Raw genomic sequence first — 72,089 nt, forward strand, 5'->3', positions numbered from 1 at the left:
CTCTTTCATATTGCTTATTATGATGGTGATGATGATAATTCTAGTTTCAAGCTGTAAGTTGTTTTAAAAATTATTCATATTCGGGATTCAGTTTTCATTGTCCTCAAGTCAGTTTGGATGCATATCAATGTAACTTTTATTCCCCCCCCCCAAAAAAGGCTTTCCTCTGTTGTAGAAACATAATTGTTTTTCAAATGTATCCTCATGATTAACCATTTTTTTTTCTCAAGGAAAGAAGAGGTGCTTGCTTTTATCTCATTACACTTTTGACACTCTGAAACTATCTTGCTCTGTTTGACTTTAGCTGTTATTGGTGGACTGTTGTATTTCATAGCACAATCTAGTTGATGTTGATTTAAGAGGAGGAAGGTCAGAATTTGGAGTTGCGAGTAATTTTATTACAATGCTTTCAAAAGACTCACAATTTTTATTTATGTTAGAGAATTTGTAGATTATGCTCTTTTTGCAACATTTCCCCCATTCTTTCTTGTTTCCAAGCATTTGTATACTGGTACAGATGAGATCAGAAAGAAAAGTTGATGCTGATAGTGGTCATTAAGGATTGTTTGTCAGTTTAATTGAACACAATCCACTATATAAACAAACGGAAAGATAGAAATCACATGATCATTTCATTAGATGCTGAGCAAGCATTTGACAAAATTCAGCACTCCTTCATGATAAAAGTCCTGGAAAGAACAGGAATTCAAGGCCCTTATATAAACAGAGTAAAAGCCATATACAGCAAACCAGTAGTTGAAATTAAACTAAATGGAGAGAAACTTGGAGCAATCCCACTAAAATCAGAGACTAGACAAGGCTGCCCATTCTCTCCCTACTTACTCAATATAGTTCTTGAAGTTCTAGCCAGAGCAATCAGACAACAAAAGGAGATCAAAGGGATACAGATTAGAAACGAAGAAGTCAATATCACTATTTGCAGATGATATGATAGTATATTTAAGTGATCCCAAAAGTTCCACCAGAGAGCTACTAAACCTGATAAACACCTTCAGCAAGGTGGCGGGGTATAAAATTAACTCAAATAAATCAGTAGCCTTCCTCTACACAAAAGAGAAACAAGCCAAGAACGAAATTAGGGAAACGACACCCTTCATAACAGTCTCAAATAATATAAAATACCACGGTGTGATTTTAACCAAATGAGTGAAAGATCTGTATGATAAGAACTTCAAGTCTCTGAAGAAAGAAATTGAAGAAGATCTCAGAACATGGAAAAATATCCCATGCTCATGGATTGGCAGGATTAAAATAGTAAAAATGGCCATTTTATAAAAAGCGATCTACAGATTCAATGCAATCCCCATCAAAATACCAATCCAATTCTTCAAAGAGTTAGACAGAACAATTTGCAAATTCATCTGGAATAACAAAAAACCCAGGATAGCTAAAGCTATCCTCAACAATAAAAGGACTTCAGGGGGAATCACTATCCCTGAACTCAAGCAGTATTACAGAGCAATAGTGATAAAAACTGCATGGTATTGGGACAGAGACAGACAGATAGACCAGTGGAATAGAATTGAAGACCAAGAAATGAACCCACACACCTATGGGCACTTGATTTTTGACAAAGGAGTCGAAACCATCCAATGGAAATAAGATAGCATCTTCAGCAAATGTTGCTGGTTCAACTGGAGGTCAGCATGTAGAAGAATGCAGATCGATCCATGCTTATCACCCTGTACAAAGCTTAAGTCCAAGTGGATCAAGGACCTCCACATCAAACCAGATACACTCAAACTAATAGAAGAAAAAGTGGAGAAGAGTCTCGAATACATAGGCACTGGAGAAAATTTCCTGAACAAAACACCAATGGCTTATGCTCTAAGATCAAGAATCGACAAATAGGATCTCATAAAACTGCAAAGCTTCTGTAAGGCAAAGGACACTGTTTGGAGAAAATGGCAACCAACATATTGGAAAAAGATCTTTACCAATCCTACAACTGATAGAGGCCTTATATCCAAAATATACAAAGAACTCAAGAAGTTAGACCGCAGGGAGACAAATAACCCGATTAAAGAATGGGGTTCAGAGGTAAACAAAGAATTCACAGCTGAAGAATGCTGAATGGCTGAGAAACACCTAAAGAAAAGTTCAAAATCTTTAGTCATAAGGGAAATGCAAATCAAAAGAACCCTGAGATTTCACCTCACACCAGTGAGAATGGCTAAGATCAAAAACTCAGGTGACAGCAAATGCTGGTGAGGGTGTGGAGAAAAAGGAACATTCCTCCATTGTTGGTGGGATTGCAGACTGGTACAACCATTCTGGAAATCAGTCTGGAGGTTCCTCAGAAAATTGGACATTGAACTGACTGAAGATCCAGCTATACCTCTCTTGGGCATATACTCAAAAGATGCCCAACATATAACAAAGAGACAAGCTCCACTATGTTCATAGCAGCCTTATTTATAATAGCCAGAAGCTGGAAAGAACCCAGATGCCCTTCAGTAGAGGAATGGATACAGAAAATGTGGTATATCTACACAATATCTACTCAGCTATCAAAAACAATGACTTTATGAAATTCATAGGCAAATGGATGGAACTGGAAAATATCAACCTGAGTGAGGTAACCCAATCACCGAAAAGCACACATGGTAGGCACTCATTGATAAGTGGCTATTAGCCCAAATGCTTGAATTACCCTAGATGCACAGAACACATGAAAGTCAAGAAGGGTGACCGAAATGCGAATGCTTCACTCCTTCTTTAAAAGGGGAACAAGAATACTCTTGGGAGGTAATACAAAGGCAAAGTTTAGAACAGAGGCAGAAGGAACATCCCTTCAGAGCCTGCCCCACCTTTGGCCCATACATATACAGCCACCAAACTAGATAAGGTGGATGAAGCAAAGAAGTGCAGGTAGACAGGATCCAGATGTAGATCTCTCCTGAGAGACACAGCCAGAATACAGCAAATACATAGGCGAATGCCATCATTAAACCCCTGAACTGAGAATGGGACCCCCGTTGAAGGAATCTGAGAAAGGACTGAAAGAGATTGAAGGGGCTTGAGACCCCATATGAACAACATGCCAACCAACCAGAGCTTCCACGGACTAAGCCACTACCCAAAGACTATACATGGACTGACCCTGGGCTCCAACCTCATAGGTAGCAATGAATAGCCTAGTAAGGGCACCAGTGGAAGGGGAATCTCTTGGTCCTGTCAAGACCGAACCCCCAGTGAATGTGATTGTTGCGGGGAGGGCAGTAATGGGGGGAGGATGGGGAAGGGAACACCCATGCAGAAGGGGAGGGGGAGTGGTTAGGGGGATGTTGGCCAGGAAACTGGGAAAGGGAATAATAATCGAAATGTAAAAAAAGAAACACCCGAGTTAATAAAGATGAAAAAGAAAAGCCAAGTGAAAAACAGAAAATAGTTTTTAACAAAACCATGGAAGAAAAATTCCCCTATCTAAATGAATCAACAAGAGCTGAAAAATGAACTAGAGAACCAATGAACTAATGAATTGAGAAAATGAATTGAGAGACAAACCCTTAGCAAAACGAATGAAAGAGCACAGAGACAATATCGAAATTAACAAAATCAAATTGGAAAAGGAGACAGCTTGTGTTGTTGAGGAAATGGAGAAAGAGGAATACTTCTCCACTGCTGGTGGGATTGCAAACTGGTATCAATCTGGAGAATATTCAGAAAATTGGAAATAGATCTACCTGAATATCCAGCTGTACTTCTTTTGGGAAAATGCACAAAAGATGCCCCACCATAACACAGGGGCACATGCTCCACTATGTTCATAGTGGCCTTATCTGTGATAGCCAGAAGCTAGAAACAATCCAGATGTCTCATAATAGAAGAATGGATACAGAAAATGTAGTTCATTTACGTAAAGAAATACTCCTCAGCTATTAAGAATGATAACATTATAAGTTTTGCAGGCAAATGGATGGAAAATATCATCCTGAGTGAGGTAACTCAGACCCAAAAGGACATGAATCGTATGTACTCACTGATAAGTGGATATTAGCCAATAAAAAGTACAGAATAGTTGGGATACACTCCACAGAATTTAAGGTTAACAAGCAGAAAGGTTCAAGTGAAGATGCTTCAATTCCACTTGAGAGAGAGAAGACAACAATCACAGGAAGCAGAGGCAGGAACCTGGGTGGTAGAGGGGACAGAGAGGGGAAAAGGGAAATATGATCTGGTATGGGGGAGAGACAGGACAAAAAGCCCGAGGACCAGCAGAATGAATAGAAATATGCAACCTTGAGTGTGGAAGGGGGGGCCCTCTAAAAAGCACCAGAAACTTGGGAGGTGACAGACTCTCAGGACTCAAAGGGAGGGACTTCTTCACTTAGATGAAATGGGGAGAGAGAGCCCCTAGAGTCCACCTTCAGTAGAAAGGCAGGGCATCAAGTGGAGGGATAGGGTTACCATCTCACGGTCAAAAACTCTGACCCAGTATTATTCCTGTCTAAAAGAAATGCAGGAACAAAAATGGAGAAGAGACTGAGGGAAACATGATCCAGTGACTGGACAACTTGGGATCCATCTCAAGGGGAGGTTCCATATCCTGACACTATTACTGATACTGTGTTGTGTTTACAGACAAGAGCCTAGCATGGCTGTCCTCTGAGAGTCCCAAGCAGCAGCTGACTGAAAGAGATTCAGATACTTACACTCAACCCTTGGACTATAGTCAGAGAACCCTGTGGTTGAATTAGTGGAAGCCTGGAAGAATCCGGGGAGGAGAGCAAGCCCGTAGTCCAACAGACTCAAGTAACCCAGACTTCTGAGATCTCTCAGACACTGAATTACCTACCAAGCACCATAAAGGTGCAGGTCTGAGGCCCAGGATACATATACAGCCAATTACTGCCTGATCTCAGTGGAAGAAGATGCACCTAACCCTCATGAGACTTGAGACCTCAGGGAGCCGGAAGGCCTTGCATGGGGTGGGACATCCTCTTGGAGACAGGGAAAGGAAGAAGGAATAGGATGAGGAACTGTGAGAGGGTAGAGCGAGTAGGATTAGGGCAACAGTTGGATTGTTTCAGATATATTGCCTGTATTAACTCTGAGAATTCCATATATACATATAGTGTACTTTTACATCTTAACCAAGTTCTTCTCCACATTATACATGGAGGCTTCCCTTTCCCTCGAAGATTAGGGAATAGCATTTTTAATGCGATGTGCTTTTCTTTCTAATGATCTTTCCTATTAAAGTCTAATCACAGTATCAAGGCCCTTTTCCCTAAAATTCCTCATTCCTAAAAGGTCAGCTTCCTTTAAGAATAAACACAACTCCTGTTCCAAGGTAAAAGAAACCAATAAAACAGTGAAAGTGAGATGACTGACATTAACAGTTAGGAACACTTGCAGAGGACCTGAGTTTGGTTCCCTTTATCCAAATTGGGGCTCGTTGTAACAGCATACCATGATTGGAGTCATTTGTGAGCTTAATTCTTACTTTACTGATATCTAAAAGTGAACTTTAATTTTAAAAATTTTTTAGGAAGACAAAACAATAAGCACATCAACATACATGAAGATTTTATGTTGTATGGATAGCTTTAGTTTAAAGTATTATCACCTTGTCTCTACTTGCAAAATAAAATCTGGCTGTTCCTGGACTGTGTTCTCTGCCAGTCTGTGAGTCATCTGTTTACTCCATGTATTCACAGAAAGCCATCAAGTGCAGACAGTGCGTGCAGACAAGAGTACAAAGGTTATTTGGATAAACCTCCAGTGTATTCATCTATGCCTGCAATTCAGTTATTTGTGTTCATGTCTTTTGATATGTTCATGTGTTTAAGATATTACTTTGTAGAACAAACATCACAAAAATCACGCCTCCTTATATAACCCTTGCTAGACTAAGACCTCTTGCTCTGAAACTGTACATGGCCCTGGCTAGGCTTTGGTCTCAAGAAATGACTAGACTCCTTTTACCCAGATGGTCTAGAGGCCTCCCAGTAAGTACAACAGGACAAACTGATATTACACCTCATTATGGGAGGTGTAATCAACAAAATTAAGTGTTTCAGAGTAAAATCTGTTTCTTCCAGAAATATTCTATATATTGATATATGTATGTTTGTATGTCTATTCCATGTGTAACTGTGTGTGTGTGTATGTGTGTGTGTATGTGTGTGTGTGTGTGTGAGAGAGAGAGAGAGAATGTGTGTGTGTGTGTGTGTGTGTGAATGTACATGAATGTGACTCTATGTAAAGACCCAGAGTTATAGTCAAGTATCTTTCTTTGTTTATTCTCCATCTTTATCCCTGCATTTCTTGTAGAAAGGACAAACTTTGAGTCAAAAGTTATATGGTGTCCTTATCACATTCACTCGGGGTTGCCTGGGTACAGAAGGAGAAGGGCAACTTTCTCAAAGCATTTTGCCAATGACTAGAAACATAAAACATAGTAGCGAAAGCCAGATATACCCTGCATAAGCTTATGACCTGGTAACAAAAACACATTAATAAACCAATAATGTTCTTGAAAAGAGAAAAATAAAATTGTTTTCTAGACATAATAAAGGCTTTTCAGGGGACTAATTACCTCTATCTTTTCATGAAGTTAGTGAGGAAGGATTTTATCAGATATAATCTTAAAACCCAGAAGGATGGATTGGAAGGATGAATAAGAATCCTCTCTGAGAGAAAGGACTGGAAGAGCTTGAAGGGGCTCGAGACCCCATATGAACAACAATGCCAAGCAACCAGAGCTTCCAGGGACTAAGCCACTACCCAAAGACTATACATGGACTGACCCTGGGCTCCGACCTCATAGGTAGCAATGAATATCCTAGTAAGAGCACCAGTGGAAGGGGAAGCTCTTGGTCCTGTCAAGACCGAACCCCCAGTGAATGTGATTGTTGCGGGGAGGGCAGTAATGGGGGAGGATGGGGAGGGGAACACCCATAAAGAAGGGGAGTGGGAGGGGTTAGGGGGATGTTGGCCTGGAAACCGGGAAAGGGAATAACATTCGAAATGTAAATAAGAAATATTCAAGTTAATAAAGAAAAAAAGGAAAAAAAAAGAATCCTCTCTGAGGCAGAGGATATTGTAGGCAGAGGGAAGTGAATGAAAGGTGGAGCTCACTTGGATAAACTTCCAGTATTGCAAAATGAAAACAGCCCTGGGCAAAAGGACAGACTAGAGGAAGTCAACGGCAATAACTTCACTGGAGTTTCTGATAAGAAGCAACAACCTTTGGATCCAATGATAACACAGATCATATTTTCTTCCTTGATATTTATACCAAATGAATCCAAATATCACAGTGGGCACATCCATGATTCTCTGCAAGCTGCTGAGGTGGAGAAGGCACTGAACTCTTGGAACTGTAGGTTTGCCCTGGTAGTGTTTCTACTAAACGTAAAACCAGCCCCACCCCCTTTTCCAGTATTTAAGCACTGAAGGCTCCCTGCCTTGAATCACAGCTGGGCAGGGAGGGAGCTCGGCAAGCTCAGCCATAAAGTTGCAGCACACACAGCTAAGAATAAAGGACAAAGGAGAGACTTGATTAAAGAAAGCAGCAATGGACCTGATCCCAAACATTTCCTTGGAAACCTGGATGCTCCTGGCTACCATCCTCGTGCTCCTGTATCTGTGAGTGAATTGCCAAGGTTCCTCATCTTAGTGATCAGGACTTAGGGGATGTGGATCAGACAATCTTTCCTTTACTTGTTTGAAAAATCCAAAGGGAAAATGAAGGGGACATTAACAATGAGTCAAAAGATGTAAGAAGTTGTTTTTGATATTATGCAAATCCCTCCTAGGGAATAAGTATACATTCCACTTCTACTAAAATTCACATTTTGTCAGTAGGAGGATTGAGTTGACCACGGTTACTTTTTCCTCAGATTAACTACCCAGTGCTCAGTGAAGCAGATTGCAAATAACTGGTCATTGTGTTTGATGGGAGGCTTCCTCTGCAAAGTCTCAGGATTGTTGGTACTGTGGGGATGGGAAGAACTTTTGTGCTGTTTTCACCTCTGTTTTCTCTGATGCAGGAGACATAGAGTGTTGCTCCATGGGCTAGTTTCTGCTCCATTTTCTCACCTCTAGGACCACTGATACAATGCCCCTAGTATATTACATTTAGTCATTTCATTTTTGTGTTTTGCCTGAATGTATGCATGTATGTATACTACATGTGTGCTTGGTGCCCATTGAGGTCAGCAGAGACCATTGTATCCCTCAAAATTGGAGTTACAAATGACTGTGGGCCACCATGTGGATGCTGGAGAATGAATCCTAGTCCTCTATAAGAGCAAGAAGTGCTCTTAAGCACTAAGCCACTCTCTAGTCTCCCTAAATGATGAATTTTTAGAGCAAACAGGACCTGATGTTGATTCTTTCTATTCACCATTTCCTGTCTAATCCCCTAGCCTCAGGATAGGGAGTTACACCTCCCCTGCTATGGATTCTGTTGGCCATCCTCAAATGACAGGCACTCTGAAGCAATTTGGATTTTAAATATTTTCCTTCTAAGTTCCACTGAAAGCATCAGTCAAAACATCTATTTCAGTACGTCCTTCCTTCCCATGTTAGGATGTCTTCATAATGATGTATGGGAAGCAAAAGGTTATCCTGTGTTCCAGGTTAACAAGTGTGGCCACCTAGGACAACTCATTCTCGTGCCTTTGTGAGTTTGCATGCGTACGTGTGTGTGTGTGTGTGTGTGTGTGTGTGTGTGTGTGTGTGTGTGTGTGTACACCTTTGAATAGTAGATGCTCTCCCTCACCAAACACTTCAAATTTGACTCCTGACATCATTTTACATTAGTAAAAGATAAACATGGTAATATGAAAATAGAAATCTCTCAAATGAAAATCAACAAGATAGACAAACCCTTAGCCAGACTAACCAGAGGACACAGAGAGTGTGTCCAAATTAACAAAATCAGAAATGAAAAGAGAGACATAACTACAGATTCAGAGGAAATTCAAAAAATCATCAGATCTTACTATAAAAGCCTATATTCAACAAAACTTGAAAATCTGGAGGAAATGGACAATTTCCTAGACAGATACCAGGTACCGAAGTTAAATCAGGGACAGATAAACCAGTTAAACAACCCCATAACTCCTAAGGAAATAGAAGCAGTCATTAAAGGTCTCCCAACCAAAAAGAGCCCAGGTCCAGACGGGTTTAGTGCAGAATTCTATCAGACCTTCATAGAAGACCTCATACCAATACTATCCAAACTATTCCACAAAATTGAAACAGATGGAGCACTACCGAATTCCTTCTATGAAGCCACAATTACTCTTATACCTAAACCACACAAAGACCCAACAAAGAAAGAGAACTTCAGACCAATTTCGCTTATGAATAATGACGCAAAAATACTCAATAAAATTCTGGCAAACCGAATCCGAGAGCACATCAAAACAATCATCCACCATGATCAAGTAGGCTTCATGCCAGGCATGCAGGGATGGTTTAATATACGGAAAACCATCAATGTGATCCATTATATAAACAAACTGAAAGAACAAAACCACATGATCATTTCATTAGATGCTGAGAAAGCATTTGACAAAAATTCAACACCCCTTCATGATAAAAGTCCTGGAAAGAATAGGAATTCAAGGCCCATACCTAAACATAGTAAAAGCCATATACAGCAAACCAGTTGCTAACATTAAACTAAATGGAGAGAAACTTGAAGCAATCCCACTAAAATCAGGGACTAGACAAGGCTGCCCACTCTCTCCCTACTTATTCAATATAGTTCCTGAAGTTCTAGTCAGAGCAATCAGACAACAAAAGGAGGTCAAGGGGATACAGATCGGAAAAGAGGAAGTCAAAATATCACTATTTGCAGATGATATGATAGTATATTTAAGTGATCCCAAAAGTTCCACCAGAGAACTACTAAAGCTGATAAACCACTTCAGGAAAGAGGCTGGGTATAAAATTAGCTCAAATAAATCAGTAGCCTTCCTATACCCAAAAGAGAAACAAGCCGAGAAAGAAATTAGGGAAACGACACCCTTCATAATAGACCCAAATAATATAAAGTACCTCGGTGTGACTTTAACCAAGCAAGTAAACGATCTGTACAATAAGAACTTCAAGCCTCTGAAGAAAGAAATTGAAGAAGACCTCAGAATATGGAAAGATCTCCCATGCTCATGGATTGGCAGGATTAATATAGTAAAAATGGCCATTTTACCAAAAGCGATCTACAGATTCAATGCAATCCCCATCAAAATACCAATCCAATTCTTCAAAGAGTTAGACAGAACAATTTGCAAATTCATCTGGAATAACAAAAAACCCAGGATAGCTAAAACTATCCTCAACAATAAAAGGACTTCCGGGGGAATCACTATCCCTGAACTCAAGCAGTATTACAGAGCAATAGTGATAAAAACTGCATGGTATTGGTACAGAGACAGACAGATAGACCAATGGAACAGAATTGAAGACCCAGAAATGAACCCACACACCTATGGGCACTTGATTTTTGACAAAGGAGCCCAAACCATCAAATGGAAAAAAGATAGCATTTTCAGCAAATGGTGCTGGTTCAACTGGAAGTCAGCATGTAGAAGAATGCAGATCGATCCATGCTTATCACCCTGTACAAAGCTTAAGTTCAAGTGGATCAAGGACCTCCACATCAAACCAGATACACTCAAACTAATAGAAGAAAAACTAGGGAAGCATCTGGAACACATGGGCACTGGAAAAAATTTCCTGAACAAAACACCAATGGCTTATGCTCTAAGATCAAGAATCGACAAATGGGATCTCATAAAACTGCAAAGCTTCTGTAAGGCAAAGGACACTGTGGTTAGGACAAAATGGCAACCAACAGATTGGGAAAAGATATTTACCAATCCTACAACAGATAGAGGCCTTATATCCAAAATATACAAAGAACTCAAGAAGTTAGACCGCAGGGAGACAAATAACCCGATTAAAGAATGGGGTTCAGAGGTAAACAAAGAATTCACAGCTGAGGAATGCCGAATGGCTGAGAAACACCTAAAGAAATGTTCAACATCTTTAGTCATAAGGGAAATGCAAATCAAAACAACCCTGAGATTTCACCTCATACCAGTGAGAATGGCTAAGATCAAAAACTCAGGTGACAGCAGATGCTGGCGAGGATGCAGAGAAAGAGGAACACTCCTGCATTGTTGGTGGGATTGCAGACTGGTACAACCATTCTGGAAATCAGTCTGGAGGTTCCTCAGAAAATTGGACATTGAACTACCTGAGGATCCAGCTATACCTCTCTTGGGCATATACCCAAAAGATGCCCCAACATATAAAAAAGACACGTGCTCCACTATGTTCATCGCAGCCTTATTTATAGTAGCCAGAAGCTGGAAAGAACCCAGATGCCCTTCAACAGAGGAATGGATACAGAGAATGTGATACATCTACACAATGGAATATTACTCAGCTATCAAAAACAATGACTTTATGAAATTCGTAGGCAAATGGTTGGAACTGGCAAATATCATCCTGAGTGAGGTAACCCAACCACAGAAAAACACACATGGTATGCACTCATTGATAAGTGGCTATTAGCCCAAATGCTTGAATTACCCTAGATGCCTAGAACACATGAAACTCAAGACGGATGATCAAAATGTGAATGCTTCACTCCTTCTTTAAAAGGGGAACAAGAATACCCTTGGCAGGGAATAGAGAGGCAAAGATTAAAACAGACACAGGAGGAACACCCATTCAGAGCCTGCCCCACATGTGGCCCATACATATACAGCCACCCAATTAGACAAGATGAATGAAGCAAAGAAGTGCAGGCCGACAGGAGCCAGATGTAGATCTCTCCTGAGAGACACAGCCAGAATACAGCAAATACAGAGGCGAATGCCAGCAGCAAACCACTGAACTGAGAATAGGACCCCCATTGAAGGAATCAGAGAAAGAACTGGAAGAGCTTGAAGGGGCTCGAGACCCCATATGAACAACAATGCCAAGCAACCAGAGCTTCCAGGGACTAAGCCACTACCTAAAGACTATACATGGACTGACCCTGGACTCTGACCTCATAGGTAGCAATGAATATCCTAGTAAGAGCACCAGTGGAAGGGGAAGCCCTGAGTCCTGCTAAGACTGAACCCCCAGTGAACTAGATTGTTGGGGGGAGGGCGGCAACGGGGGGAGGCTGGGGAGGGGAACACCCATAAAGAAGGAGAGGGGGAGGGATTGGGGGGATGTTTGCCCATAAACCGGGAAAGGGAATAACACTCGAAATGTAAATAAGAAATACTCAAGTTAATAAAAAAAAAAGAAATCTCTCAAATATGGTTTTATTCTTTGAAGGAAAGGCTAAGTATTCACGGTGTTGTGGCAACATCTTCTCCATTTGATCATGTTTTACAGTTAATTTATAAGGTTCCATTTCATTCTATTTGGTCTTAAAACTTTTATGAGATAATATTACAGTCTTCTTTCAGAGGGTTAAAGTTAAAGTCAGGATTTGTGACAGCAGCTGTGGATAAAATGACTTCACTGGTTTGTAAGTGTCAGGGATATAAGCCTAATGCATAAGAAAATACTTAGGCTGGGTTGTATTCATGTTTTGAAATAAACTTGCTCAGCAGGTTTTTTTTTAATTCGACAGGTTTTTCTGGACCTGTTCATAGGTCCTGTGAACCTCTCAGAATAGGTGGATAAGAAAGAGAATGGGGGCTGGAGAGATGGCTCAGTGGTTAAGAGCACCGACTGCTCTTCCCAAGGTCCTGAGTTCAAATCCCAGCAACCACATGGTGGCTCACAACCATCTGAAATGAGTCTGATGCCCTCTTCTGGTGTGTCTGAAGATAGCGACAGTGTAATCATAATATATAATAAATAAATAAAATATTAAAAAAAAGAATAAATAAATCTTTAAAAAAAAAAGAAAGAGAATGGGCCAGTGATGATGTAAATTCTAGACAACTACAAGTCAGGATAGCAGTTCTCAACCTGTGGATCTTGACCCTTTCACGGATGAAACATATCAAATGTCCTGCATATTCAATAGTTACATTGGGTTGATAACAATAACAAATTACAGTTATAAAGTAATGGTTAAGGGTCATCATAACACAATGAACTGTATTAAAGGGTTGCAGCTTTAGGAAGGTTGAGAACCACTAAGTTATGTGTAAATAAGAAAATATTCCTTTCCTCTCAGGGAAGAACTCTCAGCTACACTTGTGTGTTGCAGCTCCCATTAAAGATCACTACAAGGGCAGAATCACTGGTATCCAATCAGTTTCCTAAATGGCATTACATAAAAGTATTCTAGCCTGAATCTCACATTAACAGTGAAGTTGTAGGACATTTGTGAATAATTTACTGTGAAACTTACAGCCAAAAAAAAATCATCTACTTTTTTAGGGTTTAGGGATTCTCTCAGAGAATGTGAAGATAAAAATGGAGATCAAAAGTAATTATTATAGTTGTCACTCTTGATATTTTTGGCTTACATGATTATACTCTCTCCAGCTCGAATGTAAAGTTCCTGGGTCTGTGTCTGGTAAGCCCACATTACACACAGTGACAATCCCTAAGAGCTCAACCTCTTACCTTACAGGTATGGAACCTCCACACATGGAAATTTTAAGAAATTAGGGATTTCTGGACCTAAACCACTGCCTTTTGTGGGAAATATTCTTGCATACCGCCATGTAAGTATTACTTGAGCTCCTTACCAGTCTTGTTGTGATTGCCAAAAGTGGCTTAGGTTCTCCACTTAGAAAGACCAGACTTTGGTTTCTCAGATCTTGTGTTTTATTTTGTCTTACTGGTTGGGATTCTTCGTTGAGAGATATCAGGGCTAGAGTTGGAGGAAGAGACCGTAGAGGAATGCTGCTTTATGCCTCTCTTAGGATCTCATTGGCTACCTTTCTTATACAGTTCAGAAGTACCTGCCCATGAGTTAGTGAGCCTGGTCTCTTACATCAACTAACCACCAAGGCCAATCTGATCTCGAAAACTACTACTGCTCGATGGAGACTCCCTTCTTATCCTATTGGCTTTGTCAAGTTGGAACAGTAAAACAAACTGGGACAGGAAGTAAAAGGTTAAAGAAAATGCTTAATTTGTGTCTCAGGGTTTTATTGCTATGAACAGACAATGATCATAACAACTTCTATAAAGTAAAATATTTAATTAAGGCTGGCTTACAGTTCGGAGGCTTATTCTATTATTACCATGGCAAGAAGCATGTCATCATGCAAGCAGGCATGGTGCTGGAGAGGTAGCTAAGAGTTCTACATCTGGATCTGCAGGCAACAGGAATTGACTAGCATACTGCATGGCTTGAGCATCTGAGACCTCAAAGCCCACCCCAGGGACCACTTTCTACAAGGCCACACCTCCTAGTGGCACTCCCTATGGGCTTATGGGGACATGTTTTTCAAACCACCATAATTTGTAGTGTTTCATGTGGTTGTGGTATCTCTTTTCTGTCTGTGCTCAGAAGAATACATGATAAAAGAATTCCCTGTCATTCTTTGCTTACCCATTTTCTCACTCAGCAATATACCTGAGACTCACACATACTCTAGATTAAAAGAGGTCCTGAGTTTGTTCCATCTCCCAATTCCTCTTGTGTTCTAGGAAGCTTATGAGGTAAATAGAAAGGACTGTAAATATGGAGACACACAATGATGCCTGTCCCTGGGATTCTCCTTCATATTCACTTAGTCCCTGTTTCCTATTGTGCCTATGAAATGAATGACTCAGAGACTGTAGGTTAGTGGGGTCCTCTGTCTGCTCCAGGCAAAGGGTCAGGCCACTCGGGGAGGCAAGACTGGGGAAGTTGACCATGTTTACCCCACACCACCACTGGGTGGGTGTCAGGCTGTGGGAAGCCACGGACATAGCTCCTGAGGTGGGGAAGCACAGTCTGAGAGTGGATCACAGCTGGACTTGGCTCAGGGGTCTCCGGGCCTGCAAGGAGGCTAGGGATATCGGTTCTCACGTTCTTGGGAATCCAGGCATCATTGGGATGATGTGGAAGAGCTGAGAACAGAGTGAAGGCACACAGGGTTGGATGCACCCCAGTGCTGAGGGGAAAGAGGGGGAGAAGCTCTGGCTAGGTCTGTGGAGGGAGTCTTTGGCTGAACTGCAGTAGGCTTCAGCTTGGTGGCTGCCATGGCTAGGGACGCAGAGAGGGTTTCATCAGAAGATTAAACAGTGGTGGCTCTGTAGGCAAAGGCCTTCCACGTGGCTACCTACAGTGGATCCAGATGAAAGAGGCAGTCAATGGTTTCAAGGCTTTTATTGTCATGGCAGAAAGTGAATGAATAAAACCTTACTCCACTTCTCTGGGTGGGCCTGAGACCTTTTGCAGGGATGAGTGTCTGGAAAAGGAAATTCATTGGCTAATTCTCCAGGCCTTTAGGTACCTCATTATAATAGATCTGTTTTCAGCCTAGGTGACCTGTGGTCACATCCTCTATCTGTGAAAGAAATTGGGGCATTGCCCTTTACATGACTGATGGCCATAAATCTATGGAGGGATGTGGATTGGTGACCAGCCTGGTTTCCTGCATGGGAGTCAGGCAAAGCACCTACCATCCCTTGGTATCTTCATGGCTAAAGCCTCCTCAACCAGGAACCAGTGTCTTTTACTTTCCCACAAGAGTCCTTGAGCATTTAGGAATGACATGTAGGGGAAGCAAACACTTTAGACATGGTATTTACTTGTTCATAGACAAAAGTGGCCATGCTTATACGATGTTGAGAGAAAACTCTGAAAAAAATGTCAAGGTTCTCATTTCAGGCATCTTCTGTATTCTCTTCTACCGATTCATATATGCAAGAATAAGGACATTCTTCTTATTGCCAATAATAGATAAAATCATGAGTTAGTAAATTTAATTTAGGAAAATTCAAATCATGTGTGCCCCAATTAGATTGGAGCAATCTACTTAAAACAGTTGTCAAAAGAGGAAGATACATCATCTGTCATCTGGTAAATGTGTCTGCTACCACTTGACTTCGATCCTTAGAACCTACAAGGTAGAAGGACAGAATTGACTAACAAATGTCATCCTCTATTCTACACACACACACACACACACACACACACACACACACACACACACAACATACACACACACACACACACACACACACACACACACAAAGTAGATGTAAAAATAATAACAATGTGTTTTCTTTTCCCAGGGATTTTGGGAGTTTGATAGACACTGCCATAAAAAATATGGGGATATATGGGGGTAAGTATTCTGGAAACATCCAGGGGTTTACTTGAAATGATGATATATCTCAGTTTCTGAATGTCAACTGTAGGTGATAATCTCTTTTTTATTGAATATTTTTTTTCTTTTCTTTTTTTTTTTTTTAGTATGTAATGTTAAGATTTTATTTATTTTTTTTCTCTTAGGATCATTTATTAAAAAAAAAGTAAAATAATCACAAGCTGGATGCAGAAACACATCAATACATCATCCGTCTTAGTCCAGTAGATTCCATTCAAGACATGAAGGGATGATTCAATATGTGGAAATCCATTGATATAATTCAGTATATAAAAACTGAAAGAAGTCACATGATTATATCATTAGATGCTGAAAAATATCGGGAAAATTCCATCATTTCTTTTTTTTTTTTAGAAGACACCTTCACACTCTTTACTCCCTTTACCTAATGCGTCCTAAATGCACAAACGACCTAAAGAATCCAATTAAAAGAATCGAAGTTTACAACACGGCGGGACAGCGAGACCGCCATGGTTCTATATCATGACACAGTGAGTGAAGGGTTAATTTGGAATTTCTGCTCCATAAACTGTTCCCAAATGGTTTGCTGCACCCATAAGAGATAAATACACAATAGTGCCGCTGCTGATCCATAGCGTGGCTTCTTTTCTTTTCTTTTCTTTTCTTCTCTTTTCTTTTTTTTTAAAGCTGAGCACAACTATTATCATTTTGTAATTAAAAGCATAAAATATATCTAACACCCAGTCCCACACTACATCAGTTATACAGAATATTTAGTTATCCATTCCATTATTATCCATTATTTAAGAAAGGCCTAAAATCTATATTATATCTTGCTAGCTTGTACACTATCTGATAACTATCCAATAAAATATGTATTTTCAGAGTTAAACAGCCTGATAGGCTATGAAACTAGAATCAGTCTTCAACCCCATCAGAAATCTGAGAACGACCAAATATCTATACACACAGGAAGCCTAACATGGCTTCCAGAACTGAGAGGTTGTAGAGACAAATCTCCACTAGTGCAGTCGCCTGTTAGGAACATGTGAGTGCAAGTCTTCAGTCTTCGGGCCCAAAATCAACTGACAGACTCTTGAAATGGAGATTTTGAAGGGCTAATCACCCTGTCTTGGCAGAGTTTATCAGTCAAATATTCTGCATAATTTGTCCTTTTCTGGACAGTATAGTCTGCAGATGAAACAGGCAGTTTTGTCAAGTGGCTGCCTAGCCACAAATTATTTCCTCACCTGAAGGTAGAGATGTTCACATTCTTCGTTAAATCCACCAAAGGGGAACAGTTAGGAGCAGATATGTCTCAAAAAAAGATAAATAACTTTAAATCTCATACTTTGTGGATTTCTGACGTTTGTGAAAACCATCTATGTATATGAGATTATCTGGACTGTTGTCTTTATATCTTTTTTTTTTCAGTTACTACTGTACTTTATTGTGTTCAACCAAATCACCATGTTACAAAAATAGCAAGCTGCCATAATAAAAAATAAGGCTCCTCTATCCAGCACCAGATGGCATCATTTTACTTTCAAGCCTAGAAATTGCACACTTGTATATAAACCAACCGAAGATGAGGATTGAGAGTTCATCTTGGTGGATTTTTCCTTTGATGAATATGAAGTGTCCTTCCTTATCTTTTTTGATGACTTTTAGTTGGAAATTGATTTTATTTGATATTAGAATGGCTACTCCAGCTTGCTTCTTCTGACCATTTGCTTGGAAAGTTGTTTTCCAGCCTTTCACTCTGAGGTAGTGTCTGTCTTTGTCTCTGAGGTGTGTTTCCTGTAGGCAGCAGAATGCAGGGTCCTCATTGCGTATCCAGTTTGTTAATCTATGTCTTTTTATTGGGGAGTTGAGGCCATTGATGTTGAGAGATATTAAGGAATAGTGATTATTGCTTCCTGTTATATTCATATTTGGATGTGAGGTTATGTTTGTGTGCTTTTCTTCTCTTTGTTTTGTTGCCAAGACGATTAGTTTCTTGCTTCTTCTAGGGTATAGCTTGCCTCCTTATGTTGGGCTTTACCCTTTATTATCCTTTGTAGTGCTGGATTTGTAGAAAGATATTGTGTAAATTTGGTTTTGTCATGGAATATCTTGGTTTCTCCATCTATGTTAATTGAGAGTTTTGCAGGATACAGTAACCTGGGCTGGCATTTGTTTTCTCTTAGGGTCTGTATGACATTTGTCCAGGATCTTCTGGCCTTCATAGTTTCTGGTGAAAAGTCTGGTGTGATTCTGATAGGTCTGCCTTTATATGTTACTTGACCTTTTTCCCTTACTGCTTTTAATATTCTTTCTTTATTTTGTGCGTTTGGTGTTTTGACTACTATGTGACGGGAGGTGTTTCTTTTCTGGTCCAATCTATTTGGAGTTCTGTAGGCTTCTTGTATGCCTATGGGTATCTCTTTTTTTAGGTTAGGGAAGTTTTCTTCTATGATTTTGTTGAAGATATTTACTGGTCCTTTGAGCCGGGAGTCTTCACTCTCTTCTATACCTATTATCCTTAGGTTTGATCTTCTCATTGAGTCCTGGATTTCCTGTATGTTTTGGACCAGTAGCTTTTTCCGCTTTACATTATCTTTGACAGTTGAGTCAATGATTTCTATGGAATCTTCTGCTCCCGAGATTCTCTCTTCCATCTCTTGTATTCTGTTGGTGAAGCTTGTATCTACAGCTCCTTGTCTTTTCTTTTGATTTTCTATGTCCAGGGTTGTTTCCATGTGTTCTTTCTTGATTGCTTCTATTTCCATTTTTAATTCCTTCAACTGTTTGATTGTGTTTTCCTGGAATTCTTTCAGGGATTTTTGTGTCTCCTCTCTATGGGTTTCTACTTGTTTATTTATGTTTTCCTGGAATTCTTTCAGGCATTTTTGCGATTCCTCTCTGTAGGCTTCTACTTGTTCTCTAAGGGAGTTCTCCACGTCTTTCTTGAAGTCCTCCAGCATCATGATCAGATACGATTTTGAAACTAGATCTTGCTTTTCTGGTGTGTTTGGATATTCCATGTTTATTTTGGTGGGAGAATTGGGCTCTGATGATGCCATGTAGTCTTGGTTTCTGTTGCTTGGGTTCCTGCACTTGCCTCTCGCCATCAGATTATCTCTAGTGTTACTTTGTTCTGCTATTTCTGACAGTGGCTAGACTGTCCTATAAGCCTGTGTGTCAGGAGTGCTGTAGACCTGTTTTCCTGTTTTCTTTCAGCCAGTTATGGGGACAGAGTGTTCTGCTTTCGGGCGTGTAGTTTTTCCTCTCTACAGGTCTTCAGCTATTCCTGTGGGCCTGTGTCTTGAGTTCACCAGGCAGGTTTCTTGCAGGGGAAAAGTTGGTCCTACCTGTGGTTCCAAGGCTCAAGTTTGCTCGTGGGGTACTGCCTAAGTCCTCTCCGCGGCGGCAGCAATCGGGAAGATCTGCGCCGCTCTTTCCGGGAGCCTCCGTGCACCAGGGTTCCAGATGGCGTTTGGTGTTTTCCTCTGGCGTCTGGATGTGCGCAGAGTGCAGTCTCTTCTGGTTTCCCAGGCGTGTCTGCCTCTCTAAGGGTTTAGCTCTCCCTCCCACGGGATTTGGGTGCAGAGAACTGTTTATCCGGTCTGTTTCCTTCAGGTTCCGGCGGTGTCTCAGGCGCAGGGGTCCTGCCGCTCCTGGGCCCTCCCCTACGGGAACCCAGAGGCCTTATACAGTTGCCTCTTGGGCCAGGGATGTGGGCAGGGGTGGGCAGTGTTGGTGGTCTCTGCTCTGCAGCCTCAGGAGTGCCCACCTGACCAGGTGGTGAGGTCTCTCTCCCACGGGGTTTGGTAGCAGAGAGCTTTTTTATTGAATATTTTTTATTTACATTTCGAATGTTATCCCCTTCACCCAACCCAACAATACATCCTTGCCTACCTCCCTGCACTGACATTCCCCTACACTGGGGGATCCTGCCTTGGCAGAACCAAAGGTTTCTCCTCTTTCTGGTGCCAAACAAGTCCATCCTCTGCTACGGATACAACTGGAGACATGGGTTTGTCCATGTCTACTCCTTGGATGGTGGTTTAGTTCCTGGGAGCTCTGATTGATTGGTAGTGTTGTTCTTATGGGGATGCAAATTCCTTCAGCTTATTCGATCCTTTCTCTAACTCCTGCACTGGGGAACCTGTTCTCAGTTCAAAGGTTGGTTGCAAGCATTCACCTCTGTATTTGTCATGCTCAGGCAGAGAGCCTCTCAGGAGAAAGCCATATCAGGCTCCTGTTAGCATGCACTTCTTGGCATAAGCAATATTGTCTGGGGTTGAAGGCAGTATGTATATAGGCTGGATCCCCAGGTGGGGAAGGCTCTGAATTCCTTCAGTCTCTGCTCCAGACTTTGTCTCCATATATATTCCTATGAATATTTTTGTTTTCCCTTCTAAGAAGGACTGAAGCATCAGCACTTTGGTCATCCTTTTTGAGCTTCATGTGGTCTCTAGATTATATCTTGGGTAATCTGAGATTTGGGGCTAATATCCACTTAGGAGTGAGTACATACCATGTGTGACTTTTTTGTGATTGGGGTACCTCACTCAGGATGATATGTTCTAGTTCAATCCATTTGCCTATGATTTTCAAGAAGTCATTGTTTTTAATAGCTGAGTAGCACTTCACTGTGTAGATGTATCACATTTTCTCTATCCATTCCTCTGTTGAAGGGCATCTGGGTTCTTTCCACCTTCTGGCTATTATAAATAAGGCTGTTATGCACATTATGGAGCATGTGTCCTTGTTATATTTTGGAGCATCTTTTGGGTATATGCCCAGGAGTGGTATAACTGTATCCTTAGGTAGTTCTACGTCTAATTTTCTGATGAACCTCCAGAATGATTTCCAGAGTGGTTGTACCAGCTTGCAATCCCACCAAAAATGGAGGAACATTTCTCTTTCTCCACATCCTCACCAGCATCTGTTGTCACCTGAAATTTTTTACCTTAGCTATTCTGATTGATGTGAGGTGGAATCTCAGGGTTGTTTTGATTTTCATTTCCCTGATGACTAAGGATGTTAAACATTTCTTTGGATACTTCTCAGTTATTCAATATTCCTAAGCTGAGAATTCTTTGTTTAGCTCTGCACCCCATTTTTAATGGAGTTATTGATTCTCTGGAGTCTAACTTCTTGCCTTCTCTGTATATATTGGATATTAGTCCTCTATTGGATGTAGGGTTGGCAAAGATCTTTTCACAATCTGTTGGCTGCTACTTTGTTCAGTGCAGGGCCCTTTGAATTACAGAAGCTTTGCAATTTTATCAGGTCCCATGTGTTGATTCTTGATCTCAGAGCATAAGCCATTTGGTGTTATGTTCAGAAAAGGTACCCCAGTGCCCATGTGTCCAAGGCTCTTCCCCACTTTTTTCTATTAATTTGAGTATATTTGGTTTATGTGGAGGTCCTTGATCGACTTGAATGTGAGCTTTGTACCAGATTATAAATATGGATCAATTTGCATTCTTCTACATGGTGACCTCCAGTTGAACCAGCACCATTTGTTGAAAATGCTCTCTTTTTTTCACTGAATGGTTTTAACTCCTTTGTCAAAGATCAAGTGACCATAGGTGTGTGGGTTCATTTCTGGATCTTTAGTTCTATTCCGTTGATCTATCTGCCTGTCTCTGTACCAGTACCATACAGCTTTTATCACTCTTGTTCTGTAATACAGCTTGAGGTCAGGGATGGTGATTCCCCCAGAAGTTCTTTTGTTGTTGAGGATAGTTTTCCTTATCCTGAGTTTTTTGTTACTCCAAATGAATTTGCAAATATTTCTTTCTAACTGTATGAAGAATTGAGTTGGAATTTTGATGAGGATTGCATTGAATCTGTACTTTTGGCAAGATGGTCATTTTGACAATACGAATCCTACCAATCCATGAGCATGAGAGATCTTTCCATTTTCTGAGATCAATTTCTTTCATCAGAAACTTGAAGTTCTTGTCATACAGATCTTTCATTTGCTTGGTTAGAGTCACACCAAGGTATTTTATGTTATTTGTGACTATTGTGAAGGGTGTGGTTTACCTAATTTCTGTCTCAGGCTGTTTATCCTTTGAGTAGAGGAAGGCTACTGATTTGAGTTAATTTGATTCCCAGCCACTTTACTGAAGTTGTTTATTAGGCTTAGAAATGCTCTGTTGGAACTATTGGGGTCACTAAAGTATACTATCATATCATCTGCAAATAGTCATATTCTGACTTCTTCATTTCTAATTTGTATCCTTTTCACCTCCTTTTTTGTTTACTGGTTAGAACTTTGAGTACTATATTGAATAGGTAGGGAGCAAGTGGGCAGTCTTTTCTAGCCCTTGATTTTATTGGGATTGCTTCATGTTAATAGTGTTAGAAAAATCAGAAATTCAAGGTCCATACTTTCTTGCATTCTCTTGGGTATATTCCCCCCCCCTTGTGTTGGCATTTCTATCTATTATCCTTTGTAGGGCTGGAATCATGGAAAAATATTGTGTAAATTTGATTTTGTCATGGAATATCTTGGTTTCTCCATCTATGTTAACTGAGAGTTTTGCTAGGTATAGAAGCCTGGGTTGGCATTTCTGTTCTCTTAGTGTCTGTATGACATCCGTCCAGAATCTTCTGGCTTTATTAGTCTCTGGTGAGAAGTGTGGAGTGTTCCCTTACTGCTTTTAATAATATTTCTTCATTTTGTGTGTTTGGTGTTTTGATTATTACGTGACTGGAGGAATTTCTTTTCTGGTTCAATCTATTTGGAGTTCTGTAGGCTTCTTGTATGTTTATGGGCATCTCTTTCTTTAGGTTAGGGACATTTTCTTCTATAATTTTGTTGAATATATTTACTGGCCCTTTAAGTTAGTAGTCTTCACTCTCTTCTATACCTATTATCCTTAGGTTTGATCTTCTCATTCTGTCCTGGATTTACTGGATGTTTTGGGTTAGGAGCTTTTTGCATTTTACATTTTCTTTTATGGTTATGTCAATGTTTTCTGTGGTATATTCTGCCCCTGAGATTCTCTCTTTTATCTTTTTTGTTCTTTTGGTGATGCTTGCCTCTATGACTCCTGATCTCTTTCCTAGGGTTTCTATCTCCATGGTTCTCCCTTTGTGCTTTCTTTATTTTTTATTTCTTTTTTAAATCCTGGATTGTTTTGTATAATTCCTTCACCAATTTGGTTGTGTTTTCCTGTAATTCTTTAAGGGATTTCTGTGTTTCCTATTTAAGGGCTTCTACTTGTTTATCTGTGTTGTCCTGTATTTTTTAAGAGAGTTATTTATGTCCTTCTTTAAGTCCTCTATCATTATCATGAGATATGATTTTAAATCCAAATCTTTCTTTTCAGGTGTGTTGGAATATCCAATATTTGCTTTTGTGGGAGAACTGGGCTCTGATGATGCCAAGTAGTCTTGTTTTCTGTTGCTAAGATTCCTATGCTTGCCTCTAACCATCTGGTTGTCTCTAATGTTAGCTGGTCTTGCTGTCTCTGACAGCAGCTTGAACCTCCTGTAAGCTTGTGTGTTAGCACTCCTAGAGACTAGTGGGACCTGGATACAGAGTGCTATGTTTTAGGCTGGAAACCAGAAGGATCCTGTCCAAGACTGCTCCTTGGTTTCTGTGTCCAGAGGGCTCTAGGAGGGTTCCTCTTGGGCCAGGAATTGAGCATAAGTGGTGGTCTTCCCTGAGTTCTCAGGATTGTCTGCACCTCTGAGAGTCCAGCTAGCTCTCTCTCCTATGGGATTCGGGTATAGAGAGCTGTGGGTATAGATCAGCTCACAATAATCTCTTAAAATGAAGTTATGGTTATAAGTATTTTATAGGCTTTTACTACCACTAGTCTCATATGTCTCCAGATATTGTGGTTCACAGACTGAATTAGTTGAAGAAAGTTGCTTATTTGAGCTACACTAGATGATCCAATGATGGATCACCTGATTTTTCTGCCTGGTGTCTGTCTCTTCAATTCAATATTCATGTATGCACCACCAAGATTTAACAAACGTTCTCATTTATTTCTAATTATGATCTCATTGTAGAACTACTTTGTGTTTATCCCTCACTGCTTGAGCTACATTTACTTCTTTTATAAGACTTATTTGATATAGAGTCAGAATTTCTAATTTGAACTAGAAACTCATATAGTTGTGTATTGTAAAATTTAGATTGAGTCTTGTAACATCTGAACCAACATCTGAGTTCCTGGGCATGCTTCCAGCTACAAAATCTAGTTAGTTGGTTAAATTCTTTCTGCTTTCCAAATACAGGTTTTATGAGGGACGACAACCTATTTTGGCTATAACAGATCCAGATATAATAAAAACAGTGCTGGTAAAGGAATGTTATTCTACCTTCACAAACCGTCGGGTAGGCACCCTTTTTAAAAATTATTTCAACATTTATTCATATGTTTACACATTAGTAGGTGCTTGGGGAGTGTGTATGTATGTATGTGTGTGTGTAGGGGGAGGGTGTTCGATGTGTTGTGTATGCACACATGTGTTTGGATGTGCATAGCAGGAAACCAAAGAAAGATGTCAGGTACCCTGTTATTTACTTGCTCATTCCTTTAAGATGGAGTCTCTCACTGAACTTGGAGTTAAACTTGCAGCCAGAAGCCCCCAGCATATTGCTGTCTCTGCCCATCACACAGATGGAGGTTACAGGCATACCTGGTCATGCCCAGCCTTTGAAGCTTGTGCTTGGAATTTGATCATACACAGCAAACACTTTAATCACTGAGCCATCTCTCCAGTGTCATGTTTATGCACTAGCTAGTAAAGGAAGTTTTCATTTGTCCTCTCCTATTTTATCCAATGGTAATAAACTTAGTGTGTATCTGTGACAGATAATTAATAGAATCCATACATATTATTCAGTTGTCATCTATTTTATTTGCCTTGATTGTGTACGTATATGTGTGTAATGACATAGCGAATTAATACATGTATATTTATCCCTAATAACCAATAGCTAAGACACATAATTATTGCTTCAACATGGATAAGGCTTCCTCTTGCTATTCTGATAAAGTATCCCTGTATAGTTTCTGTCTTCATTTACTACCCTTATCAGCATATTTTATTGTGCAAAATCATGGGTTTTCTTACATTTCTTACTGTATAATATACTTTTTTCAATTATTTATTAAGTTGTTTTAATTATTTACATTCCAAATGTTTTCCCCCATCTTGTTCTCCCTCTCAGAGTTCTTCATCCCACCTCCTCCCCTTTGATCCCAACACACACACACACACACACACACACACACACACACACCTCTCCACATACTCTCCCACTGAGGCCAAACAAGGCAGTCCTCTGCTACATATGTGCAGGGTGCCACATATGAGCCCATGTATGCTCTTTGGTTGGTGGCTTAGTCTCTGACAACTCTGATGCATGAGTTAGTTGAAACTGTTGTTCTCTCTATGTGGTTGTAATCCCTTTCAGCTCCTTCAACTTTCCCTTAACTCTCCCATAGGAATAGCTGACCTCATCCCAATTATTGGCTGCAAGTACCTGCATCTGTCTCAGTCAGCTGCTCATAAAGCCTCTCAGAGGACAGATATGCCAGTCAATGTCTGAAAGCATAATATGGTATCAGTAATATTATCAGGGTATAGAGCCTATACAAAGGATAGATCCCAAGTTGGACTGGTCGCTAGATCGCCAGTCTTTACAAGGCTACTTGTTTAAACAAGTTACTATATACTTGACACAGAGTGAAAGGATGTTCCAAGTACTGTTGCTCTATAGTCCTCGTGAAACAGTGGTTCTCCATTTGTTGGAACGTCTGTAGAAAAAGAAGGCTAGATGATAAAGTCCTAAAGCCACATGCACTGGCTGTGTGCCACCTCCAAACTGGCATAGAGCTAGACATTTGAGACAAATATTCATTGAACATATAGCATTCATTAACTATACAGTCATAAATATTTTTAAATAAATGATACCCGTTTTTTTTCACCTATGGAGTTTCAAACTTGCATATGGTAACATCTCTTTTACTTGGGATTCTAGAGCTTTGGTCCAGCGGGAATTTTGAAAAAAGCTATCACCTTATCTGAGGATGAAGAATGGAAGAGATTAAGAACATTGCTATCTCCCACCTTCACCAGTGGGAAGCTCAAGGAGGTAATGAATAAGATTTTCATTGGAGACATGAAGAACACATCTGGGGGAGAATGAGGATCACAGCCCTTTTTAAGTCCTTGTCCTCTGAGGTGAAACCTCCTAACAATGGCCTTTTGGGTTAATGTGACTTCTTGCTCCTCCCTTGTGAAGGCTGTGCCCCCTCTTCTCACTACAGATGATAATTTGTTTTGCATGTAGATGTTCCCCATCATTAACCAGTATGCAGATTTGCTGGTGAAAAACGTGAAACATGAAGCAGAAAAAGGCAATCCCATCACCATGAAAGAGTAAGTACCAGTACGGTTGGTGGGTGCTAGGCTGTTGCATTAGTTAATTCCCTGTTGCTGTGACAAAACACTCCAACAAAAGCAACTGGGGGAAAGGACGTTATTTTGGTTTCCGTTTCCAGTGGGATAAAGTCCCTCATGGCTGGAAGACATGTTGGCAGGAATAGGAGGCTACCTCTTCACACTACATCTAACACTCGAGAAACAGGTATCACAGCCTGTAAAGACTCAAGATCTAGCTGTAGCAGCCTACTTCCTCTAGAGAGGTTCCACTTCCTAAAGTTCAAAACCTTCCGAAAGAGTAGCATGGGCTCCAAACCAAGGGTTCAAACATCTGAGCCTATGGATGATATTTTATATTCAATTATCACCATAACTGCCTGCTGGGATTCTGAACTTCACATTGTTCAGTCACCTTAAGAACTAAATAGAAGTAAGTTGTTGGTGTTACAATTGGTGACAGCAACTCTGGCTTCTACTGGGACTGAGACCAGAGGAAAGTTGAGACTTTCCTACAACGTATTATGACTGTAGTAGGCCATCCAAGAAAAAGGGCATCTCCCAGGAAAAAGTAGGGTGATATCTTAGTTGGGTGTTATGGCTTTGAAGAAACACCACAACCATAGTAACTCTTATAAAGGAAAATGTTTAATTGGAGGTAGTTTCCAGTTTCGGCTGTTTAGACCGTTATCATCATGGTGGGTAGCATGGCAACGTACAGGCACACATGGTGATGGAGAAGGAGCTTGGAGTTCTATATCGTGATCATAAGGCAGCAGAAAATGACTGTCCCACTTCACATGGCTTGAGCATATGTAAGGCTTCTTGACTGCATACATAAGACTGCTTGTGCCTATATAAGTCCACCTCTACAGTGACACACTTCCTCTAACAAGACCACTCCCACTAATAGTGCTACGCTATATGGACCAAACATTCACACAAATGAGTCTATAGGGACCATACCTATGCAAACCATCACAGGTGGCTATATATAAAATTATGCCACTTCTTAATATTAGAGCTGCGATTAATCTACTAATTGTTACTTTGGAGATTCTAGAAAACAAACTAGTTTAAAAAGAAGGATCATGTTTTCAAACACTTGTTAGAGTAGATTCCATGAAAATAAACAGCAAAGAAAGCATTCATCTCATACTAGGACATTGTGTGTGCACCAGGGAAGTGAAAATGTAGAGAGCTTAGAGCAATTTATATCTCATTGGTTTATGAAGAATATCAGTGAACCAGTGAATTTTCTCTAGGATCAGCAAGATGGCTATGTTTGTAATGGTGCTTATCACCAAGACTGAGAACCTGTCTTTGATCCCCAGAATCCACAAGGGGAAGGAGAGAATTGATCCCCACAAGTTCTCCTCTACATGCATATCAAGGGACAGGTGTAGCCACTCAATACAAACACTCCACAGAAGAGGTACACATACATGCAATATGCATCAGAGTCAATAAATGAAAGTGTAAGGATCCTGCTATTTCTCTTTTATCCCACTTTTAAAGAGGGAAGTCCTTGTAAGGCTGTGGGCTTTGTAATCAGATCATTTTCATTGAGTTATTCAGAAATACTGATTTAATATTCAACCCTCCTAGCAAATGAGGAATGTGTGGGTAGATAAGTAGAGGTTTTCTCTGGTGCGCATGGAGATATCTTTTTGTGTCTTACCAGGAATGATATTAGGTTTTACAACTTACAGTAATATTTCTGCCATCTGCATAATGTAAGCCCCAAGGGTGGGGGAAGAGCAGATCTATCAGTACCTTGAGAATGGCATGTGATCTAGGGAATTAGTAACAATCCTTGGGTGTTATACTGAAGATGAGTAGGCTTTGAGCACACATAGCCATGATACAAAAGTACCCGATACAATATTCTTTTTCTTAGTCTCCTAGGAAGAAACAAGCACTCTACACCACACTGGTGAGGCACGGCACCTCAACATTATTGTCCTCCCTCCACACTTCACTCTCATTGAAGCAGTTTGACTCATTATAGGTTTCACTTTTTCTGTGAATCCATGTCTCTTGATGTCTATTCTAATCCCGTATCTATTTCTGTGATAGAATACACTGAATATAAAACAAAAGTTTTAAGGAAAAGAGTTCGCAATATCTCACAGTTCCAGGTTCCAGTCAACCATTACAGGGACGTTAAGGTGGGAACTTGAGGCTCCTAATCACATCCACAGTCAAGATCAGAGCTAAATGAATACATACACACTTGAGCTCAATTTGCCTTTTCTATTCTTATGCACTCAGGCACCCAAACCAAGGCGAAGGTGCTGCTCAAAGTTAACTGGCTCTTTTCACATTAATTGCAACATACCTCACAGACAAGCCCACAAGCCACCTTGTTGCAACCACTCACTGAGAATCTCTTCTCAAATGAATGAAGATTGTGTGAAGTTAACAACTAAACTAACCCGTATAGTATCTGTGACACAACCTAGCATGAGAATAGTGTTAAAACTGTCAAATGGGGGGGCTGGAGAGATGGCTCAGTGGTTAAGAGCACTGACTGCTCCTCCAGAGGTCCTGAGTTCAAATCCCAACAACCACATGGTGGCTCACAACCATCTGTAATGAGATCTGACACCGTCTTCTGGTGTGTCTGAAGACAGCTATAGTGTACTTATATATAAGTAAATAAATCTTTTTTTAAAAAAAGAGCAAGGGAAGAGTAGAGATTAAATAAATATACTTTAAAAAACAAAGAAAACCTGTCAAATGATAAAATACACACAAAAACGTGTGATGGAGGCCTCGGTTGACCACAGCAGGGTTTCTGACAATGTTTGCCTTTTCTTCACTTGTGAATTAGTCCCATTGGATCCATTATGTTAGAAGGAATAAGAGGAAGTACAGATGCTAATTTCCAATTCTCTCTTTAGCATCTTTGGGGCCTATAGCATGGATGTGATCACAGGCACATCATTTGGAGTAAACGTGGATTCCCTCAACAACCCACAGAATCCCTTTGTACAAAAAGTGAAGAAACTCTTAAAATTTAATTTCTTGGACCCATTCTTTCTCTCAGTGAGTAAGTGAACTAATATCCTTATGAATTCTTCCATTTTATTTTCCAATAGTTTTATACATTTTACAATGGCTTTTAATCCTTTTATTTCCCCCATTCCTCTGTCTCATCCTTCTGTTCTCCTACTGGTACCATTCTTACATTTGGTGAGCTTTATTTCACACGTATGAGCCACATCAGTGAGCCGACTCATGCTTTACATGATTTTAAAGATATTCAAAATTGTCCATGCTGTCAGCTATGGAATCTCCTTTCACCTCAGCAGCCCTGTACATTTATCTTCCCACTGCCTACCTTCTGCCTACTTGAGCAAAAAGTCTAGTTCCTAATTTCCTATAAATAGATTTGTGTAATTTGTCACCTCTTACGTCAACTTTCATAATTGACATATTTCTAAAAGTCCCTTATAGTCTGGAGGGATGGGTCAGGAATTAAAGTTTGTGTATGTCAAGGGTGTTTCAGTATGTCCTTTCTTTTCATGACTGAATTTGTCATCGACAGACATTTGGAATTTTTCAAAATTTTAACAATACTGTTGCTCTAAATATTTATATACAAGACTGAATGATAGTTTCATTTCTTTTCTACATTTACTCAAATGGAAATGACCTATTGCACAATGATGCTTAATATAAATACTTACTTGGGCACTTGCTGCTCTTCCAGAGCACCCAAGTTCATCTCTAGGATTCACATCAGATGATGTACAATCATTTATAACTCCAGCTGCAGAAGATCCAGTACCGCTAGCATTCAAGGGCACCTTCACTCACGTGCATAAAACCAAAGGCAGATACACACAACTACATTTAATTAAAAATTATAAAAATAATTTCCAAAAATATATGATACATTTATCTAATTTTGGAAGTACATTTAATCTCCATATAGTGTTGGTTCTTCTCAAAGGATGTTTTACATCTATAAACCCTATTTGCTCATTTTAATTTGTATCGGTATGCCTCATTCATTACACAGCAGAGCATCCTTGAGGTAAATTCTACTTAGACACAGCAGTATAATTGTTCTTAAATTATTTATTATATTTTAGTAGTTGCTTGACATGGTGTACTGTAATTTTGTGAGCATTTTGTAACCATACTGGCTGGTTTTGTGTGTCAACTTGACACAAGCTGGAGTTGTCACAGAAAAGGCGCCTCAGTTGTGGAAATGCCTTCATGAGACCCAGCTGTAAGGCATTTTCTCAACTAGTGATCAACAAGGGAGGACACAGCTCACTGTGGGTCGTGCCATCCCTGGGCTGGTGATCTTGGGTTCTATAAGAAATCAAGCTGAGGAAGCCAGGGGAAGTAAGCTAGAAAGTAACATCCCTCCATGGCCTCTGAATCAGTTTCTGCTTCCTGAACTGCTTGAGTTCCAGTCCTGACTTTCTTCAGTGATGAATAGCAATGTGGAAGTGTAAGTTGAATAAACCCTTTCCTCCCAAACTTGCTTCTTGGTCATGATATTTGTGCAGGAATAGAAATCCTAAGACAGCAACCATATTTAAAAGTAATGTTAGTTTGCAGTTTTGTATATCTGTGATATGTCAGTTTGACCAAGGAATTACAGCACTGTAAACTTAAGAGAATTTTGGAGATGTTCTACTTCTCTTCTGATTTTAGAAGTTTATGGGAACGGATTCTGGTGTATGTATGGATTCTCTGTGAATAGTTGGCCGAATTCACCACTGAAATTTTCTGCTCTTAGCCTATTCTTGTGTCCCCTCCACCTCCCTACACCTGTCAGTTGCAAATTTCCATTCATTCTCATGACCAGCTGGCCATCTCTCCTGTCCCTCCCAACAACTGATCCTAGACCTCCCATCCTCCCATTCCCTTCCCAATCCAATTCCCCTTTTCAATCTGCCTCTAATGACTATTTTATTCCCCCTTCTAAGTGAAATTCAAACATCCCTGCTTCTGCCTTCCCTCTTGTTTAACTTCTTTGCATCTGTGGAGTGTAACATAGGTAGCTTGTATTTTATGGCTAATATCCACTTATAGGTAAGTACATACCATGGGCGTCCTTTTGGAACTGGGTTACTTTATTCAGGATGATATTCTCAAGTTTCCTCTGTGCAACTGCAAATTTCATGATGTCTTTGTTGTTAATAGCTGAATAGTATTCTCTTGTGTAGATATGTAACATTTTCTTTATCCATCCTTCAGTTGAGGAACATCTAGATTGTTTGCAGTTTGTGGCTATTATTAATAAGGCTACTATGGACACACCTGAACAAGTGTCTTGTGGGAGAGTGGAACGTCTTGCCCAGGAGTGGTATAGCTGGGTCTTGAGGTAGACATATTTCCACCTTGTTTGAGACAGGTGCTTACTGGCTTCAAATTTCACCAAGTAGGCTGGGCTATGTGACCATCAATCTTCCAGGAAATAATTGTTTCCATGTCTCATATTGCCATTGCTGAGACCCTGCACTTGTCTTTTACCTTAAATTTTGGGAACTGAACTCAGATCCTCAAATTTGCAATGCAAGTACATTACCCATCTGTCCATACCTAAAAGCTCTTTCTTGAACACTGTTCATTGCAACATTTGATTAAAGCTTGATTTATTCTAACAGACCTTAGTCTAACAAGTAAAAGGTGACAGCAAGTGATGCTGACATCACTGATCTGTTGGGAACATACACTGACTTGCCCTTTTCCAGCCAATGGTCTGGAACCTGAGCAGTATCACAGAAGGAATGCATCTTGGTTGAAATCTTAATGACCTTTCTTGTACTGAGTGAAGAATAAATGTAATCATTCCAGGTAAATTTTGTATTTTCATCATGATTTCTTTATTTTTTCCCCCTCTAGTACTCTTTCCATTCCTTACCCCAGTTTTTGAAGCATTTGACATAACTGTGTTTCCAAAAGATGTTATGAAGTTTTTTAGGACTTCTGTAGAACGAATGAAAGAGAACCGCATGCAAGAGAAAGTAAAGGTAATAACTGGTCACACATGATATTCATTTATTGACAGAGTTAATGTGAATGTACAATTGTTCCATATAATTTTTAAAAAATAGACAAGGTTAATAACATGGGATTTTTATATTTTGAAAAAAATAAAGCATTGGGAATATAGATATGAAATAAACCAAGGAGAATTTATTTTAAAATAAATGATATATATTATGACTGACATGACATGAAATAAATTTTTTGAGATGAAAACTTCACATGCCAAAATATCCCATGCATACAATTTCTGAGGATGTAAATGAGGAGGATTTTGAAAAACATTATGGACATATTTCAACTCAGGCCTATGTACATGATTGGCAAACACACCATCCTTGAAATAGTGGTCCAAGTTGTCATGAGTATATCACAACCCTATCTGAGAGTTGCATATTGGGAAGAGAGTTTATGGCTTTAACATTGGATCAGGAGATCCCAATGCTGCAACCATTATTCATTTCTTTGAGGATTAAGGTCTGTGGTCTTAGTACATACAACTCACATTGCACCTTCCAAAAACTTTTTCTTTCAGCAAAGATTAGATTTTCTTCAACTGATGATAAACTCCCAAAGTTCTGGAGATAAAGAGTCTCACCAAGGTAAGCAAAGCTGGGTCATATATACTGACGTGCAACCACAGACAGATATTGTTCCTGAAATATTCAAGAGGCTTTCCGTGTAGATTAACAAGTCTGTAAATTACAGAATAACGTTTTGAAATATTATATATACAGCCAGAGGTAATTTCTAGAAGCATAGTATTGTTACTGTGTTTAAAACCTGAAAGGCAGTCATAGCATGTGCTTCAAGCCTGGAAGTCATCAGTGGCTGCTATATCTTATACCACAGAACAAAATCTCATCCTCATCTAGATCCTCTGAGGCAGAGGCTGTGCCTGGAGATTTGCATCTAGACATCCAGTGAGCAGGAACAGCCTGACAGTGGCGATGGTCCCTGGTAACACCCGGTGCTAGTCTACCCAGCCTTTGATTTACAATGAAGCTTTGATTTCCTGTCCAGTTGACAAGGAATGTGTGGAGAAAGCCATGGTACTAATACCATACCCCATTCCTTTCCAGGTTTCCCATACTGAGTTTTCCATTATGGATGGATTATCACAATTTCTGTGATAGTTGAAGAATAATGGCTTTTTAATTCCACTAGTTCCTATGCAGCTATATTCCCATTATGAAGGAGACACAGATGCCTGCCCTTTTGTTTTCTTTTTTCCTTTCTTTCCACTTCCATTTCTTTGTTTCTTCTTTCCTCACTCTCTTCCTTCTCTTATCCTCCAACTTCTTCCACATATTTTTCTCTCTTCAACATAATCATACATTAATCCTGTTCATTTATAATCGTAATTTATTTTGACACACAGAAAAAATTACATTTGTCTACTGTAAAATCCCTTTCATTTGAACTCCTAAATGCTTTCTTAAGCCAATGGAGTGTTGATTTATTAGCTACGTAGGCTTGCATCTCTACTTAGCTAGCACACCAGAGAATAGGGTTCTGAAGCTCTTGCCTTCATATTCTATGTTCAAGTATTGGTTATTTTCTTTTTGCTTTGAGAAGATACATGACAATCAGAAACCTAAAGGAAGGAGGGTTTTATTTGACTTGTGGCTCCAGCTGATTGTTCTTTCATTTTGGGGAACTTAACAACACATGGGGATAGGCATGGTCACAGAAACTTCATAGAGTGCCCAGGAAGTATGGCCAGGCTACCAAACCTCAAGTCCCATCCCAGTGACCCACTTCCTCCAAGGAGGCTACAACCTTCACAAGCATCACCACTCTCAGGGAACCAAGCGTTCACACAGATGAGATCAACTTGATATTCAACCCACTACAATAACACAAAGTTCATGTTCACTAAGACAAATAATCTGATTGGCCTTCTTCCCACCAAGAACAGCACAGGTGTCATGATCAACAAACCAAAGCTCTGTAAACTCTTCCAACATTCATTTTCAGTTTTGAATTTATAAGTTTGGAGCAGGTCATATATTTCTAAAGGTCTTACACTACTTATTACTAAGTGCTTAACAGTTCATTGCTTAACTGAGCTGAGCTTCTGTGCAGATTAAGACCCAGGAGGGAGGACCACACTTGTCAGGAACAGTGTGATCCATATGAAGCATAGCTAGAGGAGTGGGATATTAGTAAAGATGACATTCAGCCATGAATGAGTAGCATTGCTAACTTTATTCTATGGACATATTTTTTTTTGTATGTGTGTGTGTGTTCCATGCACAATGTTTGTTCCTTCTACTAACTTTTTCTTTCCTCTGCTACTTTAGTGCATTTATTGGAACAAGGCCAGTCACCATCCCTGTAGCTTCTTATTTAGAATAATTAATATTTAGCATCATTCATTTGGGAAGAAAAGAATTTCATGGTTGAGAACAGTTACTCCACAAGACCTTCAATTTGAATTCCCCCAGCAGCCACATAAAAAGTCAAACATAGGTGGACATCACTGTAACCCCAGCATTTGAGAGCAGAGATAGGAGAATCCTAAGGAATTTTACCTAACCAGTACAGCTGAAGCGTCCAGGTCTATAAAAGGCCATATTGCAAAGAAACAATACAGAGAAAGACATACGAAGTCACAGTGGTATGGAAATGTGAACATTGACCAGTTAAGTTTCTAAAGAGCAGCTCTGCAAGACATCCTGTTCTTGCTCCCACATCATGTATCACATGAATACACCACACTCACACACATCATACTGACACATACTACACTCATGCACGTACACACCACACTTACACACACACACACACACACACACACACAGGATAGATCACACACAAACACACATAGTGAATATATCACACGTACACAAACACTCACATGGTTAAAATAGGCTGTTCCTCATGTAAACCATGATTTATACACAGCTCCCTCACCTAAAATGTATGGCCTGGTGTGATGAGATGGCTCAACAGGTAAAGACACTTGCTGCCAATCTCAAGACCTGAGTTCAAACTCCAAGACCCAAATAGTAGGGGGAAAAAATCTCACACTTGAGCAAGATTTTCTTTGTCTTCCAAACACAAACTGACTTGTAGCTTTGTCCTGCTAGAATCTACACACACACACACACACACACACACACACACACACACACACACATCCACCCATCCATCCATCAATGTACAAATAAATGTAACAAAATATACTCCCTTTCCCTTCAGGTTTAACTGATGTGGAGATTGTGGCTCAGTCCATTTTCTTTATTTTTGCCGGCTATGAGACCACTAGCAGTGCTCTTTCCTTTGCTTTGTATTTGCTGGCCACACACCCTGATCTCCAGAAGAAACTGCAGGATGAAATTGATGCAGCTCTGCCCAATAAGGTGAGGGGATGGGACCTGGAGAGGGCAATACGAAGAAGTGTTGATTTGAATGGCTTCTTAGCACATCCAGTGAGAAATTTTCAACAAAAAATGGCAGTTCCTTCACCATCTTTATTCAAGAAGGTTCTGAAGAGAAAAATTAATGAGAAACAGGCATCAAATGCTATTTTTAGCAAAACATATTTGTAGACAAATTTTGGGATAGATTTTTCCAATATCTGTCACCAAAATACTACAGTGAAACATCCACAAGCCACAGTGGCAAGGAATTGTGAGCACTGGTTAGTTACATGTCTGGACAGTCAACTCTTTTGATGTCATGCACTGTATTGTTGCTTGCTGTTGGCTGACTGTGACTGGCCTTGGCTCAGCTGAGCTAGGCAGATTAATTTGGTGTAACTCCACATATCTATCTACACTAATAAGTGGGCCCTGACTCATACTCTTAATTCTACATTATGTTCTGTCCAAAATTCCATTATGTATTAGGCACTTTGGCCTTTAGAACTCTGCTTAAACAGGTTGACTATAGTGTGAGGCTGCCTGGTCTGTGAGGCGGTATACCTGGCTTATCATTCTCTTCAATGTTCACAGGCAAGCCAGCAGGCTAAATCAGCAATAGATAATGAGGCTGGGTGAGGGATCCTGTTCTCATTGTGACTCTTACCAGGGTCAAAACTGAACGTGTTGATACTAATGACTTACATGTGTCTTTTATCATGTTTAGTATAGAAGCGTCTACTAACACCTCCTCAAATTACTTAATTTTTATTTTTGAAGTTCAACTGTGTTGCATGCTTTCACTTAATGTTGAATGTTTTTAATTGAAATAGAACTACGGCAGTTTTCCTTCTTCACCTGTTTCCCTCCAGCCTGAGCCTCAAACCTCTTCCCTCACTTTCAAACTGGTAATTCCTTTTGATTGCTCTTGTTACATAAATATATGCATATGTTTGTGTGTATATGTATGTAAACATGCATACACACCGAGAGATACACACAACATGATGAGTCCATTTTTGTTATTTGGATATATATTTTTTTCAAGGCTGACCACTCTATGATGATAGACAACCAATAAGAAGGCTCACCTCTGAGAGAAGCTAATTATTCCTCTTACACTAGTCATTCATTGCCTGAAGTTCCTCTGTCTAGGAGTGTGACCAAGTGAAATTATCTCCTTCCGCATTAACATGTCCATTAATATTGCCACTGTTCTGGTCTTGCTTATGCACCCATTTCTTAGATGGACCATTTCACAGCAGATTTTCACCTCTTCTTCCCCATGTTCCCAAAGCTATAAATTCAGGAGCTATAATGTGACTATATCTATTGGTGCTCGGCTCCAAATGATCCATTGATCTCTATATTGTGTTCAGATGCATTTTCTTGTAATGGTCTCCATTTGATGTAAAGGGGAGTTTCCTTGATGAGCAATAATAACTATTTTCTAAATAGCTTAAATATTTCTAAATCTCATATATAATAACATGCAAGATATACTAAGTAAGATCCTAAATAAGATCCTATATAAGACAAGGATTTGCTTAAAGGCTGGAAAGGTGACTCATCAGTTAAGAGCTCGGATGTACTTTCAGAGGATCTGAGTTCCATTCCTAACACCCATATTATGAGGCTCACAACCACCTGTGGCTACAGTTCTAGCGGTTCTGAGACCCTCTTCTGTCCCTCCAAAGCACATGACCTCTCATGCACAAATCTATAACAGATTGATACACATAAATGAAACTAAAGTCTTTTTTCTCATCTGTATTTTATAGACTTTCATATAAATGTATAGGTTCTTTGTGGAAACTAACACTGAGGCATATTGTTGTACAATTGTCATTATCTATTAGTACAAATTATTAACATGAGCATGAGATAGTAGTACATGATAATGTTGACAGCTCCAGGCTGTGGTTTGGGGATTATCCTAATAATTGCTTCTCAATGGGATATTGAACAGGTCAAAGGATATGAGTTATTAAAATGCTATGTAAATGCTAAGTGGATTTATCAATAGGATTTATGCTGTGATACTACAAACAAAATACCACAGTAGTACTCCATAGATGAAAAATAATTCAAATTCATTTATGAAACTCTTTCCCTCCCCTACCTCTCTCTCCTTCCTTCTCTTCCCCCCCCCTTCCTTCCCACCCTTCCAGGCACCTGTGACCTATGATGTCCTGGTAGAGATGGAGTACTTGGACATGGTGTTAAATGAAACTCTCAGATTATTTCCAGTTGGTGGAAGACTCGAGAGGGTCTGTAAGAAAGATGTTGAAATCAATGGGGTTTTTATACCCAAAGGGACTGTGGTGATGGTACCAACCTTTGCTCTTCACAAAGACCCAAAGTGCTGGCCAGAGCCTGAGGAATTTTGTCCTGAAAGGTACAAGGATGTGGGAAAGAGAAATTACCATGAGCCAGACTAGGTCTGGCATGATATGTTGTAGAAATAACAGTCTATCTGTTTGTCTGCTTGCCTGCCTACCTGCCTGCCTGCTTGTCTGTCTATGTGAACTTTTAAGAAAGCATAGCATCTGCCATAACTTCCTTGGCACTATCTTTTTTGTGTATTGTACTTTTCATTCATCTCAGGTTTTTCTTGCCATTCCCATTAGCCATCCCCATCACCTTTAGAGAGCATTTGAGTCTCTCATTTCACTAGAGTTTGCCTTCTGGATATTCTGCTATGGATGTAATGGGTTTTGCTCTGTATCTGGAGGCCTTCTGCACTTATAGTTAGAGCAACCCTGCTGAGGATAGAGGAGCCCATGGGTCCTCACATTCTTTTCTGTAGCTGTCATCCTACCAGCTTCCTTACTGAATTACATAACATTATGCCAACTACTTGTCTAGAAGCCTTTATACATGGTTCAATTTTGGAGCTAATGTTGGACTTCTCTCTGAGTCTTATGAGACTCAAAATTTACCACTCTGGTAAGCAAGTCAGATAAGCTATGACGTGGGTATGAACTGAGCCCTACCTGTGTACTTTCTGCTACCAGAGTCCATGTCTTAGTGGTTGTGGCATGCCAATTGCCACCATGATATTTACCAAGGAAGTCAATTGACATTAATCCATACCAGATGACTTCTGTGTTCCCTCAAGTCTCAGCAACTCCACCTCCTGTAGCATTGTGACTGTAAGAGGACAAACAACCAATTATATCTATGTTGGATTTCTTTAAAGTGAAACAGATATTACACGCACACTTTGTATGAAGAACCACTCCAAACACTGGGAAAATCTAAATATTAAAATAAGTCTAATATAAAACAGTTTGACAAATACACAAGAGTAATCTACACATCTTAAAATGGAACTCTATGTGTCCAGCAACCATTCACCAATGTCAGCCATTCCATGCACACACACCTTCCACATTCTTTCTCTCTCTATGTCCATGTGGGGTGTGCATGTGTGTGTGTGTGTGTGTGTGTGTGTGTGTGTGTGTGTGCGCGCGTGTGTGTGTAAGACCCATGTTTGTGTAAAACATACTATCCATAAATATTTCACAAGTTTCTTGGAAATAAAAATACTAGGTTAAAATATATAGCTATATTACAATTATCCCCTTCTCAAATCATTATTCTTCTCTTAAATACTTATGTAGAGTCAAATTCAATTAAAATGTGTCTACTCTTCTAGAATTTTATACCCAAAGAAACATATAAAGAAAACTTGCATAACAACATTATAAAGTGGAGTGACACTGTATATTTTGTTAAAATGTTTGACTAAAATACTCAATAAAAAAGGAAGGGAAGTAGGAAGAACCAAAATGAAGAGGAAGAAGCAGAAGCAGAATTAAACAAAGAATGGAGGGAGGAGAATAAGGAAAAAGAAAAGAGAGGAGAGGGAAGGCAAGAAGAAATGGAGGAGGGAGAATGAATGGAGGGAACTGGGAGGAAGAGAGAAAATATCTGGGAAAAAAGAAAAACAGGAAATGTAGTTGAAAGGAAAGGAATAATTGAGAGGAGAAGAGATAATCATAGATCTAAAGGTAACAAAATTTCAATGATTGTGTTATATCCTCTGAGCCCAATGGGCAAGTGAACAATAGAAGTATTAATTAAGGCCAGGACTTGCTCTCCTTTCATTGGTCTTGTTTCTTGTGTGCCAGAATACTAACATATCACTGTGCTAAATGCACTTTTGTTATTTGAAAGTAAACTTTTTAAAACTAGGTATGGTGACCAATTCCTTTAATCCCAGCACTTGGGAGTCAAAAGCAGATAGATCTCAGTTAGTTTGACTTGTTCTACACAGAGTGTCAGACCAGCTGAGGCTACATACTACAATCTTGGGTCAAAAATGGTAGATAGATAGATAGATAGATAGATAGATAGATAGATAGATAGACTATCTCCATTGTAAAGGGAAAGAGAGAGGCCTGTAGCCAACAACTACCATAGTATATCACATACTCCTAGGCTTCGGTAACATCACAAAGGATGGGGTGGACAGGCTGGAGGGTTAGTAAATACGCTATAAAATGTCTCCCAGACTATTCATGGTCATTTTCATCATAACTGCAAAGCACTTCTGACAACCTGTAAATGACTTACACACATTAAAAAAATTGAATCATGAAAGTAAGAGGATGACTATTTTGGAAGAATAGATCAAAAGTAATGGGGTCATTGTGTGCTGTATACAACTCGAAAAAAACCTGCTGAAAATCCCCAGCGAGACTTTTTTATACTTTTAGCATTTTTTATTCACTTTACATCCCAATCACTGCATCTCTCTCTGTCTGCCATCACACAGTCTCTGCCTCTTTCCCCAACCCCTTATCCTATGAGGGGGTTGAAGCCATCCCTTGGGCATCTCCTTAACCTGACACATCAAGTCTCTGCATGGCTAGGCCCATCCTTTCCTGCTAAATCCAGACAAGGCAGCACAGGTAGAACAGATTCCACAGACAAGCAAGGATGGGCCCTACTCCAGTTGTTGGGGGACTCACATGAAGACCAAGTTGCATATTTGTTACATATGTGTGGGCATGCCTATGACCACTCTGAGTGTTCTTTGGTTGGTGTTTCAGTCTCTGAGAGACCCATGGTTCCAGGTTCATTGAGTCTGTTGTTCTTCCTGTGGTATTTCTATCTCTTTTAACCCCTCAATTATCCTCCCAACTCTTCCATAAGACTCCCCAAACTATGTCCAATGTTTGGCTGTGGGTCTCTCCATCTGTTTTAGTTAGCTGCCAAGGGGAGTCTCTCAGGGGACAGGTACTCCAGAAAGATTCAATGAACAACCTAAGCAAGCATTCTGTCTATGAATACTTGTAGGTATCTAAGAGATATCAAACAAGTTGCTCTTGTAGGGATTGTACTTTATTAACTCACCTTCATCTACTCCTGTGGGGCCAGGTTCAGAAAGAAGAATCAGGACAGCATCAATCCTTACATATACCTGCCCTTTGGTAATGGACCCAGGAACTGTATTGGCATGAGGTTTGCTCTCATGAACATGAAAATTGCTCTTGTCAGAGTCCTGCAGAACTTCTCCTTTGGACCTTGTAAAGAAACTCAGGTCAGTGTGATGTCTCAGTAAGTTACATATAGTTTGGTATTTTTTGAGACACAAATAAGTTCATTTATTTCAATATTCCCTATTTCCCATTATTAAATTTGTTTCTATAGTCATCTGGGAATTACATTCTTGATATGTCCAGAAACCGTGCCAGGAAAACAATGCTCATTGCATTGGCTCAGATCCACTTGAATAATTGTCACACTCAGCAACTCTCACTATCTTCTTCATTTCCAGACAGGCATGCAGCTATCAGTTACCGCTTCTTCTCTGGATGAGCCACTTTCAAGGAGCAAAAATATTGTCTCTCTCCATGTGATTAAAGTTCATGTTTCAGCCTGGTGTAGTAGTATATATCAGCTTGCTAGCACTGAAGAGGTTGAGACAGGAAGTCTGTCACGTTGTTCTCAGTCTGAATAACAAAGTGAGATCTACTGAATCCCAGTTCATGCATCTCAGACAATGGCAATTGGTTAACAGGATAGAAGAGCTGGCTGGCCCAAGCACACACCTGCACTGTTGTTATGGTCCATATCAGCTCACACACCTACACTTATTGTATAAATTCTTTGGACATAATCAGATTGTTTCAGTCTTCTAAAGGTTCTATATGATAAAGTCACATTATCACTGTACAAAATACTTTACATTTATAGTTGCCCAGCAATAACCATTCATAGGGCAAATAAAATTGACATTGGACCTCTAAGACTTATCTGTGACATGTTGACAAGAGGTCTGAGTTCCATAGGCAAGCTGAGAGCTCTCCAATATTCTGCCTTCATCAGTGCAGTCATTGGGGTTAAGAGAGGGCCTTATCCAGTCTTCATTCTGGGCCTTTTATTTAACAAGGGTGTCATTTGGTCCTACAGAATGTCTAGCAATATTATTAAACATGTGGTCCAGTCATTCCTTCTGGTGAATATACATATTGTATAAGAATTCAGATTCAATTTTGCTGTTTTTTTTATATGTTTCTCAGTCTAAGCCTCTCTCTCACCCTTTGGAAAGACATTGTCTGGTAGTTTAATTGGGAGCATCTATATGCAGAGAAGCGTATTCTTGCTTGCTTTTTAATTTATTCTATGAGCCAAGTAACTTCTTCTGTGACTTCTATTGAGGGTTAAGTTCTTCAGTTTAGGAGCTGTATCCTTTGCTTTAAAAAAAGGGTATAACAATTTTCTAAATTCAAAGGCTAGAGAGTGGTTCATTCAGGAAATGTCTGCATTATAAGCATGAAGACCTGATTTTATCCTCAGAGCCCAAAGATTTATAAAATTGTACAGCTCCTATGACACCTGATGAAAATGTTTTCATGTGTTTATACAGCATATTCATCCTTAATGAATCTCTTTCTTGCTTCTGTGTTTGGTGACACTTCATTATTTGGCCCTCACTGTGCTTTATGTAACTGTTGCAGATTCCTTTAAAACTAAGAAAGAAAGGATTTTTTCAACCAGAAAAACCCATCATTCTAAGGGCTGTATCAAGAGATTGAACCATGAGTGGAGCTTGATATTATGCCTACTCTAGCACCATGACACATGGCATCAGAAACCAAATTATTTGTGAAGAAAATGCAGCGATGAAGACGGGATTGATTCTCTTCATGTATGGTGGACTCTGGGCCTTCATCAAGATGCTCACCTCCTCTAGCCACCAAAGTTCAGCAATCACATGCTTCCCAAAATAGAAAAAAGCAAGAGTATTTTGTGTTCATGTTTTTATTTCTGTTTGTTTTACTTTAGATTTTGGTTGGACTGGGTTGACTGGTTTGTTGGTTTGAAAACAATGTAACCCCAGGCTGGGTTCACACTCACTATATAACAATAGATATCCTGGAGCCCTTTATATTAATTTCCAAATGCCGAGATTGTGGTCCTGGACTACTCAGCCCAGCTAAACTGTTAGCTCAAAGAATGAGCAATTGTTTTTGTTAAATAACATTGGTGCTCTTGTTTGTTTGGATCGTTTTGCCCAATTAGAATTCATGGGCTGAAAACATGGCTCCTTGTAGAAAGCCCTCATTGTGTAAGTGTGAGAAATGGAATTCAGAGTCCCTGAACAAAGTTAAAAGATGAACAGGCTTGAAGGTCACACACAATCCCAATACTGGAGAGACATGGAAAGAGTATCCCTGTGCAAACTGACTAGCTAAAATAATCTGATTAACTAACTACCAATCAATTAATAATCTCCATGCCTCAATAAAGTGGTGAGAGATGTAGGGGGACTTTGTCAACTTTGAACTTCCACAAGCACCCTGCACATATGTGTTTGTACTTTCACACACATGTGTCCCCACACAGGTATACATGCATACAACAAGCACACACACACACACACACACACACACACACACACACACACACGCAAATGCAAATTAATTAGCCAAGAGATCATGACTTGTAAAATTTAAATGAAATATGCAAATTGTTGAGAGCAATGTTTTCCTTGTCCTACTGAAAGCAATCCATTCAGCCAGTGGGAGTCAGGTTAGGCTTCTCGTGAGCCACATGAGAACACATGAGCTATTAATTTAAAAAAGATGAACTAGCACACTGAGTACAATTCTTATGTCATCAGGGGCATGGATCAGGAGGATATAAAGGAGAGCATTGAGCACTCATCTATTAACCTCCATTTTGTCCTATTTCTGACTCATTGGATTTATTTATTTATTTATTTATTTATTTATTTATTCATTCATTCATTTATTCATTTATTTATGTATGTATTTTTACACTTCAGATTTTATTCCCCTCCCAGTCCACCCTCCTACTATTCCACATCACATGCCCCCTCCCCCCACAAACCCTCCGTCTCCATGAAGATGTCCCCACCCAAGCAACCCCAGACCTCTAAACTCCCTGGGACCTCCAGTCTCTTGAAGGTTAGGTAAATCTTCTCTGACTGAACATAGACCCAGTAGTCTTCTGCTGTACTTGTGTTGAGGGCCTCATATCAGCTGGTTTATGATGCACTGTCTGAGAGAACTTGGAGGTCCAGTTAATTGGGGATACTGGTCCTCTTACAGGGTCACTCTCTTCAGCTTCCTCCAACTTTTCCTGAATTCAACCACAGGGATCAACAGCTTCTATTGATTGTTTGGGTACAAATATCTACATCTGACTTTTTCAGTTGTTTGTTGAGTCTTTGGGTGGACAGTCATGATAGGTCCCATTTTGTGAGCAATCCATAACCTCAGTAATGGTGTCAGGCCTTGGGCCATCCCCTTGAGCTAAACCCCACTTTGGGCCTGTCCCTGGACCTTCTTTTCCTCAGGCTCTTCTTCATTTCCATCCAGAAGTTCTTTCAGACAGGAACAATTATGGGTCAGAGGTTTGGCTGTGGGATAGCAACCCCATTCTTTACTTGATGCCCTGTCTTTCTGCTGGAGGTGGGCTCTATAAGTTCCTTCTCCCCACTGTAGGGCATTTCATCTAGGGTCCCTCCTTTTGAGTCCTGAGAGTATATCATCTCCCAGGTCTCTGATATATTCTAGAGGGTCCTCCCAACCACCTACCTCATGAGGTCACATATTTCCATTCTTTCTTCTGTTCCTCAGAGCTCAGTCCTTTTCCCCACCCAATACCAGATCATGTTTGCATCTCCCCACCATTACCATCCTCTTTCCTTCCAAACTGCCTTCCTCCCTTTCCTCCGTGGTTGCTTTCTGCTCCTTATTTGTGCTGTACCTTGCAGAGCTGAGCCTGCTGAGCTCCCTTCCCTGCCCAGCTGCGAATCAAGGCATTGAGACTTCACTGCTTAAATACTGGAAAGGGAGCAGGACTGGCTTAACATTCAGTAGATTCATCACCATGCCCCACCTACAGTTCCAAGAGTATAATGTATTCTCCACCTCAGTTGGCAGAGAATCATGGATGTGCCCACTTTGATATTAGATATTTGAATACATTTGGTATACATATCAATGAAAAGCCACAACTCGTGTTATCATTGGATGCAAAGTTGTTGCTTCTTATCAGAATCTCAGGTGAAGTTATTGCCTGTGACTTCCTCTAGTCTGTCCTTTTGCTCAAGTCTGCTTTTATTTTGTAATACTGGAAATTCATCCAAGTGAGCTCTGCCCACAAGTACTATTTTCATTCACTTCCTTCTGCCTACAATATCCTCTGCCTCAGAGAGGACTCTTACTCATCCTTCAAATCCATACTTTAAAATTTCATCTGGTAGAATCCTTCCTCACTAACCTCATGAAAAGATAGAAGTACTCAGTCCCCTGGACAGCCTTTATTATGTCTAGAAAACAATTCTATTTTTATTACCAGAGCATAAGCTTATGCAGTGCACAGTCTTTTCTATTGCTACTATGTTTTATGTTCCTAGCCTTTATCAGAATGCTTTAAGAAAGTTGGTCTTCATCTTCTGTACCCAGGCAGGATACTCAGTGGATGGGATAAGGACACCATACAACTTTTGACCCAAAATTTGTCCTTTCTCCAAGAAATGCAGGGACAAAGATGGAGTAGATTTTGAGGAAATGGCCAAGCAATAAATTTTAAGGTAACACAGCATTAAGCTTGCTGTCATGATAACTGCCAGCTGCTTCTAACTACACTTACCACTAGAAAAAGGAGTTCAATGCCAACAGTCAATACATGAAACGTTTGCAGCTTGGTCAGAAAAAAATGTATATAAAGTTGGGGCCAAAACAGTATGATTATTAAAAGATGAGTGCCATTTTAAAAAAAAAGGTGAAGTGGTTTTGATTTGTATTTCCTTGGTGACTAAAGATGTTGAATATTTATTTCTTGATATTTTGGCCATTCTCATTTCATCGTTGGAAAGTATCCATTTAGTTTTTGTGCTTGGTAGTTGCAGGTAAACTTGACACAAAGTAAAGTCATTTCAGAAGGGAAAACTTCATTTGAGAAAATGTGCATACCAGATTGGCTTGTGGGCAAGACTTTAGTGAATTTTCTTAATCAGTGATTGACGTGGGAGGATCCAGCAGTTTTGGGTGGTGTTATATCTAGGTTGGTGGTCCTAGACCTTATAAATAGACAGGCTGAACAAGTTTTGGGTAGCTGCAGGAAAGCAGTGCTCCTCCATGGCATCTGCACAGTTCATGCCCTGCTTGTGTTCCTGGCCTGTTTTCCTTCAGTGATAGAATATGCTATGGAAGTGTGGCAGTTTGAATGAGAATGGCCTGCATAGAAGGTTTGAATATTTGGCCAACCATTGGTACAACTGTTTGGGAAGGATTAGAAGGAATGATCTTATGGAGAAGGTGTGTCACTGGATGTTTATTTTGAGGTTTCAAAAGTCCATGCCACTCCAATTGGTTCTCTCTCTCTCTCTCTCTCTCTCTCTCTCTCTCTCTCTCTCTCTCTCTCTCGATTGCAGTGTACCCCACATAGAATCAAAGGAAGCCTGTCCAAGTTGGTTTTCGATGGGTCAATAAAGTTATCAATGGCCAATGGCTAGGCAAGGAGAGAGAGAGAGACAGGACTTAAGATTCACAGGAAGTGACTGAGCAAGGAGGAAGAGGGGAGTCCACAATGCCACAGAAAAAGAGATAGACTACACTAGAAAGGTAAAGGAGGGAGAGACAGCAGACAGGATACAGGGAGAAAATGGTACTTGGAGGGCTGCACAGCAGGGTCCAGGGAAGCAAAAACAAAATATCAATTTTGTAAGTGTTAACTCAGTAATATCAAAGGAAAGTATGTGTTAGCCATGTGGAGTTAAGAAATGGCCCAGCCATTGAGCTTCTTAGGGCATATTAAAAAGTAAAGCTCTCTCTCTCTCTCTCTCTCTCTCTCTCTCTCTCTCTCTGTGTGTGTGTGTGTGTGTGTGTGTGTGTGTGTGTGTGTGTGTGTGTGTTTCATTCGTGGATCCAAAACATTTAGGTGGGTGACAAAAAGCACATGGGCACCCACCATGGAGTTTAGAGCAGATTATCTACCACTTCAGATGGTGCTCAATTTGTTAGGCTTGTACTCACTTTTACATTTTAATTAGAGATTACAGAGTGGAAGACACATGCTGTGATGTGAGATTTGGAGATGAGAATTGGTTTTTCAACCAAACCAAGCTGAGTCACGTGGTTCCTCCTCAATCCTCACAGATTTGGAACTAAAACAAAAGGCATACATAATTCTGGGATTCATGGTGTGAACTGTGCCACAGTTAAGTCTCCAAGTCGGCCCAGACAAAGCTGGCTGGCAGGGACCCAGGCCCTTCTCAAAGGCCTATGACTGCCTCAGAGGGTTTGAAACTCAGAGGTGCTGGGAGCCATTGCTACTCAAACAGACAGGCTCCTTGTAAGAGATAGAGAGAGGGGCAGACAATAGAGGCTGCTCTCCTCCAACAAGCAGATAATAAAAAAATAGAGATGAATAAAATTTGATTTAATTGTTTGTAAGGATAAAAGGAAGTATAATGATAATTATTTAAGTGTTTTTAATATACACAGAAAGAAATTCAAGCCTTTGATCTCAAATGTAGGAAACAAAGGCATGGAGATATAATAGAATAAATGAGAACAATGCATTAAAATAAATCTGAAAAAGTCTATGCCAGGGCAGCACTCGGAATCTTTCTACTTTAGTCTGTATAGAATTTCTGGGATTGCTTAGATTGGTATGGCAAACTAATAGCCTAAATTAGGCTCACATAGAAATATAGAAAGAATTTTAATTAAAGGTAAATATATAGAACAGGATGTTAATTCAAGTTAAATAATGAGAAAGAGATATTAATCTCCATAGAAGAGAGAATTCAAGTATACATAAATGAATAAATAAATTGAGGCATTTGATCTTAAATTGTAGGTCAAGAGAAGGAGATAGGGAGAATAACCTTATCTCAGACAAATAGTAGAAACTTAGGCCTTGATCTTATATAAGAACAAGGTAGCAGATAATTATGAAACACTGTCTCAACAGATAATTGTATTTGTTTAGGTTATGATATTTTAAAAAATCCTCTGGAAGAGAAGTCTAGCTACGAAATTGACTCAATCTATATCTTTGAGTATTTCAAGCTACCGGACCAAGGACATTTTATTGTGAGAGAGAGGCTCTGTATTGTGTTAATAGGAAAGAAGAAAAGGCTTTAGACCCCTTCCAGAGTGATAAGAAATAGATATGACAGGAGAAGACCCCCTGAAGTTCTTGGCTACAGAAAAGAAAAATTCAAAGAAAACAAACAGTACAAGTAACTTGATTTGCTGATTCCTATATATGGGAACATCTTTGTAAGTGGCTTAGACATAAAAATGTCTCTAGCCATTGAACTACCTGAGGATCCAGCTATACCTCTCTTGCGCATATACCCAAAAGATGCCCCAACATATAACAAAGACACATGCTCCACTATGTTCATCGCAGCCTTATTTATAATAGCCAGAAGCTGGAAAGAACCCAGATGCCCTTCAACAAAGGAATAGATACAGAAAATGTGGTACATCTACACAATGAAATATTACTCAGCCACCAAAAACAACGACTTTATGAAATTCATAGGCAAATGGGTGGAACTGGAAAATATCATCCTGAGTGAGGTAACGCAATCACAGAAAAACACACATGGTATGCACTCATTGATAAGTGGCTATTAGCCTAAATGCTTGAATTACCCTAGATGCACAGAACACATGAATTTCAAGAAGGATGACCAAAATGTGAATGCTTCACTCCTTCTTTAAAAGGGGAACAAGAATACCCTTGGCAGGGAATAGCCTAGTAAGAGCACCAATGGAAGGGGAAGCCCTTGGTCCTGTCAAGACTGAACCCCCAGTGAACGTGATTGTTTGGGGGAGGGTGGTAATGGGGGTAGGATGGGGAGGGGAACACCCATAGAGAAGGGGAGGGGGAGGGGGAGGGGGGATGTTGGCCCAGAAACCGGGAAGGAAAATAACAATCAAAATGTAAATAAGAAATACTCAAGTTAATAAAGATAAAAAAGTAAAAAAAGAAAAGAATTATGAGAAAATATAATCAAACACATGAAAGAAACAAATAGGTCCAAGACCTAAAAATTAGAATATAAGCAAGAAAAAAGCACAAACAGAGGCAACCCTGGAACTAGATAATCTGGGAAAGAGAACAAGAACTACAGACACAGGCATCATTAACAGATACAGAAAAGAAATACAGAACCTCAGGTGTAGAAGATACCATAAAAGAAGTTGTTACATTGGTCAAAGAAAATGCCAAATCTAAAATATTACTAACTAAAAACTTTGAAGACATTTGGGACACTGTGAATAGACCAACTTAAGAATAATAGAAAAAGAACAGTGTGAGGATTCCCAGTAAAAATGACCAGAAAACACCTTCAACAAAATGATGGAAGAAAATGCCCCTAGTCTAAAGAAAGAGATGACTATAAACTGACAACCACCAAATAGATTGGACCAGAAAAGAAAATTGTCCTGCCACTATATATATATGTATATATATATATATATATATGTATATGTATATTAAAAGTTGCAAGTGTAAAAGGCCAAAAAACATATAAAGACAGGTCTATCAAAATTACACCTGACTTCAGAACAGAGACTGTAAAAGGCAAAAGATCCTGGACAGATGCCTTGCAGATCTTAAGAGGCCACAGATGTTAGTACAGACTGCTATATCCATCAAAATTCTCAATCACCATAGATGAAGAAACCACAATATTCCATGACGAAGTGAAATCTAAACAAGTTTTTTGTGTACTAAATCATTATCTATTTTTAATTAGAAATTTTAAAGGATATTCTTTTATTTCCCTTTCAAATGTTATTCCCTTTCCAGGTTTCCTATCCATAAACCCCTATCCCATCCACCCTCCCCCTTCTTCTATGAAGGTGGTTACCCCTTCTAGCCTCCTGGCCCTGACATTCCCCTAACTGGGGGTTCGAGCCTCAGCAGGACCAAGGGTTTCTTCTCCCATTGATGCCAAACAAGGCCATCCTATGGCACATATGCAACTGGAGATATGGGTCTGTCCACGTGTACTCTATAGGTCGTGCTTTAGTCCCTGGGAGCTCTTGTTGGTTGGTATTGTTGTTCTTATAGGGTTGCAAACCCCTTCAGCTGCTTCAATCCTTTCTCTAACTTCTGCAATGTGGATTTCATTCTCAGTTCAACGCTTGTTTGTGAGCATTCACCTCTGTATTTGTCATGCTCTGGCACAGCCTCTCAGGAGAAAGCTATATAAGGCTCCTGTCAGCATGTACTTCTTGGTATCCCCAGTAGTGACTGGGTTTGTTGGCTGTATGTATATGAACTGGAACCCCAGGTGGGATAGGCTCTGAATGGTCATTCCATCAGTCTCTGCTCCAAACATAGTCTCTAAATCTCCTCCTTTGAATATTTTTAACTCCTTTAAGAAGGACTGAAGCATCAGCACTTTGGTTGTCCTTCTTCTTGAGCTTCATGTGGTCTGTGGATTGTATCTGGTGTAATCCGAGCTGTTGGACTAATATCAATGAGTGCATAACATGTGTGTTGTTGTTGTTGTTGTTGTTTTTGGTGGTGATGGTGGTGATGATGGTGATGGTGGTGGTGGTGGTGGTGGTGGTGATGGTGGTGATGGTGGTGGTGGTGGTGGTGGTGGTGATGGTGGTGATGGTGGTGATGATGGTGGTGGTGGTGGTGGTGGTGGTGGTAGTGGTGGTGGTGGTGATGATGGTGGTGGTGGTGGTGGTGGTGGTGTGTGTGTGTGTGTGTGTGTGTGTGTGTGTGTGTGTGAGAGAGAGAGAGAGAGAGAGAGAGAGAGAGAGAGAGAGAGAGAGAGAGAGAGAGAGAAGGTTATTTGACTCAGGAGGTTATTTTTTAGTTCCATCCATTTGCCTTTGAATTTCATGAAGTCGTTGTTTTTAATAGCTGAGTAGTACTCCATTGTGTAAATCTACCACATTTTCTGTATCCATTCCTCTGTTGAAGGGCATCTGGGTTCTTTCCTGCTTCTGGCTATTATAAATAAGGCTGCGATGAACATAGTGGAGCACGTGTGCTTGCAATATGTTGGAGAATTTTGGGTATATGCCCAGGAGTGATATAGCTGGGTTGTCAGGTAGTACTATGTCCAATATGCTGAAGGAAACTCCAGAAAGGTTTCCAGAGTGGTTGTACTAGCTTGCAATCCCAAAAACAATGGAGAAGTGTTCTTCTTTCTGCACATCTTTGACAGCATCTGTTGTCACCTGAATTTTTTATCTTAGACATTCTGACAGGTATGAGGTGGAATCTCAGGGTTGTTTTGGTTTGCATCTCCCGGATGACTAAGAATGTTGAACACTTCTTTAGGTACTTCTCAGCCATTCAATGTATTCCTCGGCTGAGAATACTTTGTTTAGTTCTGCACCCCAATTTTATGGGATATTTTTATTTACATTTGGAATGTTATTCCCTTTCCTTGTTTCCAGTCCATAAGCCCCCATTCCACCTCCTCCCCTTCTTCTATAAGTGTGTTCCCACTCCCCACCCATACTCCCTTCCCTTCTCCCCATCCTGACATTTCCCAACACTGGGGGGTGGTGGGTCTGGACTTGGCAGGACCATTTCCTTGTCCTTCCATTGATGCCCAACAAGGCCATCCTCTGATCCATATGCAGCTGGATTCCTGTGTCTGTCTATGTGTAACTCTTTGAGTGGTGGTTTAGTTCCTGGAAGCTCTGGTTGTTTGTTATTGTTGTTCTTAATGGGTTGCAAGCCCCTTCAGCTCCTTCAATCCTTTCTCTAATTCCTCCAACCAGAACCCCATATTCAGTTCAATGGTTTGCTGCTAGCATTCACCTTTGGATTTGTCGTTCTCTGGCTGAGCCTTTCAGGGGATACCTGTATCAGGCTCCTGACGGAATGCACTTCTTGGCTTCATCAGTATTGTCTAGGTTTGGTGGCTGTAAAGATGTGGGCTGGATCCCCTGGTGGGGCAGGCTCTGAAAGGCTATTCCTATAGTCTCTGCTGCAAACAGAGACTCCATATTCCCTCCTATGAATGTTTGTGTTCCCCCTTTCAAGAAGGTCTGAAGCATCTGCACTTTAGTCATCCTTCTTGAGCTTCATGTGATCTGAGGACTACATTTTTGGTAATTCAAACTTTTGTGCTAATATCCATTTATCAGTGAGTGCATACCATGATCGCTTTTTTGTGATTGGGTTACCTCACTCAGGATGATATTTTCTAGTTCCATCCATTTGCCTATGAATTTCATGATGTCATTGTTTTTGATAGCTGAGTAGTACTCCATTGCGTAGATGTTTCACAATTTTTGTATCCATTCCTCTGTTGAGGGCTCTTTCCACCTTCTGGCTATTACAAATAAGGCAGTTATGAACACAGTGGAACATGTGTCTGTATTTTTTGTTGAAGTGTCATTTGGATATATGACCAGGAGTTTCATAGCTGGGTCCTCAGGTTCAGTTTTCTGAGGAACCTCCAGACTGATTTTCAGAGTGCTTATACCAGCTTGCAATCCCGCCAAAAATGGAGGAATGTTCCTCTTTTTTCACATCATTGCTAGCATCTATTGTCACCTGAGTTTTTGATCTTAGCCATTCTGACTGGTATGAGGTGGAATCTTAGGGTTGTTTTGATTGGCATTTCCCTAATGACTAAGGATGTCGAGCATTAATTTAGGTACTCCTCAGCCATTCCATATTCCTCAGCTGAAAATTCTTTGTTTTACTCTCTACCCAATTTTTTAATAGGATTATTTGATTCTCTGGGGTCTAACTTCTTGAGTTCTTTGTATATGTTGCATAATAGCCCTCTATCAGGTGTAGGATTTGTAAAGATCTTTTTTCAATCTATTGAGTGCTGTTTTGTCCTAATGACAGTGTCTTTTGACACACATAAGTTTTGCAGTTTTATAAGGTCCCATTTATCAACTCTTGGTCTTAGACCATAAGTCATTGCTGTTCTGTTTAGGAAGTATCCTATCCCAGACTGCCCCTGGGTTTCTTTGTCTTGAGGGCCTCACACGTGTCCCTTGGAGCAGAAGTTGTGGGTTTACCTTTGATGCCAGGTGTGCCAGAGCTCTTAGAGAATGGCTTTCAGCTCTGGGTGAGGCAGAGACCAGAATGATCCTATCCCTGACAACTCTTATATTCTTGTGCCCAGAGTGCTCTAGGAGGGTTCATCTTGAGCCAGGAATGTTAGCAGAAGTGGTGGTCTCCACTACTCACAGGATTTTCCACACTTATGACCATTATCTTTTTACTAATAGAGCCATACATAGGATACTAGAAGGAAAATTTCAACCCAAAGAGAGTAACTACACTGAAGAAAACACATGAAATTAATTACCTCACAGCAACAATCAAAAGAAGGAAGGCACACACATACATTATCACCTCCAACAATAAAAAGGAACTAACAATCATTGTTCATTAACACCATTTGCCACACCCACTCCAGTGGAGTCTGTGTGACTTGAAGCTCTTCTGCTTCGTTTCTATTCAGAACAGAGGCATGTGCCTGGAATGGCTTGGCCTCCTGGAGGGCCCTGGTCGTCTCCCTCCAAAAAGATGATGACTAGGGTCTATGCTTGTGGTGGAGGTGCCTTCTGCGTTCTAGCCTTGGTGATCTTGGCAACTTTAAGCCTGTCAACAATATCTGATTTTAAGAATATAGCAGTGTGGGAAGATGGTCATGTACCTTTAGATGTCTCAGGAACTGAAAGTTCAGAGACGGAAACGTCTCACACCATCATGATCCTGATGAACTCAATGGCTGCAATGAATTCAACTGCTGTATCCATTAGCTCCCAGTAAGTAGGAGAGAAATTAATTGCAGCTACTAAGAAGATGACTGCTCCAAAAAAGTCTCTCCCCACTTTTGGGAAAGTTTTGTTTACCATGATTCAGAATAGTAGTGACTCTTCCAGAAAAATCATGGATAAGTTCCAACAAGTTGAACAAACTTATCAAGAGTTAACTAGAAGGAAAAGAGAAGCTAACATTGAGGAAGAAATGAAAGAAATTATAGAATGGTTACAAAAGTTTCCATATTATCTTGAGGGACCATAAACATAGAGTCTAAACTTTATTAAAATGAAGGTAAATGTTGAACGTATATCTGGTGCCCACCAGTCTGGCAGTATAACTACAATTTTCTAAACTATTGTCTGAGGCTGAGAACTGTTTCCTGAACTGTACATTCAGCTTTCCTCTTTGTAAGGGACATTTGGTGGGGTGATGAATAAGAGCTGGATGATTGCCAATTATGATGTATCTGTTCTAACTGCTTAAATCTGTGCCAAGAAGTAAAGTTTTTTTTGCAACAGCACATACCTTGAGTTTCTGTCTGTCTGTTGCGCTGAATCCGTTCCCTACCTGAAATCCAAGCCTTGGTCCCTCTGCTGATACACTCCCCTGAACGGTCTGCAGCACCTCTCGACATCAATTGATTCAGTTCACCAATAAAAAGACACAGGCTAACAAACTGGATATGTAAACAGGATGTATCATTTTGCTGCACACACACACACACACACACACACACACACACACAACCATAGCAACCATCATAAACACTAGCTCAGGGCTGAAGAAAGATTTTCCAAACAAAGGGATCCAAGAAACAAGCTCATTCTAATAGCTAATAAAATAGACTTTTAACCAAAAGTAACCCAAAGAAATGAAAAAGAACATCTCATATTTATCAAAGGAAAAATCCACCAGAATGAAGTCTCAATTCTAAACATCTATTCCTCAAATGCAAGGGAACCCACATTTGAAAAAAAAAACTTTACTATCTCAAATCACATAACAGATCATTGAAACAGAAACTTAACAAGGAAACAACGAAACTAACAGATATGAGCCACATGGATTTAACAGAAGATACCTACAAAATCTTTCACCCAAAGACAAAGGAATATACCTTTTTTCAGCATCTCACAGAACATTCTCCAAAACTGACCATATAATTAGTCACAAAGCAATACTCAACAGATACAAGAAGATTAAAATAACCCTTGCATTCTATAAAATCACCATGTATTAAGGCTGGAATTCAAGAAAAACAGAAAGAAGAGAAAGCCACAATACTCATAGAAACTGAACAACTCTGCTCAATGATCCCTTGGTCAGGGAAGGAAGAAAGAAAGAAAGGAAGAGAGAAAGAAAGAAAGAGTAATTTAGGAAGGAAAGAAAAATGAATGAATTAATGACTTTGTAGAATAATATTTTCCAGTTCCATTGGTTTGCCTGCAAAACTCACAGTGTCCTGATTCTTAATGGCTTAGTAGTATTCCACTGTGTAAATGAGCCACATTTTTTTGTATCCATTCTTCTGTTGTGGGACATCTTGTTTTTTCCAGTTTCTGGCTATCACAAATAAAGTTGCTATGAACATAGTGGAACACATGCTCCTGTGGCATGGTGGGCATCCTTTGGGTATATTCCCAAGAGTGGTATTGCTGGGCCTTTAGATAGATGTAGTTCCAACTTTCTGAGGAACCTCCAGACTGATTTCCAGAGTGGTTGTGACAGTTTGCAACTCCACCAACAATGAAGGAGTGTTCCTCTTTTGCCACATGTTATCACCTGAAGTTTTGATCTTAGCCATTCTTATTGGTGTATGGAGGAATCTCAGGGTCATTTTGATTTGCATTACTCTGATCACTAAGGACTTTGAATATTTCTTTAGGTGCTTCTCAGCCATTTGAGATTTCTCCATTGTGAATTCTCAGTTTAGTTCTATACCCCATTTTTGATTGGGTTGTTTGGGTTTGTTTTTGTTTGTTTGTTTGTTTTGGTGGTTAGCTTCTGGAGTTCTTTATTTATTTTTGTATATTAGCCATCTATCAGATGTGGGGTTAGTGAAGGTTTTTTCCCAGTCTGTAAGTTGCCAATTTGTCTTTTTCCTTACAGAGGCTTTCCAGTTTCATGAGGTACCATTTATCAATTCTTTTTTTTTTTTTATTAACTTGAGTATTTCTTATATACATCTCGAGTGTTATTCCCTTTCCCGGTTTCCGGGCAAACATCCCCCTCCCCCTCCCCTTCCTTATGGTTGTTCCCCTCCCCATCCTCCCCCCATTGTCGCCCTCCCCCCAACAGTCTAGTTCACTGGGGGTTCAGTCTTAGCAGGACCCAGGGCTTCCCCTTCCACTGGAGCTCTTACTAGGATATTCATTGCTACCTATGAGGTCAGAGTCCAGGGTCAGTCCATGTATAGTCTTTAGGTAGTGGCTTAGTACCTGGAAGATCTGGTTGCTTGGCATTGTTGTACATATGGGGTCTCAAGCCCCTTCAAGCTCTTCCAGTTCTTTCTCTGATTCCTTCAACAAGGGTCCTATTCTCAGTGGTTTGCTGCTGGCATTCGCCTCTGTATTTGCTGTATTCTGACTGTGTCTCTCAGGAGCAATCTACATCCGGCTCCTGTCAGTCTGCACTTCTTTGCTTCATCCATCTTGTCTAATTGGGTGGCTGTATATGTATGGGCCACATGTGGGGCAGGCTCTGAATGGGTGTTCCTTCAGTCTCTGTTTTAATCTTTGCCTCTCTATTCCCTGCCAAGGGTATTCTTGTTCCCCTTTTAAAGAAGGAGTGAAGCATTCACATTTTTTTTAATTTAGAGAATACTTTATTAGTTTTTGTAATCAAACCCACGTATATAAGACCTTACATATTTAATACAGTGTGTTACCCCTGTACAAATGGAAAAAACTTAAGTTCAACATTTCTAGACCAATATGGCTGTTAATTTCTGTACAGTGCCAACTCAACACAGTAAACGGGGATACTTTTTTCCAAAGTTGACAGCACAGGTAAAGTTTCAAAAAATTCAAATTATATATCTGTATATATATATTTATATTTCTATAAAAAGACCAATAATAGCAGTGTGTTATGCATCAACAGCAGCAACAGCTTTTCCAGGTTCTGCAGTCATCTGAACAAAACTGTAGAGACATCCAGCACACTCCATTAAAAAAAAAAGTAAAAAAACAAAACCCGAGAAAACAGCACAGTTCTGTTACTCTTGTGGTACCTGGCACCATTTTTTTTTAAATTAGCTTCTCAATCATCATCTGGAAAGAAAACATTCTGAGCAACATCATTAAAAACAGCTCTGATAAAGCACGGTCACTACTACGTATCATAAAGCAGGTACAAGCTATTTTACATCCACAGAGGTATGATACAGTACTGTCCTACATCTATAATACTAGAGGATACAATTTAAAAGGCATTATTTGAGACTTGATTCTACTTTTCCAGCAGAGGGCCCAAAGGATGGTGTGACACAGCTTTGTAAAGAAACATACTCTAGACAGGATTTCCTTTCACTAGTGGCACACTTCTAAGGATTCATTCTCTCCATGAATGTCAGCTAAAACCGTTATTTAAAAAATGAAATATCCCTAGAACAAAACCGTATAACCACCGGATTCACATGAAGATGACCTAGTGGAGACAAGCTGGACCTCACCTTACCAACAAGCTATCAAATCTGTTATGTTTAAACAGTGAGACCTCCAAGGAAGGAGATGCCAAGTAGTGCTTCAAAGCTTCGGACCACAATCAAACACAGCATCCTTTTCAACAGAAGCAGAAGCTCATCTGAATATGCTCAAGGATGCTGACATCAATATTTAATCATCTCCTCATTTCTCCAGGAAGAGGGGGAGATCAGTTACTACTGTACTTTATTGTGTTCAACCAAATCACCATGTTACAAAAATAGCTAGCTGCCATAATAAAAAATAAGGCTCCTCTATCCAGCACCAGATAGCATCATTTTACTTTCAAGCCTAGAAATTGCACACTTGTATATAAACCAATCGAAGATGAGGATTGAGAGTTCATCTTGGTGGATTTTTCCTTTGATGAATATGAAGTGTCCTTCCTTATCTTTTTTGATGACTTTTAATTGAAAATTGATTTTATTTGATATTAGAATGGCTACTCCAGCTTGCTTCTTCTGACCATTTGCTTGGAAAGTTGTTTTCCAGCCTTTCACTCTGAGGTAGTGTCTGTCTTTGTCTCTGAGGTGTGTTTCCTGTAGGCAGCAGAATGCAGGGTCCTCATTGCGTATCCAGTTTGTTAATCTATGTCTTTTTATTGGGGAGTTGAGGCCATTGATGTTGAGAGACATTAAGGAATAGTGATTATTGCTTCCTGTTATATTCATATTTGGATGTGAGGTTATGTTTGTGTGCTTTCATTCTCTTTGTTTTGTTGCCAAGACGATTAGTTTCTTGCTTCTTCTAGGGTATAGCTTGCCTCTTTATGTTGGGCTTTACCCTTTATTATCCTTTGTAGGGCTGGATTTGTAGAAAGATATTGTGTAAATTTGTTTTTGTCATGGAATATCTTGGTTTCTCCATCTATGTTAATTGAGAGTTTTGCAGGATACAGTAACCTGGGCTGGCATTTGTGTTCTCTTAGGGTCTGTATGACATCTGTCCAGGATCTTCTGGCCTTCATAGTTTCTGGCGAAAAGTCTGGTGTGATTCTGATAGGTCTGCCTTTATATGTTACTTCACCTTTTTCCCTTACTGCTTTTAATATTCTTTCTTTATTTTGTGCGTTTGGTGTTTTGACAATTATGTGACGGGAGGTGTTTCTTTTCTGGTCCAATCTATTTGGAGTTCTGTAGGCTTCTTGTATGCCTATGGGTATCTCTTTTTTTAGGTTAGGGAAGTTTTCTTCTATGATTTTGTTGAAGATATTTACTGGTCCTTTGAGCTGGGAGTCTTCACTCTCTTCTATACCTATTATCCTTAGGTTTGATCTTCTCATTGAGTCCTGGATTTCCTGTATGTTTTGGACCAGTAGCTTTTTCTGCTTTACATTATCTTTGACAGTTGAGTCAATGATTTCTATGGAATCTTCTGCTCCTGAGATTCTCTCTTCCATCTCTTGTATTCTGTTGGTGAAGCTTGTATCTACAGCTCCTTGTCTTTTCTTTTGATTTTCTATGTCCAGGGTTGTTTCCATGTGTTCTTTCTTGATTGCTTCTATTTCCATTTTTAATTCCTTCAACTGTTTGATTGTGTTTTCCTGGAATTCTTTCAGGGATTTTTGCGATTCCTCTCTGTAGGCTTCTACTTGTTCTCTAAGGGAGTTCTTTATGTCTTTCTTGAAGTCCTCCAGCATCATGATCAAATATGATTTTGAAACTAGATCTTGCTTTTCTGGTGTGTTTGGATATTCCGTGTTTGCTTTGGTGGGAGAATTGGGCTCCGATGATGCCATGTAGTCTTGGTTTCTGTTGCTTGGGTTCCTGCGCTTGCCTCTCGCCATCAGATTATCTCTAGTGTTACTTTGTTCTGCTATTTCTGACCGTGGCTAGACTGTCCTATAAGCCTGTGTGTCAGGAGTGCTGTAGACCTGTTTTCCTGTTTTCTTTCAGCCAGTTATGGGGACAGAGTGTTCTGCTTTCGGGCGTGTAGTTTTTCCTCTCTACAGGTCTTCAGCTGTTCCTGTGGGCCTGTGTCTTGAGTTCACCAGGCAGGTTTCTTGCAGGGGAAAAGTTGGTCCTACCTGTGGTTCCAAGGCTCAAGTTTGCTCGTGGGGTACTGCCTAAGTCCTCTCCGTGGCGGCAGCAACCGGGAAGATCTGCGCCGCTCTTTCCGGGAGCCTCCGTGCACCAGGGTTCCAGATGACGTTTGGTGTTTTCCTCTGGCGTCTGGATGTGCACAGAGTGCAGTCTCTTCTGGTTTCCCAGGCGTGTCTGCCTCTCTGAAGGTTTAGCTCTCCCTCCCACGGGATTTGGGTGCAGAGAACTGTTTATCCAGTCTGTTTCCTTCAGGTTCCGGCGGTGTCTCAGGCGCAGGGATCCTGCCGCTCCTGGGCCCTCCCCTACGGGAACCCAGAGGCCTTATACAGTTGCCTCTTGGGCCAGGGATGTGGGCAGGGGTGGGCAGTGTTGGTGGTTTCCTCCGCTCTGAGCCTCAGGAGTGCCCACATGATCAGGTGGTGAGGTCTCTCTCCCACGGGGATTGGGAGCAGAGAGCTGCTGCGGGCCAGGATCCGCGGGTGTGGGACTTCCGGTTGAAGCAATCACATTTTGATCATCCGTCTTCAGTTTCATTTGTTCTAGGCATCTAGGGTAATTCAAGCATTTGGGCTAATAGCCACTTATCAATGAGTGCATACCATGTGTGTTTTTCTGTGATTGGGTTACCTCACTCAGGATGATATTTTCCAGTTCCAACCATTTGCCTATGAATTTCATAAAGTCATTGTTTTTGATAGCTGAGTAATATTCCATTGTGTAGATGTACCACATTTTCTGTATCCATTCCTCTGTTGAAGGGCATCTGGGTTCTTTCCAGCTTCTGGCTATAAATAAGGCTGCAATGAACATAGTGGAGCACGTGTCTTTTTATATGTTGGGGCATCTTTTGGGTATATGCCCAAGAGAGGTATAGCTGGATCCTCAGGTAGTTCAATGTCCAATTTTCTGAGGAACCTCCAGACTGATTTCCAGAATGGTTGTACCAGTCTGCAACCCCACCAACAATGGAGGAGTGTTCCTCTTTCTCCGCATCCTTCCAGCATCTGCTGTCACCTGAGTTTTTGATCTTAGCCATTCTCACTGGTGTGAGGTGAAATCTCAGGGTTCTTTTGATTTGCATTTCCCTTATGACTAAACATGTTGAACATTTCTTTAGGTGTTTCTCAGCCATTCGGCATTCCTCAGCTGTGAATTCTTTTTTTAGCTCTGAACCCCATTTTTTAATAGGGTTATTTGTCTCCCTGCGGTCTAACTTCTTGAGTTCTTTGTATACTTTGGATATAAGGCCTCTATCTGTTGTAGGATTGGTAAATATCTTTTCCCAATCTGTTGGTTGCCATTTTGTCCTAACCACAGTGTCCTTTGCCTTACAGAAGCTTTGCAGTTTTATGAGATCCCATTTGTCGATTCTTGATCTTAGAGCATAAGCCATTGGTGTTTTGTTCAGGAATTTTTTTCCAGTGCCCATGTGTTCCAGATGCTTCCCTAGTTTTTCTTCTATTAGTCTGAGTGTATCTGGTTTGATGTGGAGGTCGTTGATCCACTTAGACTTAAGCTTTGTACAGGGTGATAAGCACGGATCGATCTGCATTCTTCTACATGTTGACCTCCAGCTGAACCAGCACCATTTGCTGAAAATGCTATCTTTTTTCCATTTGATGGTTGTGGCTCCTTTGTCAAAAATCAAGTGCCCATAGGTGTGTGGGTTCATTTCTTGGTCTTCAATTCTAATCCATTGGTCTATCTGTCTGTCTCTGTACCAATACCATGCAGTTTTTATCACTATTGCTCTGTAATACTGCTTGAGTTCAGGGATAGTGATTCCCCCTGAAGTCCTTTTATTGTTGAGGATAGTTTTAGCTATCCTGGGTTTTTTGTTATTCCAGATGAATTTGCAAATTGTTCTGTCTCACTCTTTGAAGAATTGGATTGGTATTTTGATGGGGATTGCATTGAATCTGTAGATCGCTTTTGGTAAAATGGCCATTTTTACTATATTAATCCTGCCAATCCATGAGCATGGGAGATCTTTCCATCTTCTGAGGTCTTCTTCAATTTCTTTCTTCAGAGTCTTGAAGTTCTTATTGTACAGATCTTTTACTTTCTTGGTTAAAGTCACACCGAGGTACTTTATATTATTTGGGTCTATTATGAAGGGTGTTGTTTCCCTAATTTCTTTCTCGGCTTGTTTCTCTTCTGTGTAGAGGAAGGCTACTGATTTATTTGAGTTAATTTTATACCCAGCCACTTTGCTGAAGTTGTTTATCAGCTTTAGTAGTTCTCTGGTGGAACTTTTGGGATCACTTAAATATACTATCATATCATCTGCAAATAGGGATATTTTGACTTCTTTTCTGATCTGTATCCCCTTGACCTCCTCTTGTTGTCTGATTGCTCTGGCTAGAACTTCAAGCACTATATTGAATAAGTAGGAAGAGAGTGGGCAGCCTTGTTTAGTCCCTGATTTTAGTGGGATTGCTTCAAGTTTCTCTCCATTTAGTTTAATGTTAGCAACTGGTTTGCTGTATATGGCTTTCACTATGTTTAGGTATGGGCATTGAATTCCTATTCTTTCCAGGACTTTTATCATGAAGGGGTGTTGAATTTTGTCAAATGCTTTCTCAGCATCTAATGAAATGATCATGTGGTTTTGTTCTTTCAGTTTGTTTATGTAATGGATCACGTTGATGGTTCCGTATATTAAACCATACCTGCATGCCTGGGATGAAGCCTACTTGATCATGGTGGATGATAGTTTTGATGTGCTCTTGGATTCAGTTTGCCAGAAATTTATTGAGTATTTTTGCGTCGATATTCATAAGGGAAATTGGTCTGAAGTTCTCTTTCTTTGTTGGGTCTTTGTGTGGTTTAGGTATAAGAGTAATTGTGGCTTCATAGAAGGAATTTGGTAGTGCTCCATCTGTTTCAATTTTGTGGAATAGTTTGGATAATATTGGTATGAGGTCTTCTATGAAGGTTTGATAGAATTCTGCACTAAACCCGTCTGGACCTGGGCTCTTTTTGGTTGGGAGACCTTTAATGACTGCTTCTATTTCCTTAGGAGTTATGGGGTTGTTTAACTGGTTTATCTGTTCCTGATTTAACTTCGGTACCTGATATTTGTCTAGGAAATTGTCCATTTCCTGTAGATTTTCAAGTTTTGTTGAATATAGGTTTTTATAGTAAGATCTGATGATTTTTTGAATTTCCTCTGAATCTGTAGTTATGTCTCCCTTTTCATTTCTGATTTTGTTAATTTGGACACACTCTCTGGGTCCTCTCGTTAGTCTGGCTAAGGGTTTATCTATCTTGTTGATTTTCTCAAAGAACCAACTTTTGGTTCTGTTGATTCTTTCTATGGTCCTTTTTGTTTCTACTTGGTTGATTTCAGCTCTGAGTTTGATTATTTCCTGCCTTCTACTCCTCCTGGGTGTATTTGCTCCTTTTTGTTCTAGAGCTTTTAGGTGTGCTGTCAAGCTGCTGACATATGCTCTTTCCTGTTTCTTTCTGCAGGCACTCAGCGCTGTGAGTTTTCCTCTTAGCAGAGCTTTCATTGTGTCCCATAAGTTTGGGTATGTTGTACCTTCATTTTCATTAAATTCTAAAAAGTCTTTAATTTCTTTCTTTATTTCTTCCTTGACCAGGTTATCATTGAGTAGAGCATTGTTCAATTTCCACGTATATGTGGACATTCTTCCCTTATTGTTATTGAAGATCAGTTTTAGGCCGTGGTGGTCTGATAGCACGCATGGGATTATTTCTATCTTTCTGTACCTGTTGAGGCCCGTTTTTTGACCAATTATATGGTCAATTTTGGAGAAAGTACAGTGAGGAGCTGAGAAGAAGGTATATCCTTTTGCTTTAGGATAGAATGTTCTATAAATATCTGATAAGTCCATTTGGGTCATGACTTCTCTTAGTCTGTTTACGTCTCTGTTTAATTTCTGTTTCCATGATCTGTCCAGTGATGAGAGTGGGGTGTTGAAATCTCCTACTATTATTGTGTGAGGTGCAATGTGTGTTTTGAGCTTTAGTAAGGTTTCTTTTACGTATGTAGGTGCCCTTGTATTTGGGGCATAGATATTTAGGATTGAGAGTTCATCTTGGTGGATTTTTCCTTTAATGAATATGAAGTGTCCTTCCTTATCTTTTTTGATGACTTTTAGTTGAAAATTGATTTTATTTGATATTAGAATGGCTATTCCAGCTTGCTTCTTCCGACCATTTGCTTGGAAAGTTTTTTTCCAGCCTTTCACTCTGAGTTAGGGTCTGTGTTTGTCTCTGAGGTGTGTTTCCTGTAAGCAGCAGAATGCAGGGTCCTCATTGCGTATCCAGTTTGTTAATCTATTTCTTTTTATTGGGGAGTTGAGGCCATTGATGTTGAGAGATATTAAGGAATAGTAATTATTGCTTCCTGTTATATTCATATTTGGATATGAGGTTATGTTTGTGTGCTTTTCTTCTCTTTGTTTTGTTGCCAAGACGATTAGTTTCTTGCTTCTTCTAGGGTATAGCTTGCCTCCTTATGTTGGGCTTTACCATTTATTATCCTTTGTAGTGCTGGATTTGTAGAAAGATATTATTTAAATTTGGTTTTGTCATGGAATATCTTGGTTTCTCCATCAATGTTAATTGAGAGTTTTGCAGGATACAGTAACCTGGGCTGGCATTTGTGTTCTCTTAGGGTCTGTATGACATCTGTCCAGGATCTTCTGGCTTTCATAGTTTCTTGGGAAAAGTCTGGTGTGATTCTGATAGGTCTGCCTTTATATGTTACTTGACCTTTTTCCCTTACTGCTTTTAATATTCTTTCTTTATTTTGTGCGTTTGGTGTTTTGACTATTATGTGACCGGAGGTGTTTCTTTTCTGGTCCAGTCTATCTGGAGTTCTGTAGGCTTCTTGTATGCCTCTGTGTATCTCTTTTTTTAGGTTAGGGAAGTTTTCTTCTATGATTTTGTTGAAGATATTTACTGGTCCTTTGATCTGGGAGTCTTCACTCTCTTCTATACCTATTATCCTTAAAACCTAAGGATAATTGAGTCCTGGATTTCCTGTATGTTTTGGACCAGTAGCTCTTTCCGCTTTACATTATCTTTGACAGTTGAGTCGATGATTTCTATGGAATCTTCTGCTCCTGAGATTCTCTCTTCCATCTCTTGTATTCTGTTGGTGAAGCTTGTATCTATAGCTCCTTGACTCTTCTTTTGGTTTTCTATATCCACGGTTGTTTCCATGTGTTCTTTCTTGATTGCTTCTATTTCCATTTTTAATTCCTTCAACTGTTTGATTGTGTTTTCCTGGAATTTTTTCAGGAATTTTTGTGACTCCTCTCTATGGGCTTCTACTTGTTTATTTATATTTTCCTGGAATTCTTTTAGGGATTTTTGCGATTCCTCTCTGTAGGCTTCTACTTGTTCTCTAAGGGAGTTCTTGATGTCTTTCTTGAAGTCCTCCAGCATCATGATCAAATATGATTTTGAAACTAGATCTTGCTTTTCTGGTGTGTTTAGATATTCCGTGTTTGCTTTTGTGGGAGAATTGGGTTCTGATGATGCCATGTAGTCTTGGTTTCTGTTGCTTGGGTTCCTGCGCTTGCCTCTCGCCATCAGATTATCTCTAGTGTTACTGTGTTCTGCTATTTCTGACAGTGGTTAAACTGTCCTATAAGCCTGTGTTTCAGGAGTGCTGTAGACCTGTTTTCCTGTTTTCTTTCAGCCAGTTATGGGGACAGAGTGTTCTGCTTTCGCGCGTGTAGTTTTTCCTATCTACAGGTCTTCAGCTGTTCCTGTGGGCCTGTGTCTTGGAGCACAAAAATTGGTTTTACCTGTGGTCCCCAGGCTCAAGTTTGGTCGTGGGGTGTTGCTTATGAGCTCTCCATGGCCGCAGCAACCAGGACGATCTGCGCCGCCCTTTCCGGGAGCTTCCGTGCACCAGGGTTCCAGATGGCATTTGGTGTTTTCCTCTGGAATCAGTAATGTGTGCAGAGCGCAGTCTCTTCTGATTTCCCATGCGTGTCTGCCTCTCTGAAGGTTTACTTCTCCCTCCCACGGGATTTGGGTGCAGAGAACTGTTTATCTGGTCGGTCCCTTCAGGTTCTGGCAGTGTTCAGACGCAGGGGACCTGCTGCTCCTGGGCCCTCCTCTACGGGAACCCAGAGGCCGTATACAGTTTCCTCTTGGGTCAGGGATGTGGGCAGGGGTGGGCAGTGTTGGTGGTTTCTTCTGCTCTGCAGCCTCAGGAGTGCCCACCTGACCAGGTGGTAAGGGCTCTCTCCCACGGGGTTTGGGAGCAGAGAGCTGCTGCCTACTTTTAAATTCTTAATAAAAGACAATGGCAAATATTTAATTCCATAAAAGTACATAACGTAAGTAGATGAATTTGTATGATTGTCAAAAAAATGAGTTTATTTACTGGAGATGTAGTAACCATCTATAGTACTATATACAATGCATGTAAGACTGAGGTGTATATAAAGGACATGCTGTCTTCTCCAAACTAAGTAAAAAAACTAAGCAAAGAAAGAAATGCAACGTTCATGGCAGGAAGGCAGAAAAACATCTTCTTAGTGTATAAATTCTGAATTGTGATTATACATGGGAACTGGCAAGATGCATGGTCAGATAAGGCAAAAGTGAGACTCTTAATGTTTGGTCACAGGAAGTAACCAAAAGAGGTTGCTCTGAATGAAATGGCAGCAGTTCTCACTAAATGCTAGAAATGTCAGGAAACTGGGTGGCAAGTTGTGGATGGAATTTCTACATGGACATATAATAGACTCCATATATTGTGAGGGATTCATCAAGGGGGAATTTTGTACAACTAATACCTCTATTCTTGGGGTACTTTGAAATGCACCTCTTAGGATTCCAAGAGAAACACTTCTTATAATCTTGTTTAAATTGCCATTGACTATAATCTTAACCTTAGAAGACAATATGACCTTGATAACCAAAGGGAAAGTCCGTTCCTCTTCTACAAAACTCTGGCCACCGAATAAGGGGGAAAAGTACTTATTGATATCCTAGTTACAAAATCCTATTAAGCTTAGCTTCTCTTTCTAAGAGGAAATAAATGGGTCAGATGCAATCCACATAGAGTTGCTTGTTTGATTTGCATGTCTTTCCCAATTATAAATGAGCCAAGGAAACTGAAAAGAAAGGAAAAACTGAATTCTGAGGTGACAATGTAAATCTATTCCTTCTGTAGGGGATCACATTGTCATTCTGTCTAAAAATATACCCATATATTGATTAACTTTGTGATGACATCCCAGTCATAACTATTACAGGGATTTCCTCACTATGATGTAACACACCAATTACATGCTTCCATATATATATGTATATATGTATATATGTACATATATATATATATGTGTGTGTGTATTTACTTTATATCCTGATCAAAGCCCCCTCACTCCTCTTCTTCCAACCCCACCCTTCCAGTTCCGCCCCCATTCCTCCATGCCTTCTCCTCAGAAAAGCAGGGAGCCCTGAAACCGTACACCACCTTGGGACATCTTTTCTCAGTGGGAGTAAGTACTTATACAAATGTTCGACATCCTTATTCTTCAGTGAAATGCAAATCAAATCGACCCTGAGATTTTATCTTATACATGTCAGTGTAGTTAAGTAACAGCATTTGCAAGCAGAAATGTAGAACAAGGCGATACTCATCCTTCATTGCTGGTGGGACTGCACACTTGGCCAACCACTCTGGAAATCACTTTGGGGGTTTCTCAGAAAAAATGGGAATAGTTCTGCCTCAAGACTCAGCTATACCAGTCCTGGGTGTATACCCAAAAGGTGCCCAACTGTACTGCAGGAATACCTGCTCAACTATGTATGTAGAAGCTTCATTTGTAATAGCCAGAAACTAGGAACAACCTAGATGTCCCTAAACTGAAGAATGGATAATGAAAATGTGATACATCTATGCGATGAATTAGTATTCAGGTATTAAAAACCAAAGACATCATCAGTTCTGCAGACAAATGGGTGAAACTTGGGAATATCATTCTGCATAAGTTAACTCAGAGCAAAAGAGACAGGTACAGTATGTTTGTACTGACTTATAAGTGGTCTCCAGCCATGAAGTTCAGGATGACCATGGTGGGAATTATAGGCTATTAATGTATTTTAGGTGCCTATATTCATAACTTTCTTTGTTGTCTTACTGTAGATTAAACACCTTTATGATACACCCATTGCCTAGGAACCAGGACACTGTCTTAAACAAATCTATTTTACTAGATTGTACTCATTACTATTGGGTTCAGAATTAACTGTTTCTATTTTTAATATAAAGTAGCCTGCAGAAATCATGAGTCTGAACACTGGATTTTAACCTAACAATGCTGCTTTGCATTTGTGCAAACCTTAGGAAATGAAGCTTTCCTTGAAAATTGGATTGTTATGGAGAACTCAAAGTTTATATATTATGGAAATTCCTATTTGCGATATAATCCCTGATGTCTGTGCCAAATGTAGAGCTGTACTTGCAACAATGCTCTCAATTCTTTCCCTCTATAATGGAATACTTCCCCTCTAACTATAAGCTAGGATATATGTTTCATTTCTCACATCACATGTAGTAGGGTTTATGTTGTTGCAAAAGTACAGTAATTCAAATGCCTCTTTTATGTCTTCTTGTAGGACAAAAGGACAAATTCTGTTACTGGTTTTTGAATCTAAGTGTCAGACCTTACATAAAAGCCTTTCATTCCTATAACCGCCCAACTCACTGCCAGGTATTAGCTTATATCCAACTGTCTAGTTTTATGTTTCTGATGAAACTATAGTTATAAACAGATGTGAGCTCTCATATGAATGCTAAATACTGAACCTGGGTTTATAAACAGTGGTATTAGCTACAGTTTTATCTCTCCAGCCCTTTTAAATCATTCTTGGGAGGCAGGCAGTGCTGTGTTTCTTCAGAGAAGTCCCCCTGTTCCTCTGGTTTGGGCAGGCCTCCTGGGAAACAGGCTGTGGGTAGAGAAGCACCCTTTCAGAGGTAAAGAGGCCTCTGAGTATGGGAAAAACTCTGCAATGGGGGACTTGAAGGAGGAGCAACCTTTGGGATGTAAATAAATAAAAATAATAAAATGAAATAAAAACATCTTTCTAATATAAAATATTTAAACTGGCAACTCTTTTCATATGTTCTTCTTATGTGGTTACTTTATTTGCTTTTTAAATTTCATCCATTTAAAAATGTTTGTACTATGTTTTTGTGTACACACCTGTGCATACACATGTGCGTGGCAATGAGAGGACAACTTATTGCTGTCTATTATCTACTTTCTCTATGTGAGCTCTAGGTAAAAAAAATCCAGAGAGTCATTTGGTTCCAGTGATTTCATTGGCTCATATTCAGGTTTAAAATTATTTAAGTATGTGCTGGTGTGTACTGTGTAAATGCCACAGCCCAAGAGTAAAAAGAGAAAAATGTGTAGAATAAGATGGGTCTTCCAGAGATTGAACCCAGATCAGCAGGCTCAGCAACAACCAACTTTACCTAAAGAGACAATTCTCTGGCATTCATTTGTAGTTCTGGAAATGTGCCATGAGCAAATGTTTACTCTTCAGAATAAACTAACAAATTAAAAAGAAGAACATCTTTTTTGTTTACAGGTAGGATTTCTTATTCATATTATCTTGTTTTCCTCCATCCTTAGATGATAATATACTTATAATACAATCTGGAAAGACAATATATTACTAATTTAATGTTTCTACTAATCTTACTTGAACATTAGTCAGGTGGGTCGATGTGAAATGCCTATGGTGTGCAATGCTGGCAACCTGAATGTGATCATATTATGAAAATGCTCAAAGTTGACCCCACAAGGTTGTTGTCCAGTTCACACATACATAATGGCCTAAAACCCAATAATCACATTACACACCTATACAACAGAAATGTTTTTTAAATAAATCTCATTGCTGTTGCCTTTTCTACTTTCTCTAGATAATTCCCTTAGAAGGCATACTTCAAGGTAAATTGGCAAATGGTAACCAATGAGAACATAAAGTAGCATGGAAGATATATGTATGTATGTATGTATGTATGTATGTATGTATGTATGTATGTATTCCAACCAATAAAGTTATGTTTCGAGATACACAGTTGATTACTGATTATCCTACTTGATTACATCTCTACCAGATAAATGAAAATACCATGTAGGATATAGTTATGAGATATTTAATGTTTCTTATATTCTGTTCTACTAATATTAATGTTGTTAAAATGTTGTGACAAACCAGGATATATTGGGGTTGGGTACATCTTCTATACTTCAACTTGTATTCAGGATGTTGATACATTAGAATCAAGACTCAAATATAGCTTTGATAATTGATGATGTCCATGCCAGCCTTTCCATTCCCTTTTCTCCTCTCTCCCCACATACTCATGGCCAGCCTCTACTCCTCTACCTCTCTCCCCGCCACACTACTACCCTCTTTACTCCCCTCCATATCCCCTGAATAACTCTATTCTATATTATGCTGTGCCAGCATGTGGCTGGTCCCTCAGGGGAAAGGGATGCCTCAACATGGGTGTGCAAAGGCACCCTCTTCCCCCACATTTCTGTAGAACACAATCCCACCTCTCTATCTTTTTATAAACATATCACTAACATTTGGGAAGATTTGGTAAATGCTGCCCTGCTAGAGGAAATATATCACTTGGGGTGGACTTGAGTGTTTACATATGTACCATTTCTTTTTTTATGTGGAAATAATATCTTTATTCAATGCAGACATAGTACTCTCATATGTGATATGTAGAAAGTAACATGAAACAAGACGGATTCATGTACTATAGATGCAAAAGGAGTAAATACTTTTTGTTATGTCACTGAAATTTGAACCAAATAGTTCCAAAGCCATATATTTCCAAGTGAAGTATTATTACTACAATTAAACTGTCCATTCCTGAGGCCTTATTGCTTATATATAGACTTCTGTGTTGTTTCCACTATTCCTTATTCATTTAAAAATATGTGTACACCATTTCTTTTTAAAGATTTATTTAGGGGGCTGGAGAGACGCCTCAGTGGTTAAGAGCACAAACTACACTTCCAGAGGTCCTGGGTTCAATTCCCAGCATACATGAAATAAATACATATCCTGTCTATCCTATCCTATTCAGGACAGGGGGGTAGGGAGTTAAGGAGAGAGAGAGAGAGAGAGAGAGAGAGAGAGAGAGAGAGAGAGAGAGAGAGAGAGAATATGAAGTAGAGAAGTAGAGCCTGACCATGAGCACATGGGGAGAGGCAGGGGGAAGGGAAGAGAAAGAGCAAGAGGGCAAGAAGGCCAGGAAGCAAGAGAGAGCAAAAGTAGGGCAAGCAGCCCCTTTTATAGTGTCAGGCATACCTGGCTGTTGCCAGGTAACTGGAGGGGTGATGCTTAAACAAAATGCTGACAGATACTATAAATTGAGGATAGATTTTTTTTCTGAATTCAAGCCTTACATCTTCCTTTATGCTATGTGAACCAATTCCTGATGAAGAAAAACACTGTAGCTAAGTCTTTTTGTACCTCAACACCTGATTTACATATAGTAATGAATGCTTATACAAGATATACGTTCATGAGTAAAAATTTGTATCTCAATTTGTTTTAATTTTAAATACACAAATAAATCTTTTTTAAAAAGACGGTTGTGAGCTCCCATGTGGTTGCTGGAAATTAAACTCAGGACCTCTGAAAGAGCAGTGTATGCTCTTAACTGCTGAACCACCTCTTCAGGCCCATGTACACCATTTCTAGTTTTCAACCTCTGCTTCATGCTACAGGTTAAGGATGTAAACTCTGGGCTTTCAGATTTAGACGCCATGTGTGACACTTGTTGACACTTTTATGCTGATCCCATATCCCTCTGGAGCATAAACCAAATGAGGTTTTAGTAAATTGCCTTAAATATTTTTATCACAGCAACAGAAAAGGTGCTAAAAGATACCCATATACTTTTACACCTGGATGAGTTATTTCATGTAATTAAAGAGAATTGTGAAATCTAAAAGGGTTACTTTACTGTTTGAATTCATACAGCTTTTGTCC

At 39.9% G+C, this 72,089-nt stretch overlaps 1 protein-coding gene across 1 annotated transcript; it reads left to right on the forward strand.

The window, feature by feature from the left end:
* The first annotated feature begins 7,453 nt into the window (after positions 1–7,453).
* Positions 7,454–43,289, forward strand: Cyp3a62 (cytochrome P450, family 3, subfamily a, polypeptide 62). Its single transcript, NM_001024232.1, is given in 13 exon segments — positions 7,454–7,617; positions 13,580–13,673; positions 16,183–16,235; positions 24,492–24,591; positions 26,248–26,361; positions 26,560–26,648; positions 29,555–29,703; positions 32,520–32,647; positions 33,199–33,265; positions 35,871–36,031; positions 38,203–38,429; positions 41,420–41,582; positions 43,003–43,289. Coding segments are annotated over 13 exon segments (1,494 nt in total). The 5' UTR covers positions 7,454–7,546; the 3' UTR covers positions 43,081–43,289.
* The last annotated feature ends 28,800 nt before the right edge of the window (positions 43,290–72,089 follow it).

The sequence above is a fragment of the Rattus norvegicus genome, chromosome 12, assembly GCF_036323735.1.
Source record: "Rattus norvegicus strain BN/NHsdMcwi chromosome 12, GRCr8, whole genome shotgun sequence".
Taxonomy (NCBI): Eukaryota; Metazoa; Chordata; class Mammalia; order Rodentia; family Muridae; genus Rattus; species Rattus norvegicus.